Source organism: Lissotriton helveticus, chromosome 2_1 (genome assembly GCF_964261635.1).
Source record: "Lissotriton helveticus chromosome 2_1, aLisHel1.1, whole genome shotgun sequence".
NCBI lineage: Eukaryota > Metazoa > Chordata > Amphibia > Caudata > Salamandridae > Lissotriton > Lissotriton helveticus.
This window is the reverse complement of record NC_136059.1, coordinates 784,205,649-784,277,737: the sequence shown is the minus strand read 5'-3', so window position 1 is coordinate 784,277,737 and position 72,089 is coordinate 784,205,649. Positions and strand designations below refer to the sequence as shown.

The following is a 72,089-nucleotide window of genomic DNA, read 5'->3' as shown; positions in this document are numbered from 1 at the left end:
AGCCCTCACATACATGTTTAGCAGGTGCATCATGAGTACATTTGAGCACATTTCGAGTATACTTGCAAACCCTCCAGAGGTAAAAGATTCACACTTTTATACGCTGCACATAAAACAATGTTGCCTTTTGTCAGCGTTAAGCTTTCTATTTACATAGTGCGTTAAAAGAAATAGTGATATTTAAATTATTACAATGCCTCCTCAAGGGTAAGAAGCGTATATAAATGCAATTTATTTTGTGCAAATACTGGGAAAGATCAACACATCTGACGTTCTAACAGTGCATGCAAATCTCCTAAACAGACCCTGAACAAAGTGAAAATGTGCCTCTCTTAAGTATGTGTCAAGTGCTAACAAGGTGTGAGCCTTTGTTTCCCCTCTGCAGCATTTGCATCAGGTGTGAGGCTCCTGACTGCTGCTAGCCAGGAAACTCCAACAAAAGGAGGCTTTATGACTCCTGAGGCTCGGCCTTTGTTATGGCGTAGTATCCCAGTAGGAGTCAGAAATAAGAGAGCCCGTCCCTGTCCGCACGTGAACGAAAGCAGACACCAATGTGCAGGCGCCGCTGAATGCGTCCCTGTGTTTCGAAATTACACCAGGACGAAATCAGCATCTTTTTTAGTGGGGCCCAACTTCTAGGCAGGGTTGACGGCATCCACCCTGTGAAAGAAGTGGGGGGGAGGCCGTCCACCCACGTGGACCCCCCACTCGTGCCCTGGTGGCATGCCACGGAAGTTTCAGCCTACGGAAGCTGGAGATGGGAAAGTGGTGCTCGGTGCACGATGCCCCCTAAGGCTGGAAGAGGAAGAACACATCTTCCGGGTGACTCCACGGCTACAGGAACTGCTACGGCTGCTGGCAAAAATGTTTCAAACATAAATGGAAGATCAAACAAGCATTTACAATGCAATGGTCTCGGCATTATTAAAGGTAGAGCTATTGGCATTGCTCATGACATTTTTTTTTTAAATCATAAATAAATGGCATTGTCATTTACATTGTCAATAGCTTAATCGTTAAATACATGGCATTGTCATTTACAATGCCAATAGCTTAATAGCTCGCAAATGCATGACCTATTGCATTTACACCCACACAAAGCCATACATACAGAGCCACGCACACAGAGCCACAGAGCCACACACACACACACAGAGCCACACACACAGAGCCACACACACAGAGCCACACACACAGAGCCACACACACACAGAGCCACACACACACAGAGCTACACACACACACACAGAGCCACACTCACACACCCAGAGCCACACTCACACACCCAGAGCCACACTCACACACCCAGAGCCACACTCACACACCCAGAGCCACACCCACACACCCAGAGCCACACACACCCAAAGCCATACACACCCAGAGCCACACACACCCAGAGCCACATACACACACGAGAGAGCAAGCACAGCGAGGGGGCAGGGAAGCAAGCACAGCCAAGGGGCAGGGAAGCAAGCACAGCCAGGGGGAAGGGAAGCAAGCACAGCCAGGGGGCAGGGAAGCAAGCACAGCCAGGGGCAGGGAAGCAAGCACAGCCAGGGGGCAGGGAAGCAAGCACAGCCAGGGGGCAGGGAAGCAAGCACAGCCAGGGGGCAGGGGAGCAAGCACAGCCAGGGGCAGGGAAGCAAGCACAGCCAGGGGCAGGGAAGCAAGCACAGCCAGGGGGGCGGGGGAGCAAGCACAGCCAGGGGGCAGCTGCCAGCAGAGGTTCTTTTGGCCAGAGATCTCCTGCTCTGGCTCTGTGAAAGGCCTAATATCTGGCAGAAGATCTACTTCTTGATCTCATGGAACTCAACAAGTCTGCCTTCCTAACAGCGAACCTACCCAGACATCCAACTGCACCAATGCTAAGTACTACAACTAAGGCTACCTCATCCGCCCAGAACCTCAAGATTCATAAAAGCGGTCCAACATGCTTTAGATCATCAATCCGAGCACACAAGTGAATAAACCACAAATCACACACTATCTATCTCAGAATGATCACTTTGACACACAAGCGCCAGCTGCCAACAACCTGGTCACTGTGTTCAACAATAAACTTTCCCCATCTTCATGCCAAAACCACAAGCCTTGAAACAGCATATATGGAAAATCACAAAACCTTGTGTGCACAACACTGTCCGTTATTAATGTAAACTGGAGTTGCCAAGCTATTAGGACAGAAGCACATGTCCCGTAGTAGACAAGAATACGTTTTATAATTGTGTTCCTGATTGACACTTCTGCTTGCCGAACTTGTTATTGGCTTGTCAGGGAAGGTGCACAGTATCAAACAGATCAAGATTTGTGGAGTTATGAGAGAGAGAGAGAGAGAGAGAGAGAGAGAGAGAGAGAGAGAGAGAGAGAGAGAGAGTCTCTTTAGCTCTCTCTGAGTTTTGGTGTGTGTGTGTGTGGCTGTTTTTTTCATGTGATTGCTGTTCGAATAATGAGGGTGAGAGGAATGTGAGGGAAACAGTTCGAGAAAAAATGGATGAATCATACCAGAAATGTAGGCCACAAGAAATGTATGGCAACGGAGGACCGACCACCTTGTGTGGCAGGATGACCTAAATTATGTGGCATGCCACTGGCAGCATCATGTGCGGCACTTTTCTTTTTTTATAGTAACTTTAAATCTGTGAGTAAGAAACAAAGTTTTTGGTTATGATCTGCAAATTAAGCCCTTGGGGGTTAATGCTGTGCTCAATCTAGCCCCTTATTTTTTTTTTTTATGACGCAGGAATGTCCGAGTCCTGCCACAACAAAATGTTCCTGTTGTGGTCGGCCAATCAGGCTGACTTTTCCCCTTTAAATTAGACAATTCCGAGCATATCTGGACAAAAAGAATTCTCAAAAACAGCAGAAAAGATTTTCACAAAATCTCAAAAAGCACACTAAGTAAAGGTCTACCATTGTGTCAAATCGGGATCAGTCATTTTTTCTGTACCAGAGAGTGAAGTTTCCTATTGAAATCAGCATTGGAAATAGCACTTTTTTAATCCCCCCTCACCCCGGCTCCCACTTGACGGTTTAGCATGAAACTTTCCATTAAAGAGGCAGATGTGGGTGAAATTTTTTTGTGCACATTTGTGAAAGGGTGGCTAAGTTATTAGCAAAACAGAAAAAACTCTTCCTATAGAAACTAACCTGACTAATTGCACAGTGGCAACTGCCACTATGTGTGTATATATGAGCAAGCAAGCAGATGTGCAGGGCCCCCCTCTTACTCCCATACACAGCATGGCCTACTACTGGACATAGGCGCTAGCGGCCTATCTTCTCACATCCGGGCTGCACGTATGCTGTCACTGCAGCACTTCCCTCCCATAGCTCCTCCAGGCAAAGCTACACAGACCGTTTCAAATTCCCATAGCAACTCGCATCCACCTAGCTGCTTTCTGCGTACACTGCTAGGTCTGCTGCAATCATAGTCGTTTGAGGCATGGGCAAAGTGGACTCTGACCTAGGGCCCCAGTCATTCAGGGGGACCCCAGATAAGGCTAGCTTTGTTCTGCAGGGAGTCTTGCCCTGATGACACCGAATAATTCTCAAACAGATTATTTTATAGCTGTGGACATGAAAGAGCTGAAATTCAAAATTGTCTCAAACAGGGGCCCATAAAATGACTTTGGCCCAGGGTCCCCGAAATCCTTAAGATGTCCCTGGTTGCAATAATGCGCTACTTTTACATATAGTTAGGCCAGTATTTCCAGAAGTGCACGCCCCTACCTGGAAGTGAGGTTCCGTGATTTTCGACTCTGCTTCGTAGTCAGCCGCCATTTTGTGGCAGCTGCCATTTTGTATTGCCCTACGCTGGCAGCTGGGCCCGCTTCTACAGATGTGCACATTTGCCACTGCCGAGGCCAGCTACTGCACGCACCGCTGGCTATACTTCTGCCGTAATGCACCACCCCACACCCCTTGTACGCGGACAGCTGGGCCTGCTGCGAGAGCGGGACGAAGGAGAGCTGCGGGCGGAGGGAGGGGGGGAGCGGGACGAAGGAGAGCTGCGGGCGGAGGGAGGGGGGGAGCGGGACGAAGGAGAGCTGCGGGCGGAGGGAGGGGGGAGCGGGACGAAGGAGGCCTGCGGGCGGAGTGAGGGGGGGAGCGGGACGAAGGAGAGCTGTGGGCGGAGGGAGGGGGGGAGCGGGACAAAGGAGAGCTGCGGGCGGAGGGAGGGGGGAGCGGGACGAAGGAGAGCTGCGGGCGGAGGGAGGGGGGAGCGGGACAAAGGAAAGCTACGGGCGGAGGGAGGGGGGGAGCGGGACGAAGGAGAGCTGCGGGCGGAGGGAGGGGGGGCCAGAGCAGGACGAAGGAGAGCTGAGGGAGGAGGGAAGGGGGGACGAGCAGAGCAGCTCTGGAAACCACCACCGTCTTTCTCCGAGGCAAAGCAGAAATGCCTCAGAGAAAGCATGGTAATTTTCGCATTCGGGGGCGTGTGTTTTTAGGTTTGAGTGACGGATGACGTCACAGGTAGAAAGAACCTAAAAATACACGCCCCCAAATCCGAAAGAGACGGGGCTTGGCAGTAGTGACGCCCTTCTCCTCCAATGGCTGGCCTCCGTTTAGGAAGCCAGCCAATGGAGGAAAGAGGCAGGTTCCAAGCCCCTAACTCCAAAACATTAATTATTTGGGACTCCGCCCCTCACTGCTTCGCAGTGAGAAGCGACGGTCCCTCGACGTAAAAAGAAGTGGCGGGACGCTGACGTCACAACAGGAAGTGACGTCACGAAAGGTGGCTTGCACCATCAGACTCATTGCCTCCCCTCGCTCACCCCTTAGATGCGATTGCAAGAGAAGCCACCGCGTGAGCAGCGTTCTAAATGAGCTCTGATCTCGCCCCAGAGAGGCCAAAGACTGAATGTGTGGCTCCATTTGCTCCAGTAATCGAGCTCCTGGTGAAATAAGTGGGGGGCCGCAGTCCACCCGCCTGGACCCCGACTCGAGCCCTGGATGGAGAGAAATGCGACGCTGAAGCTACCAGTGATTCAATATAATTCGAGCATTCTCTCCCTCTCAGTGAGCCAGCCTGGGCCATGTGCCTAGACGTGGGCACCATAGCTCGCAGTGCTATGAGAACCCAAGCTGTCTTCTTTGGTGAGGTCCATGAAAGCCAAAATACGTCCAGGCTCCTTGTGCCCCCAATTTAAGGGGAAGTGTCCTAAAGGCTCGGGCCAGGCTGCTCCTCTCGGAGACAGGCCACGGTTCTTTGGCACGTGGTAGGTTCTTTACCGCTGTGCCAGCCACAACAGGCATCACATGTTCCGATTTGTTTCCATTTCATAGTTTTCATTCTCCTGAGCTAACACAATTCTGAGTTCGAAGAACAGACTGACTGACACCATTAAAAATGTCATGTCTGGAAACCACCACCGTCTTTCTCCGAGGCAAAGCAGAAATGCCTCGGAGAAAGCATGGTAATTTTCGCATTCGGGGCGTGTGTTTTGTTGTTCTGAGTGACGGGTGACGTCACTGGCGAAAGAACAGCAAAATGTACACCCCCGAATCTGAAAGAGACGGAGCTTGTTTCGAGTGACGCCCCTCTCCTCCAATGGATGGCCTCCGTTTAGGAAGCCAGCCAATGGAGGAGAGACGAAAAGAGAGGCGAGATAAAGCAGCCACTCTAAGAATCAATAATTCTCCGGACTTCCGGCTTGGCCTACGGCCAAGCCTACGGTCCCTCGACCTAATAAAAAGGATATCACTGTAATGAGTGATAAGATTACAAAAAACAGCTCTGGTAAGCGCAACATTCCCTTGTTGTTTTCGCTGGGGAAAAAAAAAATGAGCGCAGCCCTTTTTGGATATAGCATATAGGAGAGGGGAAGGTGTCTGATATTTTGGTGGGACAGGACCAGGTATTAAGAGAATCTGCCTCTCCATGTACTGGACTGGGGAACATTGATGCTGCCCCACTATCTATCCAGGATAGTGCGCAAACAAGCGGAGATTTTTTATGTGTATTTAATAATGGGGATATGGGGGCACTACATACATTAAATACGGAAAATGTTGCAAAACCCGGCCCTAGTTCTGATAAAGAGATGATGTGCAAAAGTATTAAAGCCGCTACAAAGGAGGTAGACCCTGGGGATTTTGTTTTCCCTGTCTGACCATTCGGATTCTTCTAATGAGGATTTAGAGGTGAATGCAATGTTACGGACCGGTTTGCTAGATGGAGGGGGAGTGATTATAGCAGTACGCTGCCGGAAGATACAGAAGGATTCAGAAAAGGGGGTGGTGATGGACAGAGCATCTGAATTAAGCAGAACACTCATACCCAGTCAAAAGATCAGGGCTTGATCCATCACCGTTTTTAGCTCACTGCACCATCCCAGTTCAGAACCTGGCTACATGCAAATTAGTCTGTCCCTGGCCCAGTGCATCATGGGAACAGGGCAGACCAAACTACCAAGCCAATTGTTTACTGGAAAGGAAAAAAGCTTCCGGGGACCGGTTTCTGGCATTGCAGCCATCTTCGGCCCGGCTTGATTGAATCCTGATGGTGCAGTGAGCAAGGGACTCATGTCTGAGCATACCCTTCCACTCCTATAGTGGCCAAAACGATTCAGAAAAGGGGGTGTGATGGACAGAGCATCTGAATTAAGCAGAACACTCATACCCAGTCAAAAGATCAGGGCTTGATCCATCACCGTTTTTTAGCTCACGGTAGGAGTGTTCTGCTTAATTCAGATACTCTGTCCATCACCACCCCCCTTTTTGAATCGTTTTGGCCACCACAAGTGTGGAAGGGTATGCTCAGATGTAAGTCCCTTGCTCACTGCACCACCAGGATTCAAGCAAGCCGGGCCGAAGACGGCTGTAATGCCAAAAACCGGTCCCCGGAAGCTTGTTTCCTTTCCAGTAAAGAATTGGCTTGGTAGTTTGGTCTGCCCTGTTCCCATGATGCACTGGGCCAGGAACAGACTAATTTGCATGTAGCCAGGTTCTGAACTGGGATGGTGCAGTGAGCTAAAAAACGGTGATGGATCAAGCCCTGATCTTTTGACTGGGTAGGAGTGTTCTGCTTAATTCAGATACTCTGTCCATCACCACCCCCCTTTTTGAATCGGAAGATACAGAAGGGCAGTCGTCGGAAGACAGTCCTCAGACAATACGTAAGAATCCTGAGGCAAGAGAAGGAGCCAACCAGGCAGAGGGCAATAATGACAATAATGGCAGCAATGCTTTACAATGGGATTACACCTTTTCAATAGACTGTCATCAGGGATGGCCATTACATGAATACACTGAATGTAAAAGCGTCAGAATCATCAGAAGAGGATTCATTGGCTTTGATATATCAAACCATCATGACACATAGGGAGGAGACAGGGGTGGAGAGCCAGAGGGTCCAAAGCTCCTGTCGCAAACTACAAAACTCAGTATATCGCATTGCCAAGACCTGCACGAAATTCACTACAAGGATTAACTAGGCTGAAGCTCGCATTTCTAGCCGGGAAGACAAACTTGCGGCACAAAAGGCCTTGACTGAGACTCTGCGGACCATGACAGATGATACTCAGTGGAAAGTGACTGATTTAGAGAATCACTGCCGCTGAAACAACTTGAGAGTTCTTCAAATTCCTGAAGGGGCAGTAGGACAGGATCCATGCAAGTTTATTATTGATTTCTTTTCTGAGGCCTTCCCTGAACTTACGCAGTGGGATTGGCAGAGGGAGGTACAGAGGGCACATCGTTTTCCGATCTCCCAATGTCAAAGAGCTAGTTTGATCTCTCTCAATAATTTCCTTGCCCGTGACGCTGTAATTGATTTAGCTCGCCCTGATAAAAAGAGAGCCAGGAAAGGGGTGGAGATTTTTGAAAGGCCAGATTATTGCCAAGCGTTGGCATTTAAAAGCGCTGGCAATTGCGCCAGCTAATTGTACCTTTTCAAGCTAAAGGGGCCTAAGTCTTCTTATTAAATCCAGCCAAGCAAAAAATCCTGTATAAGGGCCATTACCAATTTTTTACCTCTGAGATACAGGCTAAAGAGTTTTTACAATACCTTTGAAGACAAACACGTTAATTTTTCCTGTCTGGGCTATTCCTATCTTGAATCAAGCGATATTATCTTTTCTTGGTGACATGATTTGATGAGATATAAGCTATAAGGCATATAAGGCCGGCCCTTTTGTAAAGTGATAGTTGATCAGATATGAGATGTATAGGTCCTTCTTTTTCTCCTTTTTGTTGTTAAGATTTTGGCCCCCTAAGGATAAAAGAATGCTTCACTACTTTGCTTGTTGATATAGTAATTGGGGATGGCTATGATTTTTCTCTTCTTAAAAAAAAAAAGATGTAGTTAATATTAATATGCTGCACATGGGGCTTCATATAGGTGTGGGAAGTCCATCCGGGGGATGGGAGCTCGACGTCGCTAGGACTATTAGTCCTAAAACCTCATTGAAGGGGTTCGGGTTGGTTTGGAAGTATAGTGGGAGGGGTTGTTTGCTGGGAGGAGGGTTTAAGGGGGCTGGGAGGATGGAGGGGGAAAAATAATCCACAGTATCCACAGTATTGTTTAAGATTTGAAAGTGTTGCGAATATATTATTTCAGATTTGAGCAATTGTTGGCACTTCTGGTGAATGTATTGCTAAGTTAGGACTAAGGATCTGTACGTTAAATGTGTGTGGCTTAAATAATTATAATAAGCGGCAAAGTGTGGCGATTGAACTTTGTGTGATACAGCCTGATGTAGTGTGCTTACAGGAAACACATATATCATGGGGAAAACAGAAGATTGTGTCAGAATTGGATTATGTATTATTAGCAGCCTCAAAGGACTCAACTATGACTGGGGGGGGGGGAAGGGGGGGATCTTGGCCAGACCAACAATCCAAACAACAGGGCGTGTACTGGTTGATACTCAGGGACGCTGGGCTATACTGGAAAGTGTATTAGGGGGAGCGAAGTTCACCCTATGCACTTTATATGGCTCTAATTTCGATGAGGCCCAAGTTCTTGAATATCTAAATGGGGAACTTGCACTATGGCCTGCACCTTTATGGTTGTGTGGCGATTTTAATACTAATTTGAGAAAGGCAGATTTTCAATTTAGGGGCCAGAACTATAAAGACATGAAACCTAGGGTTTTTAAAGCCCTTTATCATTCGCTGATTGATCATGGTCTGATGGGCGTTTGGAGTAGTCTACATCCGCAAGACCCAGGGAATACATTTTATTCTTTTCCACATAACAAGCTAGTACAATTAGATAATTTTTTTGTATCCCCTCAATTGTTTTCAGGTATTAAAATACAAATATATCCAAGGATCACTTCTGATCCTGCACCGGTAATATTGGATATTCCAGCACTTGGCACACATACAATTCCAAGAGAATTTACCTTTGATAGGAAACATCTCTTGGATAAGGCTTTATTAATCATATGGTCTGGATAAAAGATTGTTTTCAAAACAATCGACACTCCATGGTATATGGGGTAGTATGGGATGCATTCAAAGCTTGTTTTAGAGGAGAAGTCTTGAGCTTTGGATTGCACAAACAAAAACAGGCTAAATTGGCAATACAGGAGCTATATACAGAAGTTAAAACAGCAGAAGAGAATTTGGCGGGTGGGATAGGGGCTGCAAAATAATCTGGTTAGAAGTCATTCTAAAATAAATCTGTTATGGAGTAAGGAAATCGCGTTAAAATATCAGACTCATAAAGTACCGGGGTGAAGAATGCTGCAGAGGACATAGTCCATGACCGGTATGAGATTCTTAGAATTTTCTTTGATTCCTATATTGAACTTTACACTGGGCAAGATACGGGGCGATATCCTTTGGATTAAGGGCTCCCATGCTCTCTGTGGGAGCAGTTGGATAGGGAGGAGGCGGATAGGCTGGATAGCCCCATTACTATTGAGGGACTAGAACAAACAATTAATAGTTTGGTAATTCTGTATCTTGGCGTACACCGATGACATTGCGATTGTAACATCTAATCCAGACACTGCCCTTGCTCAAATTGAACAACTGGCACAGACGTTTTGCGCCGTTTCTGGCTACAAGCTTAATATATCTAAAACCCAAGTCTTATGCACAAATCAAAGGTTGGTTAAGGATCCCAGAGTAGTAACAGAAGTCACATACCTGGATATTAAGATTCGGGCATGCCTAAAATGCCTAGTTGAGGTTAATTGGGGTGATATTATAGGCAAAGTGAAACTATCATTTGAGAGATGGGAGAGCCTGCATCTTTCTTTGGCTGGCAGAGCTAATGTTCTTAAGATGAGTGTACTACCTAGGCTTATATATTTTTTTTAGAGCTGTTCCCTTGGAAATATCTCGTGCACAACTTCAATATTTGCAATCACTGTGTGCTAGATATATGTGGGTCCTGGGAAACAACGTAGATCTGCCCGTTTTATGACTCTACCTCGAGAGAGAGGTGGAGGGTTGGTTCCCGATTTTACCTTGTATTATTATTCTGCGTGTATTCTATCAAACATACATATCCTATTGACTGGAGAGGTAGTAAATAATCCTGCTGACGGGCCTTCAATTTATCAGATGGTCTTGGGCTCATAGGTTAATACTCTGTTTAAGAGATTGGACGGCAATTACTATAAAAGAACACGGTTCAAGGTTTTGGGAGCAGTTTTTAAAGTATGGAATACAGTTTCAAAGAACGCAGATTCCAGGGATATCTGTTTACACACCTATTGCTGCTGTACGATTGATACCCTCTAATTTTTGGGATTATGGGCAGCTGATTGGAGATCAAAAGAAATTACTTGAATCAGGGATTTTTATCAAGCTAGCGGGGTCCGACGGTCCTTTGCATGTTTGGCGGATAAATACCCTTTACCTAAAACGCAATTCTTTAAATTCTTACAAATAAGGGGAATTCTTAGGTAAACACCCAATCACTGTGACATTTTATGAGATTGTAGAAGCGGTTAGACAACAGATAAACATTGGCTCGCTTTATAAAATACTGTTAGCAGTCAGATCAGATGATTTAGAAAAGTATCATCTTAAATGGGGAAGCTGGCTGGGGGACCATTCGATCTCTATAAAGAAATCGATAGATATTGCAGGGGAGATTCTCTTAGCCGCCAACCTAAAAACCCAAGATTATAAAACGCTATATATAATTTGTATCACACTCCTGCGAAGATGGTGAAATGAGGTTGTAAAAACTACGGGAAATGTTTTTGCTGTGGTGCAGATAATGCCGATATCCTCCATATATTTTATTTGTGTTCCACTTTGAATCCTTTGATAGGATGAATAGAAAGATTCTTGTCAGATTTTACTAGAATACCATTAAAAAGCTCAGCCTCCATGATGCTGTTAGGTATTGGGGGGAACTTATCTCAAGGGATGCCAATGTATAAATTCCATTATTTGATATGTATTGCCACGCCAGTGGCACAGGTATCTACAGCATCCCTTTGGCTACAGCAGGAGGCTTCATCGTTTGAAATGTGGCGGGCCAAGTTCTATAATACCTTTAATATGAAGTTTAATCTCTATTCTGTAAAAGGGCTCAGAAAAAGAAAAATTGGTATTCTTGCTTGGGGGGCAATGATTGATTATGTGGCGGATTGATCGCATTGGGCATTTAAGGGAAGGAGCTTTCATTGTTTAGGTTGTTCTGTTGGTTTATTTTTTGATGTCTGATATTCTTGACTGTACCAGTTGCATCTATGATGGACTGATATTAATGCTTACATAGGAAAATTAATAGCATTATTACTGTGCTAGAGCATAGATATATGTTTATATGCATTTTTGATATTGTGGATTTTTTTGTTCAAATCTGTTTTTTATTGTGAACACAGCGATAAGCCTACAACCCCATTTCAGGGCCGGCCGCGCAGAAAAAAAAGCCAGTAGGTAGTACTAACCAGGGGAGGTGGAACCTTTAACACAGCGCTCTGCCTACAACCCCCGGAGGGGCCGGCCGCGTGGCTTAGGGGAGAGTATAGCAAGAGGCGGCCATATGATGGCAATGTGTCGTTGCGCGGGGGAGGCGCGTATGTGAGGGAGAGCAGTGGTGTCACATTTTCAAAGGCCCAACAGGGACCGAACAGCCCCAAAGAGGGGCGGAAGCCAGAGTGGCAAGTAGGAAAGAAGAAAAGTCAGAAGAGGAGAGAGCAGTAGCGAGGTAGAGAGGGGTCTGGGGGGTGCGTCTGCAGTCGCCAATACGGGGAGGAAAACGCAAATCGGCACTGGGGGAAGTGACTAAGCGCCTAGCCTGCTCGGGTCAGCAGGGATGAGGGCATCCTCAAACAATTGCAGGGCGCGGAGCCTGGGAGGCATGTGGCGGGCATAGCTGATGGAGCACAGGTATCGCACGAGAGGTTCCCACACTGCCTTGAAGCGTATCCCCCTTGATTGTATCCGCGCCGTGAGTAGCTCCATAGTCAGGACGTGCCAGAGGCGCACGAACCAGGATGCTATCGGCGGTGCCTCAGCCCGCTTCCAGTACAGAGCAATGAGTTGCCTGGCAGCACCTAACATGTGAAGGGTGAGGATCCAGTCGCTGCGCGTGAGGGCCCTAAGTGTGGGGGGTCGAATGCCCAGCAGGAGTGTGCAAACCTCTTCAGGGAGGGGAAAACCCAACACCTTCTTAATGTGACTAAGGACCTCCTTCCAAAAGACAGCTAGGGTAGGGCACGACCACCAGATGTGTACGAAGTCACCAGTCGCAGTGCCACACCTCCAGCACAGCGGCGAGGAAGTGGGGAACATTTTGCTGAGTCTCAGGGGAGTGTAGTACCATTGTGTTAGCATCTTGTATGCGTTTTCCCTCTGCGGGATGCTGCGGTAGGTTTTGGGGATGTCATTCCAGAGCCGAGTCCATTGAGATGGCGTGATATCAGCGCCAGTCACCGACTGCCACTGCCTCTGATAGGGATGTGCAGGCGGAGCGACGGGGTGTTGCAATATGTTGTAGATTTGGGAGATGAGCCGTTTCAGTCCCCCGAGGGAGCGTGCCAACTTCTCAAATGGGGTATATGCCCTGGTAGCAGCCTGATACATGTCGTCTCCCGAGATCCAGTGGCGCAGCTGCGCATACTGTAAGCTAGCAGTTAAAGGGAGGCCAAATTCTTCCCTGCAGTCCAGCCATGATTTAGGCGACCCACCAAGAAAAAGATCTCCCGCAACCCTGCAGTCTCCTTGTGTCCAGCTCTCGAAGGCTCGGGTCTGGGCAGCGGGGGGAAAGTGCGGGGATATTGTGGATTTTTTAATAAATAAAAAAAGGAAGGAAATACTTTTGGCTCCTAGATATATTTATTTTCAATAATGTTTGAGTCAAGCTTACCGGAGAGATTATATGAAAGGAATAGATCAAACGAATGAGTAGAATTCAGAAAAAGCTACAAAGAATAAGAAAAGGAGTCAAAGCGTTTAGGACCAATTGAGCCATAATCAGAGAGGAAAAAAGGCAAGAAGAGAATAAAAGATAAACAAATGGAGGTGAAAAGACCAAATGAGGATGAGTTTTGACCCGTCACTTCTCTGTTCTCTCTGAGTTTAACCGGTCCTGCTGAGGGAAACCTAAAGAGAAAATAAAGAAGCACAGTGAAGGTGAATATCAGAGGAACAGGACGTTTCAAGACATACATAGAACTGAGTACCAAATATCCGAAAATAAAACTCAAGGAACCTTTAGCAAAGATTTCTTGTTTTCTGGTGTTTTCTGTTCCTACTAATCATGGTCTCCATTTTCCAACATGGGCTAAACGTAATGTTAGGTTAAAGGATTGGGTCGAGGTGAAAGGAGGTAAGGGTGATTTTATGGTTAGGTGGTGGGTAGAGATAAAGGAAGCTAAGGGTGATTTGAAGGTCAAAGGCTAAGTAGGGGTAAATAGATTTGATTTCAGGGTTATAAGCTGGGTAGAGGTAAAGGGACGTTAGAGAGAATTTAGGGTTTAAGAGTGGGCATAGTTAAAGGGAGGGAGGGGTGATTTTAAGGTTCAGGGGTGGGTATAGGTTGACAAAAATAAGGGTGATTTTAGGATTAGGCGGATGGTAAAGAGAAAGGGAAGTAAGCCTGCTTTTACGGTTAAGGGGTGAGGTAAAGAAAGTTAAGAGTGAAGTTAAGGTTCAGGGACAATTTAAGGTAAGGATGACTTTGGATTTTTGGATTTAGGGGAGATAAAGAGATAAAGGATGAAAGGTTATTTTAGGATTCAGGAATGGGTAATATGAGTAGAAGTAAAAGGAGATAAGGCTGAATTTACAGATAGATGGTTAGAGGTAAAGGGAAGTAAAATCATTTTGAAATCTAAACAAGGGGGTTTGGGGGATTACTCTGAAAAAGAAAAAAAGGGGTTTGTGAGGACACCCACACAATATATATACTTTTTTTTACTTATTAAAGGGCCAGGACTGTTCCATGTTTAAATTAATGCAGTGTTGAATCCAAATCAGCAGTTGGATATGGCTTTCGGATACACAGTATCCAACAATGTCTTGAAGTTACCTTTTAACCAAATAAACCCTCCTTCACAATGAGCATAGCAAAAACCTTGTGTAGACATACTACAATAATCCTCTAAATTGCTCACTATGTTTTAGAACATTTCATAGGTACACTTAAACAAGATGAGACACTACTGTAGTAGACAAAATAAATCTCACTTACCACTGCCTTTCTAATGTATTTCGTACCATGATTACAATCACAGCTGATTAACAGATAAACTATTCTTTGTCCCTGTAGTCAGTCTTTAACCAAACGCAGATATCCTATATCTAAAAACAAGAGAGGTTCATGAAAAAAACATTTAGTCATGCTTAATGGTACCCATGGTTCAACTCAAGAGGCATCTGTGTTAAACTTTCACAGGTTCACAAAACGTTTTTCTTTAATATTATTACCTTTTATTCAAGAATTATGTTTTGCAGACAGTCAATGTATTGTAATGTACAAATTAATATAAACATTTACTATAAATATTTTTCTGAAGTTATATATATCCGTAGGGAACATATTTCAAGGTTAATAAATGTATATTTTTGTATGTTATGTATATATTTTAAAATCTATTGTTTTATAAAAAATAACAATTTTTATTCTTAATTTTAATGTTAATTACAATTAAATATATATACTTACTATTACTATTATAAGGTTAATGATTCGGACTTAAATATTTTACACCACAGTATTGTTGTACTTTCCATTAAACAGTATGAAAAGTCAATATCTTTGTGGTCAATGCTTTTATCATAATATTTTTGTACTACAGTATTTTTATGGTCGTTGAGGAAACGACCATAAAAAGAAGGGTTAAATGAGTGTTTGTATCAGAGAGTGTGGTATTCGCTCTAGTGTTGAATAATTGGTGTGCAAGAAATTGCTGTCCAGGAACAATGGAATAGTGTTCTTATTCTAATTTATGGGGATCTGTCATCATTGCCTCTCCATTTCAGAACTTAGCGTATCTCCTGCTTTGTTACCACTCCTGCATTCCATCTGAAGAATTGTACTATCCTTGTACTATCCTGCTCTGTCCAAATGGACCAAATCCCTTACCATTTCTTAATGTCATGAGTGCCAGTAGGTTTCTATGACTATGCAATACACTGTTTGACTAACACAAGTCCTAGATCGATAAATTTGACACATACATTTTCATTTTTGGGTCTGTGATTAAAACCCAAATAGCTTGTTATAGGGTTCTGTAATCCCGTTGTTTCAGCTCCAATGATCCCAGTGAGTGCCCCCAGTATTCAATTATGATAAGACAAGACCAGACCATCTGCTTTCTTTCTCCTCTGCATCAAGCAGGCATTAATGCCTCCTGTGGAAAATCCTAATTACTCTATGGGGAGTAGGATACATCCAGTGCAATATGTTGATATGTAAAAGCATAAATATAGCATTCCTGGATAGGGGAATATCTTAATACCCATGCCCAGTCCTATTTGGAGAGGCCTTCGCTTATATCTGCACCCTATATTTTTATATGGCCACCCAACTGGCAATTAGTCCCCTTAACCAGTCTTTTGTAGTACAGCATTTTCTACTATTACCCACCCCAGTGTTTGTAAGACAGTGTTTGGTGCTTGCCTGCCCCCTAGATAGTAGGGATTATGCTCATACACAGAACTGTGCATAGTGACTTGGAACCTCAGTGAATTAGGGTGTACCAAAACTCACCTTAGTAGCCAAAATCTCCTACCAGACTAGCAATCAGTGTCTCATTGGTTCTTCCATAACTCCAATGATTAGACAACCCAGAACATGGAACGTAGAGTACCTCAGGCAATGTGGAAAACATGAACACTCTTTCGTAATATTCTCATACTAGTCCAAAGCGGGGAGTAAATGAAGACACGTGCAAGTTTGAAATATTTATTTCTAATGCTGTGTTCTCAGGAGCAGTATCTTAGCTAATACAAGCAGACATATTATAAGCAACAAGATTATCAGCATAGTTACTATTCCATAAAATACAAAGGGAGAAAGCATGTTAAAATGCTAAATCAAAAATGTCTAGATTACACATAGAAATCACCCTCCCTTGCTAGTAGGTTATTTTATATCTACAGAAGGTCTCTTGGGTTTACAAGGGCGGCCCCATACCTCTGGTCCTAGCAGAAATGGATCACATCATTTCCTGCACCATCTCTCTGCATGCGAATGTTCTCCAAGTGTGTGTTAGCATGCCTGCGTAGTGCAATATTAAACGCGCCAAAATCAGAGGTGGCCACAGCTGCATATATGTTATGTCTAGAACATGCGCTGATCAGACCGAACAACAACCACTGTGTTGAAATAACCTTGAAGACCTCGGCACTCATTGTTCAGACAAAGCTTACCAAGCCAGGTCTGCTAGTATAGAAAAACGAATTATTCTTGTGTGAAGCAAAACAGTCCGCTAGACTCTAAACATTTATAATAATGTGTGCCATGTGCAAAGGCAGCAGAAAGGAAAAAATGGCGTTTAAATTTCTAATAAGCTCATGCTAACTTAACACAGTGTAAATGCAAGGCTCATCCCCATGACACTAGAAATGTTCTGAGCAACCCATTCTAATAGAGACTGCTCAATGTACTGACTCCCACCTCTCTCCATATTAGTAGCAGTTGTCTCCATTCACAGAGATGAAGAACTTAATAAATCAATAGGTTAAAGTGTACAAAGCATGTGGCACTGGTTTCTTTAATCATCGGGCCCAGAAGAACCAAGCCATAGACCAAAACAATCCCTGCTGTTTAAGGTACAGGGTTTTAAGTTCAATAAATACATCCAGCAGCCCAGCAACAACAAATCTACACAAACATAGTCTGTCTCCTGAAAGGTTCATCACAGATGCATTTGGCCACCCACTACATTTGTGCAGCTACATAGTAGTGCCCAAAATCCGGCACTGCCAGTCATTCCTCTGAGGTTAGCAACTAGAGCTAGGGAAAGGCCATCCAATGGCTAACGTTATTCCTCATCAGGCTTCGGCTGTCTGGTTCCATATATAATTTATGAGGCAGACTTATGAGCCTGTGATCAAAAAGATGTAGGAGGCAAGGTAAAAAGATCATTTTGGATAATGTCACGCATCCCATAAGTGAACCTCCCCAATGACACACTCTATCTGAGGCACTATATCACCCTTCCAATATTACCGTCAATATTTTCAGCCGGGGAAAGATAAACTTGTAGGTTAAAATATCAAAGTTTGTACAATTCCCATGTTGCAAAAGACATAGATGGTGTAGTGTCCTCCTTGTGTCTCTTATGCAGTGGAAATATGTGTGACTTTGTCCATTATACTTTTTACTGAGAAATGGACTCAAATTAATTCTACAAAGAGTTCAACGGGATGTGCTTTTCGCTGCCATCATGTAGAAACAAAATGAAGTCAGTAGGATACATTGATAAGACATGTGGGGGGTTCCATGAATGGTGATACAAAATACTTCACACTTGGAACTCTCTATCATTGTATCAATGCTCTAATGAACTAATTAAGAGGGTCAAGGTGCACGATCGGCACTGCCTGGGGTTTTGTGAGACATTTTGAGTCTTCATAAGACTTAGTTCAAGGCAAATAAACATAAACCTGCATGAGACAGGATTCTAGGTTAAAATGTTATAGATTTATTAAAAACATGACCATTACAGAAAGAAAAGAGTAATTTCTAATTTAATCATAAATCATCCTATTCAAAATAGTCAAAGAAATATTCTGTAAGAGGACTAACATAGAATCAGTCTCTGAATGAAACGCAAGAACATAACTAAATATAAAGCAAATAGTAAGGCTAACATAGGGGTCAATTAGGATGGCGGACGGACAAAGTCCGTCCACCATCCTGTCAGGGGCGGAAGTCCCGTGCCTCGAATTAGGATGCACCCGCCACAGTGGCGGGTGCATCCCGCATTTTTTACATTGCAGCGGCCGGTGCTAAAAGCGTCGCCCGCCGCAATGCAAAAAATGCATGTTGTGCGTTTCAAAGCACAACTTGACAGGCACCGCTTGGTGCCTGCCATGTTGTATTTTTAAACACAGGGGGGTACCATAGGTACCCCCCCTGTGCACCACCCAGCCCCCTTCACCCTGGGGGCCTGCAACGGGCCCCCAAAGCAAGGACCATATGCCTTTTCATGGCGGAATTGCCGCCACGTAAAGGCATTTCCCTCAGCCCATCCTAATGTGGCTGGCGGTGTATGATAGACACCGCCACCGTGGCGGTGGCGATCTGTCCGCCATCGTAATTTACCCCTAAGTTTGCTCCCAAAGAAGTAAGTGAAAAGACTAAATATAAATCAAGAAAAAGAATTATCGCACAGTCTGCTTTCTAAGAAAAACCAGAAAGAACTGTCTCATCTCCAAAATACTGGAATCTAGCTGCACCTTGCTGATGAGGCCTAACATGGATGAAACTGGGCCTGAGTTGCTTGTGTTCTGGTTCAGGGAGGACATGGCTGGTAGTTCAGGCTGGACTGTTCCCATTGGAGAAGTGTCAAGACTGATCTGCTTATGACTGGGTCCAAAATGAGGTGGGATGTTGTTCAAAATAAGAATGGACGGGATGCAGCCGTGAGTGATTTCCAGTTTCTGAGATTAATTCAAGAATTCCATCACTTTTTTCTGTACTTTAGCGTATCTCCAAAATACTGACGTTTTTCGATATCGAAGACACATATTAATGATCTGATTATGACATGACAGCGTTGAATTCGCCATAATGTGAAATGCAAACTAATCAATTTTCTAGCAAATAAGATACTTTGGAACAGTGGCAACAGCATCGTTTTCCACCTTCTTGAGAATACTACAATACTCTAGACAAGCAGGCCACGTCAAGTTGGCTAATACTATTCTCATGATATTTCCTTACAGCTGCGATACAGCAACAAACCTCCACTTTCCTAGCTGTGAAATAACTTTGTTACTTCATCCTCTTCTCAGCTTGACTGAAGGTGTTGGTTGATGGAGATTTGAGGTGCTCTGCTGCTGTGAAAGATGGGGATTAGTGGGGATACTGACAAAGTGGCACTGCCATCTCACTAACCCGACTGCCAGAGTGCAAACTGAACACATAATATCAGACTAGGTGCGCGGATGCCCACTGTTCCTGTGCATTGATAATGGAACCATTAGCAATGGTAGGTGAGCTTTTATTAATTAGAAATAAATGCCTAATTAGACCTGGTTATGAGAGCCTGACAAGGCCTAATCCATTTACTGTGTGACTGTCTGGGAAGAATTTGCAAAGTCTATCTGCCAACTACACCCAATCATGTGACCTAGACAGGCTGCAGGGAAGGGAAATGCCAACTTTCAAAAAGTTAAGAAACAAGGGGGGTGAGACTCATAAGACAGGACCCAGGTAGGGCCATCTATAAATGCAAACAAAGGGGGGAGGGACCTAGTATCCTAGTCAATTCATGCAATTTATTTATTGCAACAACCACACTATATTATTTTGGGTAATTGGGTTATTTATTTAACCGTTCTTTTAGCAACTTTTTCTTTTTGATTATAAAAGGACTTCACGTCCTTCTAGTCTAACACATATCAAATGACATTTACATATTCACAAACATTTACATATTTTCACCACATTTACCACATTATACATGACAAATATTTTTCACAAACATAGATATAACAGCATTTTTCACAAACGTAAATATAACCCTAACCAATGTATCATGTACAATCAAAGCACCACCACTAAGTTTCCTTTGAGACTAAAGAATCTAAATTAATTATTCACTGAATTCCATATTAGCCTTATTGCATATGTTTGTCATATAATTATAATTGCCGTATCATTGTCAAATAGTTGTAATTGTCGACGCGTTTCAAGCCACAAGGAATCTCAAGGGACTGTCATCAGGACGTCTTAATTTTAACACATTGGAATTATCTACAAAACAAAATACAAAGATCACTCTTTTATCTACACCTTTACTCAAATTTCTTGTCTCACACTTATGGTATCACCATAGCTGCTTTTGTTTGGTTTTGGTCAACTCGGCTGCTCTCTGGGTTTGATGGTAAACCAACTATCAACCTATTCAAACAAAAATCTAATTGAAAAACCCATAGCTGCTAGACCTTCTATTTGTTATAATAATGCTTAAATCCACTTACCTTGTTTTTGGGGGGAAGGGGAAAAGCAGCCGTTAGAGTGGATTTATTGGCTGCCTGTCTTGGTACACGAACACATCTACAACCAGAAGCAGGGAAATTGATCAAACTGCTCTCTAAATGCTCACATTCTTATGGTGTTTATCTGTCCCTTATGAGCACCGAGTTAGCCTACCTGTCAGCCTTCCCGCTTTATTGCTTCTCTGCTTTTTCTTTTGTATTGGAACAAAATTCTTCTAGCGTCCTTTTTATTTATCTCTATGAAGGAATGTGACACTAGTCTGTAAAGCATTCCGCTTCATACTGCACATTTGTGCTATCTTCGATAAGTAAAATAACGCTGCCAGCATACTTTATCGGCCCTTCATCAATCTACCATTTCAACCGGGTCGACCGCCAATTAATTTTACTACGCGTGTCTGTTTGGATAGAAAACAGAGCGTGCGCAATCACTACAATGGTTCTGCACCTTCCCGCATCCTCATATCCTCTATTTGTTTTAGCCTTCTTACCTCACTCTCATCCTAATCGGGTCTTTTCTTTCCACCATGACCGCGATAATCAGCAGCAGAGGAACTTCCTGGTCAAACCTTCCTGTTTAAGCAAAGGTTTGACTAGGTCTTCTGGGAATTGTAGTTTGGAACATTTTGTTGTTAATGGCTATCTTAAATTTTGCAACAGAGGCACGTTTCTACACAGCTAGGGTACTGAAGAGCAGAACTTCCTACATAAGCTAATATTATTTTTCAAGTAGTACGTGAAATATTTTTTTATTTTTTCAAAAGAAAAAAATTATAAAAATCGGTTCATTTAATGCACTCTTCTATTAACACTCTTGTATTCATTTCTACCATATATCTTGGCAACCGAGGCAGTTCCAAGTTGAGCATCTTCCTCTAAAAGTTTTTAACACATCCAAAGCTGCAGAGGCAAAACCTATATGGCATCTTGTGTTCTCAAAAGCACTTTTGCTGCGAAATGTAATCTGCAGCATCACACTTTTTGTTCAAAAAAGAGATCTTAAACTTGTGACAGCTCAGACATTTCATTCAGTCCTGAACTTTCAAAAAGTAGCATTTTCAAAATCGTAATTTAAAACCGACTTTATCATTAAGGAGGATTTTTAATTACAATTTCGTAGATACCAAACATGAATGCCTATCTGTCCCCAATCAAATAGCATGTGTTCCATGTAATAAGGCAACCCAATGTTATCCTATGGGACAGGTGGGCCTCACAGTAGTGAAGTCACTGATTTAGGTTTTTTTCCACTATCAGGACATGTAAAACTTAATAGTACATGTCCAACATTTTTATTACAATGCACCCTGCCCTACAGGCTACCAAAGATACTAAGATAATGGACAGAGCGCTGAAACTTGGCAGACACTCACCCCAGTGACTATTAGATCTGAATTGAATCCATCATCATTCTTTAGCTCACTTCACAACCCAAGTTCAGAGCCAGCCAAATGCAAATCAGTCTTGGCACTGAACAGTCTAGCCCAAACCGCCAAGCCAGGTCTTCCCTGGAACGGAAACAAGCATCTTGAGACCAGGTTCGGGGTAACACCCTGCATCAGCCAGGCTAGCTTCAGGCCAGTGGCAAAGTGAGCAAAGTTTCAGAGCTCCGTCCCATCATCCTATTGTATTTGCATTGTTCACCCTAAATTGACAGGGTATGCCCAGACGTGGGTCCCTTGCTCACTTTGCCACTGGATTCGAGCTAGCCTGGCTGATGTGGGGTGTTACACTCCTAATGGAGTCAGGGACTTTGAATAGAATCATCTAGGAAATAAAGTTAAGCTAGATTTATTTATTTAGACTTTGAAATAAAAAAAGATATATCAACTTAATTCTATGGGTTGTGTTTTAAGTCTCTGTCCCCATTATTATATGTAGGTTGCAGTTCCAGTGGATAGCCATGGGAAACACACATTACAAGTCTTTACCATGCAATAAATTTACAATGAAGTCATTACAACACATATGTCTTTACCACGCATGGCATAACCATACATTTATACCTTTACCATGCATGGCATTACCACCCATTATAATTATATACATTTACCCCTCATGCCCATACCACGCAATTTCAACATGTGCATTATTGGGTAAGTACATAGGTAAGTATGTAGTATATTTATTTATAGATTAATGAATTTTTAAATTGTAGGTTTTGGGAGGCTATGCAAGGGATATAAGGGTGTTGGGCGGGGAAGTGCATTAGTATTCAGGTATTTACTTTAATCTTCAATTTTAAACTTTAAAATATTAGAAATTTTGAAATAATTTTATTTATGTAAAATATTTATAAGACATGCAACACAAACCTATAGGGATGGGATGCAAGAGATATAGGTGTATTGGATGGGAAAGTGTTTTAATACTCACGTATTCATTTTAATACTTGAGTATTAATGTTTAAACATTAAAATATTTTAGCTTTAGTAATCATTTTATTTATTTAAAATATGTATAATGCATGCACCAGTAACCTCTAGGGACAGGATGCAAGTGACATAGGGGTATTCGGTGAAGAAGTGCATTAATACTCTGATATTAATTTTAATTCCCAAGTATTTATATTTAAACACTAAAATATGGAGTATTTAGTAGAAAAATTATTATTTTTAAGAAAGCAAAGCACAAATTTAGGGACAAGATGCAAGGGATATAGGGGTATTGGGTAGTTGAAACATTACAAATTATTTATTTTCTATAATAATTATAATATGGGTGGAAAATAAATTAATAAGTGTTGTTAAAACAAGTGAGTAATTCTACTGGTTGTTAGTATATGTTAGAAGTGAAAGATATACGCAATATTGTCTAGGTAGTGTGCAGCTCCTATCAATGGAAATAGATGAATTTTAGCCAATAGTCTCTGAGACATTTCTTTCCTTTTTTTGCATACACAGGGTTCAGACTACCTGACAATGACTGTGCTATTCTCATTTCCTGGGAACTTTGTGGCCTATTATGATGGTGGTTGGTCAGACAGCCATCATTTCGGGCAGGTTGGTCCAATTGCCCAGGATGTCGGGCAGACCCCCTCTGATGGTCTTTTGGAGGCTGTCTGCCCACCATCCTAATTACCCCCTTTGTTCTTTCTTCAAAGTTTCCAGGATAAACGTTATAAAAAGATATTCCATTTGATTTATTAAATGAATTGTCCCATCCCTCAATGACATTGTTTGTTTTTGCACCTCCCTCTAAGCAGGTCAAGTTACAATTCCACCAGTCAATGGGAAACCTTGGCTACCTCCTGTGACCCGACCTGCGTAGATGGCCAATCCAAGTGTCCTCAAGGTAATTTAGGAGTGGGGCCAACTTTTCCTCATTTTGTGTAAAATATTCAGTTTCTGTATTTGATGGGTAGAACTCATCCACGCAGTCCTGAGGTACAAAACACAGAGCTGTACGTTTTTTCAACTCATATTGTAGTTTACTGCATAACACGTAATCTTCAGCCATGGATTTTTTTTATTTTTCGCCAATATGCCTGGGAAAAGTGAAAAAACATCCTTGAATCTGGGTGTCAAGGTAAATTCAAGTAATCACATTAATCATTTGAAATTAAAAATCAATTATAATTTTCCTATCACTTTTATTCACAGTTTTAGATTTTATTCCTGTTAAACATAAGGGGCTCATTATGATGTCAGGAAGAAAGCCTCCTGCCCGACAGCTGGAATCTTCGAGACCGTGTCGGAGCCCTTCTGGCTGACTCGGTTGGGACCAGTCCGACCCCACGGTTACGATGTTCGCGGTTGGAACGTGAATCGTCCAGTCATTCCGACTCGGTTCTGACCGACTCGTGGAGTATTCCTGTGGGTTGGAACCACACCGTAACCCCCTATAGATGGCGTTTCTGCCATCGGAATTACGATGTCAGTTTCCAACTGACTTTCCGTGCCAGCCTTTCAAACACGGAAAGGTTGTTGGAAATTGACATTGACTGCCAGGGGTCCCTTAGCCTTCTTGGCTTATGGTTGGTGGCCGAGGGGGTACCTAAGGTGCCTCCCTATAAAAACCCTGCACCATGGGGTGCCGGCAACAGGGTGCAAGGTTTCACACACACAGCCAATTTCCCCGTAGGAGCCTGTGTTACAGCTGATTCTCAAGAGTAACACGAGCTCCAATAGAAAACAATGGGAATCCTATCGAACAGTGTTTGGTTGCATCGTAATCCGGTGATCCGAACCGCCGACTACAAGTCGGTCGGTCCCAAATCCGAGATAGAGGCGGGTGGAAGCTTTCCACCTGACATCGTAATGAGCCCCTTAGTGTAAATTTGAAGATTGCGTGTCAGGGAGTAAGCTGTCCACTAATGGGACAGTGTGCTGTTTATGTTAGCATGAATAGCGTGAATGGATGAGGTGTTGATTTAAAAGCGGTATCCATCATCCAAATGTCAGCAACCTTAATGTTCACTAAGTTATGCTAAAGATTAGTGTTCCTTTGAGAGGGTTTTCGTTGTCATACAAGATGAAAGTGTAGTGTAGTTCCTATATTCCCAATAGGCTCTGCGCATTGGAATAACATTAACGATAGTTTAGACGTAGGACTGAGGTCATCTAGGTCTCTATTGAATATGTTAGACTTAATTAGGTCAAATCAAATCAAATCAAATCAAAAAATACTTTATTCGGTAGTTCATTTGATAAGAACACCATAAAAGTTCATAAAATACTAATTAGGTTTGCCTGCTAGCTCAGAGGTCACTAGAAACTTTCTCGAATGAACAGGAAGGGGTTAACTTTCCTGAATAGACAAGAAGGGATTAGTTTCTGACAACCGCATAAACATGACAACTTTGCTCCCCCCAGAATAAGGAGAATATCTCTAGAGTCGCGGAAAACAATAGACAGCTATTTCACTCAGTCAATCGTGCATGCTTAGTTTCACCAGGAGTGCAGAGAAATAGAGAGACGGGCGTTTTCAATAAAAGGTGTTATTTATAAGCATGGGCGGATTTTGCGAATTGGCAATCCGCGAACTTGCGTATTTACGGATTCGCAATCCGCAAAATCCGCGAACTCTCGCGAATTTGCGGATTTTTTTTTTGTGTGTTCGCAAGGGTTTCTGCCAGTTCGCAAGGGTTGTGTACCAGTTCGCAATTGCAAACTTACTTGTCGGCTCGCAACGGCCGCAACTATGTTGTTTCTACGTCTGGTTCATCATCACAGGTTCACAGCACCCTTTGTTTCACCACTGCCACCCTCTGGTACACCCATGCCACCCTCTGGTACATCACTGCCACCCTCTGGTTGGTTTATCACTGTAGATTATGGGGGTGAAAAAACAGCAAGCACACCTGCCCTGCTTCAACTGACATGAATTAATTTGGGGTTGATTAATGTGTCACTGAATTTAAACTTCCAGTCTGGCTGGCACCTGCTTCCTTATCTGTAATTTGCTTTCTGTTGCAGTGCAATTTCTTTTCACAGGACCTTTGTGGCCTACTTGTAGCTATTCTCTGAGCCTGCTGTGAGGGTCAGAGCAGGGTCATAGAATAGTTGCAAGTAGGCAACTGAACTCTGAAGGGGCCCCTCAGGAAGCACTACAGGGAATGGTTACTAATGATAAGATTGAACTTTTGCACCTGCTGAGTGCTTTCAGTTTTGTCTGTAATTGCTTTCTGTTGCAGTGTAATTTTTTTAACAGGACCTTTGTTGTATACTTGTAGCTATTCTCTGAGCCTGCTGTGAGGGTCAGAGCAGGGTCATAGAATAGTTGCAAGTAGGCAAATGAACTCTGAAGGGGCCCCTCAGGAAGCACTACAGGGAATGGTTACTAATGATAAGATTGAACTTTTGCACCTGCTGAGTGCTTTCAGTTTTGCAAAAATCCAAATATCCAGCAGCATCCACAAAAAGTAATCCTTCCAGGTCAAGATCCAAATCTAAGTGACCAGCACATGAAGAAAGCACTGGGAGGAGCCTGCTGGACAGGAACAGGAAGTTGGAGACTGTGGGGCACTTCCTTCCTCCCACCCCCTCCCCCCAAAATGGACTCCTTGCAAAGAAAAAGGGCAGGCAAATGTCAACCTGAGGTGTTATTCTGATAAAAATCATAATTTTCAAGGTTTATGCTGCCTGCTGGTGGATTTCTTGTGCGAAATTGCAAATTTTGCAATCTCGCAATTGCGAGATTGTCGCTGCCCGCCGCATCTACGTGTTCGCAAGTGTTTGATTTTACGAATTTTCGGCAAGTTCGCGAGAGTTCGCGGATTGCGAATTTACCGAAAATCCGCAAAATCCGCGAGCGGAACGGATTTTACGCCCATGCTTAGTTATTTATTGAGCAGTCCTCTTTCTCGTGCAAGAGAAGTGAATTGCCACAATTGCAATACTTGTCATAAAGTAAAGTGCGTACAGTAAAAGGAGTATTATGAAATAATACTGTAAAAGCATTGATATGGTTTCTGAGCCATATGATACTTAAAACAGATCAAATATGTACATACATAAAATCATTGACTAAACGTACTCAACTGGTGCTTCTAAGATACGCCTACCCCGGTGTACCTGACCTAAGCCTAATACGTGGGAAGGAGTAAGTGAGCTGCAGTTTAACTTAAGTTAGTTTTTGCCAAGAATCTGTATCAAGAATTCTCTACGGATCTAATCAGCTCCATACCTTGGTTATAGAATGAAGGAGGTCTTGTATCTCTTTTCTCAGGACTCGATCTCCCAACAACCCGCAAGGGTGACTGGAAACACTGGAGCTGGATTTCTCGGCAGGAGAAAAGACAAGACAGCGTCTCTCTCAGTGCGTCAATGGGAGGGTCGGCTTCCTTCGGCTCTCGTTACAGCTGGGCTTCGGGTAAGTAGATAGCCGATCTGCTCCAAACCACCGTGTGTTTGCTTAAGGCAAGTGCTGGTATATTTATACCTGGAAGGTGCTGAGTTTGACGTAAGGTTGGACATAGACGTCACTAAGAACTTACAGTTTTTTCGGGACTCCAGGAGGTCTTGGACAAATCAAAACAAAAGCAGGTGGAATTCCCAGGCTGCTGGAGGCTTGGTTTGTTTAAAGAACGCGTTGTACTTCCTAGGAGTCTATGGGAGTCGCCTTGTCGTATTTGGACTGCATTGGCTATGACTAAATATGGATATGATTCTTATGCCTTTATAAGGATATTATTTGTTATAACCACATAAGGGCATGAATCGGGAATATTTAATTAGGGTCCTAGATACGTTCACAACAAAAGGTTTATTAGTAAAACAAAGTGTTAGTTCAGGGGGATGTTAATGCCGGAGTAGGATTGTGGTGTTACCCTTTGGTGATGGCTTGGCTGTTTGTGCTACCTCCCTCAAAACAGAGCCACAGGGTTAATTGGAGGTGGATGCTAGCATTTTTAATTGCTGGATGTTCTCCCTCACTTCGATCTCCATTGCAGAGGCAGAGTGGTTATGTTCTGTGGTCCTTTCAACAGTGTACTCCATAGTAAATGCTCTGCCTTTGCAATGGGATGAAAAATACTGCACAAACCTCCAATAACTCTCCGGGACAGTTAACCTCTCCTTACAATAAAGAAAGCCACCGTATTTCAGCAATCCGTTTCCTCTTTGAGGTTGAACATAGCTAGCCTACTTTCTATTTACCATGCTTCAGTAATCTGTAAAATTATTTTGTGAATGCTATAATATATTATCTTCTTTCTGAGCAATCTATCTGCTAAGGAAAAAAGATTTGCATGATTACCCGAGGTAGTGTTGTGAAGGAGAAATAAAATGTATTCTTCCTGTTGAAAATGTGTAAAGGGCAATTGCTGTTGGTTGTAGCCTGAAGGTTAAAGTTGTTAGCTTTGGTTGCCAATTTAACCTGGTAAGGTTGTTTTTTTTCTATTTCAATGTGGTCTTGCAAGGTTTACAGACAATTGGCTCAGTTTTCCGGTGTGGCTGGATGCTTGTTCTTGGTTTTCTATTTAAATATGAAGGGAAAAACTGGTGAAATGACTGATTGTTTTTGTTCAGTTATTGCTTTCTTTGCATTTTGTGTTGTTTTCTGAATAACTCCCCCGTGTATTTTAGGATTTTTTTTCAAAGGTGGATTTTGAATTGCCACTGGATTTGTTTTCTGTTAACTTTCCTTTTTCTTATTTGCTTTTAAGCTCTGTGGAATAGAAAATAAGGTAAGTTATTGGTGAAGATATCAAAAAATAATCCCCCCCCCAGACAGTATTGTGGTCAATGGTGCCGAAGTACTGTGTGGTCTAAGGGATGAGATAAAGAAATTGTGTTCCTTAGCTATTATCGGCCTGAGGTATGCCCAAACATGAGACACCAAGGGGCCCATTAGGATTGCGGGTGGATTGCCCCCTCCATCCCTGTAGGAAAGACCCCCACCATATTATTATTGCTGGGGGTCCGCGGTGGACGGAAAGACCATCCGACGCATTTCCGCCCCGTCGACTAACGACGGGCGGAAAAGGCTGCAATATGGTGTCGGTGTTTGTTCGACACCGCCAGCCATATTACAATGTGGTTTGAGGAATGCCTTTCCGTGGCGGCATTGCCGCCAAAGATAGGCATGTGGAGTCTGCTAGGGGGGCCCGTTGCGGGCCCCCTGGGACACCGGGGGGTGGGGGGTGCACATGGGGGGTACCTATGGCACCCCCCTGCAGTTCCATGCACAACATGGCAGGCACCACGCGGTGCCTGCCATGTTGTGCATGGAACTGCACAACATTCCTCCCTAACAGTGTGGCGGGCGGCGCTGAGTGCACCGCCCGCCACAATGTTAGGGATGCAGGATGCCCCCGCTACTGTGGCAGGCGCATCCTAATAGCACCCATGGGACCCCCGCCCGTATGGCGGGCAGTCCATTTACACGACGGGATGGCGGGCATCCTAATGGGCCCCCAAGTATTTCTTTGCCTTTAGCAGATGACACTTGCCACACTTTTATAAAAAGTACTCCTGAAACAAAACAGGTGTGTGTGGCAGTTGTTTGCACTCTGGGTGCACTTTAATATTACAGAAGGGCCCATAGATACATTTGTGGCTCCTTCGGTAATATGATTCACGCAGATGTAAAATATGCTCCAGGATGATAACAAGGGGGTGTTCCCTTGATCTACATGGCGGTGTGGTCTCAGACAAATAATTTAACCCTTTGCCATTGTACGTACAGCATATTAAAGATAATGAGACATAGATGTGGTGCTCAGTTAGATTAGTAATTTTGCACCCCCCCCCTCAGTCACTGTCTAGCATCTTCTCTGACCTAAGTACCTGGCAGAGTTAAAATAGTAATTTTGCCCCTATCACTGCCCAGCACTGTCCCTGAGTGAAATTCCGAGACAGATTTAGAATAGTGATTTTGCCCTCCTGTCACTGTCCATTACCTTTCCCGAGGAAAGTACCGGGTGGAGTTAGAATACTAATTTTGCCCCCCCCCTCCCTCAGAGGTAAGTACCCGGCAGAGTAAGATTAGTAATTTTGCCCCCAGTCACTGTCCATCCCCTTCCCTGAGTTAATTTCCCAGGTAGAGTTAGCTTAGCAATTTTGCTCCCCGTCACTGTTTAGCACCTTTGCTGAGGCAAGTACCCAGCGAAGTTAGAATAGTTATTTTGCCCCAGTCACTGTCCAACATTTTCCTTGAGGTAAGTGCTAGGCAGAGTTAGAATAGTAATTTTGCCCCCCAGCCACTGTCCTGTAGCTTCCCTGAGGTAAGTACCCAGCAAAGTTAGAATTGTAATTTTGCCCCCCCAGTCACCATCCAGCACCTTCCTGAGTGAAGTACCCGGTAGAGTCAGAATAGTCATTTTGCCCCTAACGCCATCACAGTCCAACACCTTCCCTTAGGTAAATACCCGGCAGAGTTAGAATAGTAATTTTGCCCCCCTCCCCAAGTCACTGTCCAGCACCTTTCCTGGGGTAACTACCTAGTGGAGTTAATTTTGCCCTACTTTCAATTCGATTAGTAATGTTATTCCCCAGCCACTGTCCAACTGCATTCCTAATTTTATTATATAGTTTTTTTAAGTTGAATCACATACTTTTTATTTAGAAAATGTTTTGTAAGTTGCCTTACATGGTTAGGAATGCAGGAAAGTTACTCAAAATATAGACTGCAGATACTCTTGATTATCTGTGTAAATATTAAATTATTTAAATACTTGTTTTTGTAGTTTTAATAATTAATAATGAGGGTGTTTATTGTAAACGTTGTCATTACTTGTGTAGATGGGTGGCAGTGTGTAAGTTACAATCTCTCTGCCTCTCCTCTCTTTGGTCACAATAGAAGTCAGTGTGCCACTGAACACAAAATGGTGGATGACTGATTTTATATGATTTTTGGGGTATTCGTTAAATCACAGTAAAATATGTTTTGGAATGTATGTTTAAATTTGGTTTACATTCTTACTGAATGTATAATTAAGTTGACTGTTGTTAAAAAAAGTGTTTTTGACCTTGTTCACATTTTACCACAGCCAACTTGGTTGGTGATAAACAACATACATAAGATTGAAAGGAAGGAAGGACTGAGGTGTACATGTCAAAAATGTTTCTACTACTTAAATAACGCTTTAAATGTATAAAAAAATGGTGTTAACATTGTAGCGGATGCGTGGTAATGACTCGTTGTTCCGTTATACATCCGTTGACCATGTTTTGTGCTCGACCTACTACTAGGTCCTTTTTATGTAATAACCTTACTCTTGTAAATTTGGCTACACCTCCTGTTTCAGGGTGTGGAGACATGTAAGTCTCCTCTATAGGCTTATGGCCTGCCAAAGAGGGCTAAACTGACCATTAAAGCCCTGCTCCAATATTATAGATTTTGAGTCGAGGTGAGGTCCTATAACCAGGGAGCAGGCCTGAAATGCCCAATACAGCCTTCTACGGCATTTCAATAGGCTATTAGAACTTTACGTTCCATGAGAGTGGAATGTCCTAATTGAAAAACAAAGGCCTTGGGGAAGACAGAGGGTAATGAAAAGCCTTTCAACCCTAAAGCCTTTGTTTCACAGCTGTTGCTTGATTGTTCAACAATTTCAGCCATAGGACTGCTGTTAATTATTGAACATACAACAAAAGCTGTGAAAGAATCTGAAGTTAGCCCTTGTTGTTCCTTGGGCTCAGCTAAACTGCTATTCCTCATAAAGCCGAGGCAAGGAGAACCTGGAGCTGAGCAAACTTCCCTCTGCCTTCTTCCAAGAATCAAAAGGCATTGTGAGCTATGCAAGGAGGAAAGGGGAGGTTCCTGTGTGTCCCAGTCCACAGCCTCTGCCTCTCTTTTCACCCTGCCCAATCTACATATGCTGGAGAGTCAGGGGAAAGACAAAGGAATATGCTGTGGATTAGGACATTGCAATGTTGAGGGAAAAGGGTTCATAAAACCTTTTATAGGCCACTGGTGTTTCATTGTCTTCAATGGAGTTCTCAATATTCTGATGTTCTAATTCATAGTAAATCTATGCTTGGAAAGTAGTAAATTTAACACAAAGAGTGTAGGTTTATTCATGTATAAATTTACCTTAGTGAATATACCCCCAATGATTCATACTTTTTATAAATTATTCATTGTTCTTTATCAATGCTCTGCTCTTTCTTTCGACATCTGTTTTTCAGGTATATACCTGTGCTGTATGTTTCCCAGGTTGTAATTCCTGTTCCTAAGAAGTTCTATTCATCTAAAATGAATGTAGGTGTGCTACGCTGCTTGGAGGTGCAGGGATGCTTCAGAGAGATGCTTAAAATACACTTTGATTCAGCATCACGTTGTAAGTGGGAGAACATCTGAGGCACGCACGACTGTCATTGCAAAACAAGCAGTGTGAAAAACAAACATAAGGGGAGGTCAGCTAAATGCATGCCACGGAACGCCCACTACTAATACGAACACAAAGAGTTTGTCAACATGCCAAAGGGAATCTAAACACATTAAACTTTGGCTATGGCAAATAATCCTATTGTGTGTGCAATAATTCTATTAGAAGATCACATCTAACAGTAGAATGCATGGAACAATGGACAATTAATCAATACTGAAGTATTAAGTTTAACATACAATGCTATTAAAATATCATCTATGGACAACCAAAAATATTGTCACGATAAGTATATATACCTATGCATAGATTGACTATTTTTATCTTCACATGTGTACTCCAATAAATATATCTTCAAGGTATGTAGGTACGTGGATGAGACTAGTAAATCTATACTTAACTATTTATACTTACACACACACACACACACACACACACACACACCTTATAATTGCAATTATATGGTGCAGCATCAATCTGCTAAGCTCACCAACACAGGGCAACTGTACAGGTGATGCCACAACTCCAACAAAAGTCTATTGTTGGCGCAATGACTGTGCAAATGAGTGATGCAGACCTGTAACACAGTTTTGAGATGATTGCATCTCAAGATACACTTCACTAAATGATGAACATTACAGTGAACTGTGGACTGACACGCGACACCAGAGGGGAGCATTTCTACTGGGCTTTGGTAAAATACACTTAATTTATCTCTTACCTCAAAAGATAGATGTGAATGCACCTGAAACTGAGTAGTTAAGAGACTATTCTTAATTCTATACTTATTTTTTAGGAACTGCCTTGTGTCAGAAAACCTGGTACGGGTATTTGAGCTCTAATTTTCTATGTGTTTTCAGACAAGCACAGCCACCTGATATCAATAAAAGTCTTTATATAATTCAGATTTCACCAAACAACCCATATCCAAACCCACTCCTAGACAGTGTTGCTGCACTGCTCTTTTACCCTTGCTGTACAGCACTCCCTAGCTCTTCCTAATGCTCCCATTCGCAATTAAATACAACCTAATTAATCACATTTTCACAGATCTTCTGTCCCTCTGTTCTGCCCTGCAACATTTCCAAATTTACCAACATCCTGAGGGCTCAAAATCTCAACACATAATGAAGACCATCGTTGACACGTTAACCTCCTTCCTCAACAGAATTAGTGTTTCACTCAGGTAACATGTGTCCCATATGTACTACAAAGTGCAATGGCCTCACATCTCGTAAAAATAAAAAAGCCTATCTGAATCCCAATGGTGTTGCAAAACGCAGACCATGGCGCACATGTTTTTCCCATAAAGATACTAAAGGAAGCAATCTACAATAATCTCAGGGATTCTGGACTGGATGGTTTTATCACTCGGTTTTCCAAAGAATATGCAGCATTTTTAGCCCCAGAGAACTATGGTCGAAGAGACTAGGTCTGTTTGTGGGCTGCCCCAAAGGTGAGAGAGGCACTATTGGTCACCATACTTAAACTCAATAAACCCTCTGATCATTGTGACTTGATAAACATTGATAAAGAAATACTAGCCAAGCTTATTGCAGACAAACTGCTCCCCCTCCTCTCTTCCGTCGTCCCCCCTTATCAGTCTAGATTTTTACTGGAAAGAACCACCATCCATAAACTATGTGCCTTTTTTGCTGCGCTCCACTCAATGAACCCCAAGCTCCCTGCAGTAGCTGCCTTTCTCTCAATGCTACCAAAGCCTTTATTCCCGGGAGTGGACATCCTTGTTCTCTTTGCTCTGTAGAATTGGGCTTAGTCGACTTTCTTCCAGTGGATTAAACAGCTCCATGTCCTGCCAAATGCAAATATTTGGGTGAATGATGTGGTCTAGCACACTTTCCGAATTGGCCCTGGGTACGCTGCAGGGGTGTCCGCTGTCTCTGCTTTTGTACCCCCCATCGCCAAGGAACCACTGGCCATCCGACTACAGCAACACCGTGGTGAATGCAGGTTGAACTGTGCCTTTCGGAGACTTGCAGTCTCAATGTGTTTCTGTTTAAAAACCCAATGCTAATCTGGCACCTATTGTATGCAAATTCCTTCATTTTGATCGTCTGTCAGGACTTTCCATAAACTGGTATAAATCCTTATTTTTCTCTCAACTCCCTGCCATGTAACCCCACCATGTCCAGGTTCGACAGAGACTTCCCCTTTTCGGTTACATTTGAACGAGCCCAGATATGGGGGAACATTATCAGGAAAATTATGGCGGGACGGTTGCTTGGCTGGAGAAGCGAGTTTCAGGTTGGATTAGACTTCCCCTGTCTATGGCTGAGAGAATTGCGATTGCCAAAATGGTGATCCTACCTAAATGCCAAAATCTCTTTGTTAATGTTCCCGTGCTGCTGATGAGGGCCTTCTTCACTCTCCTCCGGTCCCTCTTGATTGAGCTGGCTTGGGCGGGGAGGTAGCCGAGATTGGCGTGGGATGTGCTGACACTCTCATTTGACCAGGGTGGACTGTGTCCTGATTTTTAACTCTATTAGTACTGTGCAAAGGAGCCTTTTTACACCAGAGGCTCCACCTGACACCATTTCTAACCCATACTGTGTTGAGGCACATAACATGGCCTCTTGACTGCTAGATATTGCATTATGCATGGCTCTGTTGCACCCTCAGGGAGGAATTGGCACAGTGAGATGTGTAGTGTGGGGTGGGACTGACTCATTCGAAGAGCACAAATGCCTGCTTTATATTTCAGAGTTTAGCAACTGGCACGAAACCTGGCTCTGCCCCTTACTACAGGTGGCTGGGTGAGTTTGCAGTTGAGGCATATGACGAAGGAGGTGCTGGTAGACCTGATTGTACATTTGCTGCCTACATGACTTACAGCCCATCACTGCCTGCAAGCCTCTAGATATATTACATTATCATCATCTGTGTGGCACCATTAGGCAGCTGCAACAGGTTTTGAATCACCTAAACCTAGTTTGCAAGGTGTTTGGTACAGTCAAAACATTCTGCAGGCAAATGCCATGTGCCATCCGAGGTGTCACTGAGACACATCACAGGTTAGGATTTCCGACATATCGGCTTGAATTAAGTTCCTAGACAGCTATAATGATGTGATAATGTTGCTGCAAATGGTCCTAGTTACCTGGATGATAGAAATGTTTTCTGATGTGTCTAGGTTGGGGGGGAGTGGTTTGTTTTAATTTGAAGACATACTGGTGTGCTGAAAAGTGTTCAGAGGACAGGGAGGTGCAGACACAGGAGCTTACTTGGAATTATTCCCAGTGGTGCTGGCTATGAAGGTATGGGGCAGGAAATTAGAAAACAAGGAAGTGGCATTTGTCACAGACAATGATATGTGGTGAAAATAAACAGTCAGACATTGACTAGTAGTTCCTGAGGCTATTATGTGAGTTTTCAAATGCCAACTATGGAATACGATGATTCGGGCAAGACATACACCAGGTTTGATCAATGAGGTGGCCATTGCCTTGCTTTGCTTCTAGTGGTCGAGATTCTGTGGGTTGGCTCCAACAGTAGCCCAGCAGGGGAAACTAGTTTTGGAAGCAAGTTAGTGGAAGGCTAGATAGCCCCACACATGAGAACCATGTATCAGGAAGCCTGGAAGGAGTTTGTCAGAAGTGTTGCAAGAAGGAGGGACGATGGCCACACCAACATCATGTTAAGGAGGTCTGTTGTGGTGAACTTTGCGATGATGCTAATCGAGAAGCACTTTCCACCACAAGTATGTCATGAAATTTGCAGGGCTAGTGTCCTATAAGAATTACTTCTTGAGATACAAACCGAGTGGCAGGGAATTTGAGAGAAGAATGTGAGCATGGTGAACTAGACAGGTAAGCAGGGCACAGGACAAATGGCAAGGAATCACAATTGACATATTGTAAGGATTCATGAACCAGGCCAAAGATGGGTATACTTCCATCTGCGAAGAACTGTTATTTTCAGCTATTTTCTCTCCTTTATTCTTTGGTGCATTTAGGATATCTGAAGAACTGGGAGCTAGGGGACATAAGGGCACTTGCATGAGGGACCTATTGATGAAAGGAGGGCATTTATGGAACACAATTCAGTTAAGTAAGAAAAAGCAGAGGGAAAAGGAATAAGAGTGGCATTGGAGACTCCAGCATGAGGGTTAACTACCGGTGTCTATAAGAAGCATTTGGCGATGAGGTGGAAGGGCCAAGGCAGAGCATTCTAGCATGAGGGTGGCAGCAGGATGAATGAAAAGCAGATGCTTGGCATACTGTAGTGATGCCTGAGTGAAGGCAAGTGGGCTTGGGGCAGCTTTGGGACACATTCATTCAGAATTTGAGTAACAATAGCATATTATGGACTCAGGTGGGGGGCAGGATGGGGAGTCTGGGGCGTGGAGTTTGAGTCTTGTGTGTAGTTATGTGAGCCAGAGAACCAAGGTGAGACCGAAGATTTTGATAAGTATCCCTTTGGCAAGAAATGGACAAGTTGGAGCCTGGAAGAAAGAGATATGGATTTGTGACGATCCATTATGAAGGGGGCCGCGAAGAAATGCAACCAGGCAGTACTAAAGCCATTGGCATGGCATGGGCGAAAGAATGATAACATAATTCTGGTCTGGGCTGTTGGGCATGTGTAGGGGTCAATTGTCACTTACCCTGTGGGAATTGGGGGAGAGATGGACAAGGCCCCATATGACTTTATAAACCTGGGCGAAAATAAGCTTGCCCAACTGACAGGTTAAGAGTTGTTTAATTATTGTAAGAGACTTGAAGTTGATCTAAAACAGAAAGTAGAGGACAGATGTGGTTTGGACCCAGATGTAGTGTGTGAGTCAGCAGCAATCAACCAGGTTAGTAAAAAAATGTATATGTAAGTGTCGGATTGGTGTCACTACAACGCATGCTTTTACATCGCATGCCTTTACAACGCGGTTTTTACATCGCATACCATTACAACGCATAATGCTTTTAGGCGCTGGATAGTGAATTATTTAATTTACTATTCCAACTCCAGTCCCCGTGGATAGCAGGGAAGGTGTTGGATAGTATATTAAATACATTCCCTATCCTAGAGCGCCCCCCAGCGCATTGCGTTGTAATGGTTTGCGTTGTAATGGTTGCGATGTAATGGTAGTGCGTTGTAAAAAATTCGTTGTAAGTGATGTTCCCCGTAAGTGTCTGGTTTTTAGTATACACACATCATAGGAGTAGTGGCCCCTGCCGATATTAAGTACAGATTGTCTATGCTGTTCAGGTAACATGGGATATACTGGTCTCTTCAGGGAAACAGGATGTATTTGATGAAGGTGATTGAGTAGTTGGAGGATTGGTCAGGAAATGGGAAGAATGAGGGTGGTATCAGGGCCGGACTGGCCATGCCAGGCATTGGGCGTTTCCCCAGTAGGCTGGAGGCTAAGGGCCTGATTTTCACCTAAGGGGGCAGATTTTCAACTATCGGTCCACTCTCACTAAAGGCTTGGATGGGACACAGTAATTCCAGCATCATAGTGCAATGAGATACAAGCCTCAGCATAGCCGAACGGAGATGCCTGAGACTGACTATGCAGTGAGGGGGCTGGTCCTACAAAATTGCCAGGGCTGCTTTTGACTCTCAGTCCTGCCTTGTCCGGTGGGCTTTGGCAATAGCTGGCAACACTAGCATAGGTGAAGAGTGTGGAAAAAACGTAACAATGAATGTCATTGGAGATTGCCTCGGCCTGCTGTGGGCAGGCTAGGCAGGGAGGTGAGAGGATTCAGAAATTAGGACTGGGAAACGGAAAATAAATTATATACTTCTGTTACAAGTGGTTATGTTTGAGGTTGAGGGAGTTAGTTCCATAAGGAATGGGTTACATTTAGGAAGTGTTTTTGCTAGTTAGACATTAGGGGCATGTTGTGTGTCCGGCTAACCCAGAGGTTTGTGAAGTGTGAGCTTTGCTTGCCTGTGCATACAATGGCCATTAACACAAACTGCAATAGTGTAGAGAGTTATTCTTTGCCAACACGTTGTATGGGTCAAGACGATCACTACTGATCTGCTCTAGTGCCCCCCTCTGTATTTGTGTTTGATTTAATATTGTGCTTCACCAAGAAGGTTTTTTATTAATTCATGTGGGTACATCACAACATAGCTGTGGATTTCTGAGCCTTGGCCCACATTCAGGGCGTTTTCTCATGCAAGTAGTGAGTGATACTCCTCATGAAGGTCTTTGCACTGATACTGGCTATACATCTCAACAGCGTTTACTGATTGTAGTGGACTCCGTAACTCGAACGGTCCTGAAGGTGTTATTGTGAATAAAGCAAACTCGGTAACTCAACAGTTGTGAAGGTGCTGCAATATGAGCACAATCGGCGATGAACCTGTAAAGCTTCAAGCTTGTCACACGATGGTGTTTCCTATGGTCAGGATGAGGAATGAAACAACTGGATGATGGCTTTAGCGAAGGTCAGATATTTACTGGTTAACTGAATGACTTAACGTGGGCAAGTTGTTCTCTGTTAGGCATTAGATTGACTAACACTGCAACTTAATGAATTTAATGTCGCCTTAAAGTACTATTCTGTAAAACAATGGTCACTCTATGTAAACGTGGCATTAGCATTTTATATATGCGCTGCCTGAACATTAGATCTTTAAATTGTTTTGGCAAGTAGTTCCACTGAAGAAGTGCTTTTTAGCAGAAAGTGCATTGGGAGGCATGATGCCTCCTTGAGCACACGTGTAGTGGATTTAACTCAGGAGCTGATTTGATTAAATGAAAACACTTTTATTCAAAGATATAGAGTTAACAACCAGAGGGGACCGTCCAGCTCAGGAATTGGACAACAACTGGCAATTTAATTTTACTAAACACAGCAATGAGACAGATAGTTGCAAAAGCCAAAACATGGACCAGTCTACATAAACAAATAGTGAAATGCTCCAAAAGCATGCTCTTTGAAATCATGCCATCCATGACATATACAACATCAACACTACATAATCTTCCCCTCCTCAAAAATAAAATTATGCTTACATCACAAAGTTGAACATAATTTGTGGCTAACTCAAATTAAAAAATATTTTAGAACATGTAAAGATCTACAAACTTTTGTGGCACTAAAGAGACACGAAGAGTTTTGTGTCTGTAATACATCTAGGGCCAGATGTAGGTAGGCAAATACCGGTCGGTAACGGCCGAAATTCGGTAATTTCGGCCGTTACTGACCGGTATTTGGAAAATGAGATGTAGAAGCATGTTAAGATACAGATTTGGTAATTTTACCGAATCGGTAAAATACCGAATCGGTATAATTACCGAATCTGTATTTTGACATGTAGGTAGCACTGTAATCAGTGCTACAGGGGTTTTAGAATTCTTAATTTACCACCAACAAGAAGTTGGTGGTAAATTAATAAAACCCTTTAAAAAGCATTTCTTTTGCTTTTTAAACAGTGCCATATTGCAGACATACATGCCCTATGCCTCAAGGCCCATAGGAGTCAATGGCAATTACAGAATCGGTAAATACCGATTCATTAATTACCGAATCATACCGATTCGGTAATTAATTCGGTAAAATTACCTACATCCCGATTGCCAGTTCTTAAATACCGAATCGGTATGATTCGGTATTTAAGAATCGGTAATCTGGGATTACCTACATCGGGCCCCTAATTATCTAGGGATGGTGATGAATCACCATGAATATAACTAGTATCAAGTAAAGAGCAACTTGCAAATGTTTTACGCCATGAACCTTTTTTTTTTTAAATCATGCATGCATGTTGATGTAAAGTGTGTACCATCGATTGTGACTAATTCTTCAGATGGTCTTCAATAATAAACATGCTTCAAGAATGTAATAATACAATCTGCTGTCTGAAGCCACAAAATCAAAGTAAATCTGTCTCGAGTAGTAATCTACCAAAACAATCATCAACTTCCTACCTTGAGGCAACAGACCTAAGGACTAACAAGATCCAAGGATATTTTCTGCTAAGGCATTGGTGGAATTTACAGATCATGTCACATCAGCATTTTATGGACTAAAGTCAACTCGTTTGAAACTTGAAAAAAGGTTTTAAATACTTATCCCAGCTCTTGTCTTTTGAGCCATCCATTCTTAGTAAAAGTCATGACAGCTTGGAATCCTGTATCCTTGCCGCACACGTCTTCCCACTCTCAGGACAGCCACAGCTAAAGTTCTAAATAGACCCACACATTCCACTTCATCCAAATGTCCATCTCTCTTTTCACACTTTAAAGACATACTCAACAAACAATCAGCCCTAAAAGCTTTCCCTCCTTGAATAAATGTAATCACAAAATTATATTACTGAAGACGGGCTAACAACCTTACAACCCTGGCTGAAGCTTTCCCTGCACTTCTGCAGTTCAACAGAAAAACCAGAGGCTTATGATCCATAAAAATATCAAACTGTGAATCCCACAAGCAAGTTTAACATTTTTCCACAGCCCAAGTACAGGCGTGCACCTTTCACTCAATGGCACCATAATTGGCTTTGGCAATTCTCAAATGTTTCGTCCTTTCCATCTACCCGCTGGGCAAAAACAGCACCTAAACCACTCTGACTGACATAGACTGTGAGAAATGATTTCTCAGAAATTAAAGGTTTTGAGGTTGGTGCTTCAACTATTAACTGGTTGACTTTGTTGAAAGCATCACCAACCTCTCTGACCAGACACATTTTGCTCCTTTTTTAGTAACTGTCTGAGTGGTTGAACAATAAAAGAATAACTATGATCAAATTGAGCATAGTACTCACATAGACCCAAAAATAAGCATATAGCATCTTTATTAATTAATGGTGTGGCATATTTGATTACCTGAATGAGAGAACAGTTTGAGTAATTCCTGTGGCAGTCATGGTGTGACCTACGTACCCACCTATTGCGTGAGTAACTTGCATTTGTCACGCTCAACATTCAAGCCTTTTTGACTTGGTAATATTCAATACCTTTTAGGACTTGACTTTCTCCCCATAAACTTTGTGCCTTCACCCTCATGTTTTCTGAGCCTGTTTTGTTGGCTTTTTCGACTTTTTTTTCAATAGACGTAATACCCTGGTAGGGTTTTCAGATACCTCAGCTGACTCATCAGATAACTCTGACGCTGGTGAAGGCTCCAGTGCACCCACTTGCAACCCTAATTTTTTAGGCCGTGGCCCATCGGAACCCACAAAAGGGGCAAAGTGAAACAACAACCCCGATGGTACAACCCTCCGGGCGAAAGACAAACCAGACACAAATTTTACCAATGGTAGACTCAACCAATACATCAGTCTCTGACAGCAATGTGGCCATTCCCATTTTTTATTTATCAACACTCTCGCTATCCAGTGATGAAATCTATATCATTAGTAAGGGTCTATCTTTCATCCCCACTTCATACCCCAATTTTCTGGACCTACAAGCTGAGCTTCTTGGCTTTTTTAGGAATATACGGCTCCGGGCATTTTTTGAAAACAACGCGAGCCCTCGTAAAATTACAAACACACCGTTCCGACCACCTTCAACCTTTCTACCATCATCCAATATGATACCAAGTGAAATAATCACTTTCGAAAAGATTATCCTAAAAGAAACATCCAAGCTGGTCAAATCTCACCTTTTTATTCCACACAGTATCACCCTACAGGAGAAATCAGCAATATCCAACTTGCGTGAAAATACCAACGTAGTGATTAAACCTGCGGACAAGGGGGGCGGGATAGTGCTACAAAACATCGACACATACAAATGTGAGATTGAACGCCAACTTTCTAATACTGATCACTATCTCAGACTCCCGACTAACCCTACCAAAGAGCTACAGTCGCTTATCCGACAGGTTACTACGGAAGGTCTTGATGAGGGTTTCCTGAGTAAGCACAAATTTAGCTTCCTCAATGTCACCAGCCCGCGTACCCCTGTCATTTATACACTACCTAAGGTCCATAAAAGACTTATGGATCCCCCTGGCTGCCCGATTGTGTCAGGCTGTGGCTCGATTCTCGAGCCACTAGGCCACTATGTAAATTTATTTTTAAAGTTTTTTGTACCCATCACTGAGTGTTACATCAAAGACAGCATGGCCATGATTAATTTAATTGAAAACCACCCATTTGATCCCACCACGGAGACTTTATGCATATTGGACGTAGAATCTCTCTACACTAATATCCCACAGAGAGACTCACTCATTGTCATGGAATCCATACTCAACAAAAGACCACGTCCCCATACAGTCCACACACTCTTTATCTTACAATTGCTTGAGATATGCCTAACAAGGAATTTTTTCATATTCAATAACCAGTATTATCAGCAGGTCCGGGGGACATCAATGGGGGCTATTTTTGCCCCTACGCTAGCCCTTCTCTATATGGACTGGCTTGAATGCAACACTATTCTTCCCTCTAGCAACCCGTTCCACAAATGCATTATAGAATGGAAACGATATATAGACAATATCTTCCTTATCTGGTCAGGAGACCTAGAAATTCTAAATGCCTGCCTTCACTGGCTTAATGAAAACTGCAATGGTCTCACATTCACCTTGACACACAACAAAGACAGTATTCCGTTCCTCGATCTCACTATCCAGCATCAAGACGGTACTCTTTTCACATCGCTTTTTCGCAAACCAACTGAGTGCAACACTCTGCTCAGCTATAAAAGCTGTCACCCCAGGGCCCTGAGGGACAGTCTACCTTATTCGCATTTCCTCAGAGTAAGGAGAAACTGCTCACACAAATCTGACTATTTTTCTGAAACATAAACACTTTCCACCAAACTCATTACCCGAGCCTATCCCCGCATCAAAGAGAGCGTGGTACTGCGCCCGAGATACTTTACTCAAACCCAAACCCAAACCAGTGGCAGAACGCCTTGTCTGCGTCACAACATTCTCCGCAGTTTCTAGCATAGTTCGCAAAACCATCAGGAAGAATTGGCCAATTCTCAATGTGGGCTCACTCAACATAGACCCACCCATGTTTGCATTTAAAAGAAGTAAGAATGTGAAAGACCACCTGGTTCGAGCTGCATTGCCCTGCATCCGGAACTCCAACCCCACACTGAATGACCTTTGGTCCTTAGCCTCCCCGAAAGGACATATTAAATGTGGTAATTGTATAGTGTGCGAGTTTACCATAGAGACAAAGAAGTTTGTTTTTAAGGATGTGAAAAATGTCTTTAAATCCCTGAGTAATTGTAATACTTGCAACTTGATATATGCAATTTTTTGTCCTTGTGAAATGATTTATGTGGGCCAAACAAAGCAAAAGATCCAGATACGCATCTCGCAACATCGCAGCAGAATTCGATGCAAGACAGCGAATGCGCCGCTCGTGGATCACTTTCTTAAGAAGGGACACACAGAAAATGACATTCGGTGGACAGTTATCACCACTGTGAAACTTCCCCCGAGAGGAGGGGATCTCACACGCATCCTCAATAAGGAGGAATTGAAATGGATTTTAAAGACTGATAGTCTCACACAGGATTAAACCTACAGGAGGACTGGAACACCTTGATATGAACATTTTAGCCCGAGTTCCATGCATTCCTCCATGTCATTTCTCTGGTTACAAACGGCTGTCTATTTTCCGCAGTAGGATAGTTTGCCTTCTACAAATGTTTTGTTCTAATTACCTTATCTGCTAAATTTTAAATTGTTCTAAAATGTGGCCCTCATTCTCTCCTATCTATATTCACCCTTCAAAATGGCCGACACAGTCAACACTACCTCTTGTCACCTCTTCCATGTCTAATAATCACATGGTAGTGTCTGCCCAATCAAAATGGCCGACACAGTCGACACTACCTCTTGTCACCTCTTCTATGTCTAATAATCACATGGGAGCATCTGCCCAATCAAATGCACTCTCCTCCCACATATAAACTCCATGCATGACTCGCCACTCCTACCGGCACCCGCGATTGAGCAGTACTGCATACTTACTACCAGGTAGTCCTTACCAAGAAGTTTTGCCCGACCACCACGCTCTATGCTGGTTCAATTAATCAATCAATCACAGCATTTATATAGCGCACTACTCACCCGGAGGGTCTCAAGGCGCTGGGGGAGGGCGTGTCCGCTACTGCTCGAACAGCCAGGTCTTGAGCTGCTTCCTGAAGGCGAGGTGGTCCTGGGTCAGGCGGAGGTGGGTCGGGAGGGAGTTCCAATTCTTGGTGGCCAGGTAGGAGTAGGACCTTCCTCCTGTGGTGGCTCTTCGAATCCGGGGGACGGTGGCGAGGGCGTGGCTGGTCGATCGAAGATGGCGTGTGGGAGCGTAGAAGTTGAGGCGGCTGTTGAGGTATGCTGGTCCTTGGTTGTGCAGGGCTTTGTGTGCGTGGGTGAGGAGACGGAAGGTGATTCTCTTGTTGACCGGGAGCCAGTGCAGATCTCTCAGGTGTCCGGAGATGTGGCTGCGACGGGGGATGTCCAGGATGAGTCGTGCTGAGGTGTTCTGGATTTGCTGGAGTCTCTTCTGGAGTTTGGCGGTGGTTCCGGCGTAGAGGGAGTTGCCGTAGTCCAGACGGCTGGTGACGAGGGCCTGGGTGACCGTCTTCCTGGGCTCGATGGGGATCCACCGGAAGATCTTACGTAGCATGCGCAGGATGTTGAAGCACGACGAGGAGACGGCGTTGACTTGTCTGGTCATGGAGAGTGAGGAGTCCAGGATGAAGCCTAGGTTGCGTGCGTGGTCTGTTGATTTGGGTGCGCAGCCCAGGGCGGGGGGCCACCAGGAGTCGCCCCAGGCGGAGGGTGAAGATCCCAGGATGAGGACTTCCGTCTTCTGTTCCCCGTCCCCGTGGGGCTGCCGGGTCTACCATCTAATTCCCGCCAACCCTTTGCTTCCCCACCCAGGTTATTGTACCGGACTATCTTGAACGTCCCTATATTCCAGATTGTGGTCCGCCTGACGTTCTTTGACTGTCCAAACCTTGGTAAGCACCATTGCGACAATTCTCCTGTGTCGGCCCTGATCCTAGTTCACTGCTTTGTTCACTGTTTATGTATCCTTTGTTCAGTACTTGATATCAGCCTGTCGCACTCGAACCTTCCTCCCACAGAGTGCATGCCCACAAAATTCACGCTATGTATACATGCGTCCTTTCAGAATTGTCCTTAGGGATGTCTTTTGGTATTTTCCTTCCCTTCCTCCCTTTAGGCAAATGAGGCTGCTTTACTATTAGGCATACATTAAATGTCCTGATGAGATCCGTAGAATGTGTTAAACGGATCGAAATGCCGTCGACAACTATGAGCACCTTACACACATGGAATGATTTATTTGGCCTTTAAAAGTGTGAAGGTGTCAATATTGTTCTGTTTTATAATCAAAACTGTACGATTAACAAGTTTATAGAACGTTAAGCTCTTGCCTAAGCCCCTTTGTTTGTTCCATTTAATTGTTCCCTGTCCTGATATTTCTTGTGTGGTTGACAGGGTACAGGCTTGTGCCCCGTCTTGTATTTTGTGTGTTATTCATGTTTTACATTGACTGAAAAGTAAATATCAACACCTCTGCCTGGCTGGGCATGTCGCTTTCAAATATAGCAACAACTTCGTCTATATTTATTTATTAAGCATTATTATTTGTAAGGGACCACTGTTGCCTTAATAAAATACATAACACACAAGAGAGCAGATCAGGTCAAAAAGAGGTGTATGCCTACAACAGTAGCCGTGTGGTACTGGTGGTGGATGCATGAAACAAGGGCTGCCAGAGATACAGGCTATTGGTGACGGGAGGCTGAAGCAATTCCCATCAGACCACCCATGTGGTGGAGTTTATGTCACGTGGGAATTGCTGGTCATGCCTTCCCAAGTCCGACCAAATAATGCCGGTGTGGGAATGGATGTCAAAAGTAATGATCACAATCTACATCCTCAGGTGATGTGAATGAATAAGTGCAGTGCTCAAATAATAATGGTAAAATTGGCTACCCGAACTTCAGAGGGCGTTTAAACAGAAGTCTGGGTGTCAAAGATTAAAAACACGCTGGGTAGTAAGACTACCCTTTAGTGCTGTGCAGTATGGTCGACATGTTTCAGCCATAGGGGCATCTAACCCGGCTTTCTTCAGGACCGATTGACCAAAAGTAGCTACTGCAATTCCATACAAAGTGTATTGGTGAAAAATGAACAGGCATGTACTAAAAAAGTTACATAAATACCAGGAATTTCAATACTTAAATGTCCACTGGAGAGAGAGGAGTGATTCTTCTTCCCAGCGGTATGTGGGTGATGACCTCACCTCACCCGGCAACCGCTCGGGAGAATGAGGCCCCGCTCTCTCCGTCGGTACCTCGGCTCTGAAAACGAGCGGAAGTGGAGGCCTTCACCCACATAACGCTGGGAAGAAGAATCACTCCTCTCTCTCCAGTGGACATTTAAGTATTGAAATTCCTGGCATTTATGTAACTTTTTTAGTACATGCCTGTTCATTTTTCACCAATACACTTTGTATGGAATTGCAGTAGCTACTTTTGGTCAATCGGTCCTGAAGAAAGCCGGGTTAGAAGCCCCTATGGCTGAAACATGTCGACCATACTGCACAGCGCTAAAGGGTAGTCTTACTACCCAGCGTGTTTTTAATCTTTGACACCCAGACTTCTGTTTAAACGCCCTCTGAAGTTCGGGTAGCCAATTTTACCATTATTATTTGAGCACTGCACTTATTCATTCACATCACCTGAGGATGTAGATTGTGATCATTACTTTTGACATCCATTCCCGCACCGGCATTATTTGGTCGGACTTGGGAAGGCATGACCAGCAATTCCCACGTGACGTAAACTCCACCACATGGGTGGTCTGATGGGAATTGCTTCAGCCTCCCGTCACCAATAGCCTGTATCTCTGGCAGCCCTTGTTTCATGCATCCACCACCAGTACCACACGGCTACTGTTGTAGGCATACACCTCTTTTTGACCTGATCTGCTCTCTTGTGTGTTATGTATTTCAATGTAGGGGAACGAGCAGACTGGTCACTAAACATTCCCCTTGACCCTCCACATACCCTTTTGTTTTCAGCCTTAATAAAATAGGCTTTTTCGACTCTGCGCATTTTGTGAATGCTAACCCATGCTAAAGTGTTTGTCCTCTCTCCTTTTAACATGAGGAAATTGCCTTCCACCCAATTGGCACATTTAACTCACTTGTAAGTTCCTCTTAATGTGGAACTACATGTACCCAGAGTTTGTAAATTAAATGCTACTAGTGGGCGAACTAAGCAAACACACGGAGATGATGGACGCAGTGCTGAAACTTTTCAGACACTCCCCCCCAGTCACAGAATAGACCAAGCTATATGCAAATCAATCTTGTCCCTGTGCCTCACGGGAACAGTCCAGCCCGAACTGCCAAGCCTGGTCTTCCCTGGACCGGAAACAAACACCCTGGGACTGGTTTGGGGTAATACCCCTCATCAGCCAGGCTGTCTTGAATCCAGTGGCAAAGAGAGCAAGGGACTCACGTCTAGGCATACCCTGCCAACTTAGGGTGAACAAAGCAAATACACGGAGATGATGGACGGAGTGCTGAAACTTTTCAGACTCTCATCCTCAGTCACAGATCTGGGTTAAATAAATCATCGTCCTTTAGCCCACTTCGCCACCCCAGTTCAGACCAAGGTATATGCAAATCAGTCTTGACCCTGTGCCTCATGGGAACAGTCCAGCCTGAACTGCCAAGCCAACCACCTTGAACCTAGCACCTGTACTCTCTCTGCTGTAAGTCCTACCCCCCCAAGTGGTGCCACCCCATTCCTGGATCCTTGGAAGTGGGCCTGAAGGTGCTCTGCCAACCCTGCTGTGATTTTGTGGAACAGAATCGATGCATCACCTTGCAGCCGTATCGGACCCGTAGCAGAGCGACGCTTCCCCAGTGCCGGACTTCCCATCATAGCTCCCAAGTCACCTTGGAACTGCTGATGCGCTCCACATCCTCGATGCAGGCCTTTGCATCACAAGTTCCTCATTAACAGCATCCTCACTGACGATGCAGGACTACGCATTTGAGCTCTGCAGCGTCTTTGAACTTTCACTGCGTAATGCATCCTCAACACACAAGCTTATAACGCAAACTAGGATTTAGGGTACTTTTGTCCAGAGGGCCTAACTGTGTCCCTGTAGCTAGCCTGTGCTCTGGTGTGACAAGATAACCACAGTTGGCGCTTGGTGAGCTATTTTTTATTTATTGCATTTATACAGCGCAACAGCTACCCGAAGGTTTCCCGGCGCTAGCAAATGCAGAAAGATGAGAAGGAGAATCAAGACAATAGAAGAAAGGGAGCTATTGACTAAAAAGACACATTTTTACGTCTTTACGAAATTTAGGATAATGTTGTTCACTGCATAGATGATAGGGAAGAGAGTTCCAGAGTGAGGGGGCCAGATAGGATAAGGAGCTTCCGCCCATTCTGACTCGTCTGATCCTAGGGGTTTGGAACTTGTGCTGGTTAGAGGATCGAAGCAGGCGGGGGGACAATATTGGTGTACCAAGGCCTTTAAGTACTGAGGTGCTTCACCAGAGTTAATCTTATGCATGTAACACAATGCTTTGAATTTGGCACAATTGTCAATCCGAAGCCAGTGGAGGTCACGTAATGAGGCTGAGGTGGCAGTTCTATTGGGGAGTTTTCAGAGCAATCGAGCAGCGGAGTTCTGTATAACCTGTAGCCTGTGTAGCACTTCCTTACTTGTGCCCAGATATAAAACATTTCCATAATCTAGTCGTGATGTTATAAGGGCATGGATTACAGTTTTTTGGGTGTGCAGCGGAAGCATCCACAGGATTTTTTTCAGCCATTTTAAGATGACAAAGCAGGTGGAGGCTACCTTGACTGCTTGTTGCCTCATTGTCAGTTGGTCATCGACAATGATGCCAAGGTTTCAAGCGGATTGCACAGGAAGCGGGGGAAATCCCATCTGGGACGGCCAATGTTGAGGGGCCCAAAGGGTTTTGTTGTTACCGAAAAAGAGGAGTTCGGTTTTCCCACCGTTAAGTTTTGTGCATCCAGTCGACAATGTTTGTTAACCCAGATCGGAGCATAGAGGTGTTGTAATTAGTTTTGGCCGAAAGTGAGAAAATGATCTGGGTGTCGTCGGCATAGGAATATACCGTGAGGCCAGCTTGCTCAGCTATTCTAGCCAAAGGGCTGACATATATGTTGAAGAGCAAGGGGCTCAGTATGGAGCCTTGAGGGACTCCATACTGAGAAACATGGACTTTAGAGCTAGAAGTAGGGGAAAAAACTTGGAAGGTCCTATGCAATAGGAAGCTGGATAGCCACTTGAGTGCAAGGCCAGTGATACCACAAGATTGAAGGGTATTTAGGAGGATGGTATGGGAGACAGTGTTGAACGCGGCACTTAAATCAAGAAGAATAAGTGCCACGGTTTCTCCTTTATCGACCTGTAGGCGGATGTTTTCAGTGACACCCAGCAATGTTGATTCCGTGGAGAAGCCTGCCCTGAAACCGGACTGGGAGGTGTAAAGGACGTTATGCGTCTCTGCAAAGTTGGTAAGCTGGACGTTAATATGCTTCTCCAGGATTTTCGAGAAGACAGGGAGAAGGGAGCTAGGGCGGAAGTTAGATGGTACCTCTGGATCCGAATTTGCTTTTTTCAACAGGGGCACAATCATAGCATGTTTCCAGGCTGCAGGGACTTTGGCTTCAAGTAAACAAGTATTCATTAATTCCATAATTAAATTAAGTGTGGGATGGTTCAAGGTTTGAAGAACTGAAGGGGGAATGGATCATTAGGGGACCCTGATTTGATGCTACTCAGGATGTTACAAAATGTAGTGGTATCAAGTAGAGTCCATTTATTTAGGCCGGGCCATTACTGGTTACAGTGGTTTCCTGAGGGGGATGTTTATTTGGGAGACCATCGGCTGGAGGAATTATTGAGGTAGGTGCCTGTTTACTAAAATCAGCATAGATAGTAGCAATTTTGTTGACGAAGAAATCCGCTAGATCATCACATTGTTTAGAGTCGAAGCAGGGGGGTTTAGGCTGACAGGCGGCACCTGAGAGTTCTTTGACAACTTTAAAAAGTACTCTAGGGCAGTTTTGTGCTTCTTGGATAGTTACATTAGCGTGCTCTGCCCGAGCGTTGTTACAGCGTAGGTGGCAATTGCTATGGGCTGATTTGTACAATGATTTAATTTTAGGATCATAATATTTGCGCCAATGGCTCTCTAGGTTTTTACATTTGTTTTTTTCTTGTTTGAGTGCTTCAGAGAACCACAGAGCGGGAGGGTAGTGGTTATTGTATTTCTTTTTAGACGAAGGTAGGCATGAGTCAATAGATGAGCTAAGCCAGTGATGGATTACCGCTTCTTCAAATAAACAAAAACAGAGAGGTCAGATCAATCTAAAAAAAAAACACAGAGACGGAGTCAGATAAGAATCACACACCCACTTTGGGTGGGAAGGAAAGCCCTCACACACCGACCTAGTCAGTGTCATGCTTCATCATCGGGCTCCACCAAAGAGGCAGAGTGCCTCTTTGGTGTGCTGCGACGCCAGAAAGACTGCGGAGCTGGTTGTGTGAGAAGGGCGTGCTGTGAGGTAAAATTAAAAGTGCCTAAAAAGGGTATCAATAACAAATTTTAATGAGTGATCCCTAAGGCACATATAAAGAGTATTATGTGTCTGAATTTAGCTGCCAAGGTTTTAGGATTGGTTAAATTCAGAAATACTTAAATCAGTCAACATGTTTCTGCCATATGGGTGGTTTCAATTTACCAAGGCATTCATCAGGACTAAACCCCGGCGGTATGGACTCTCTAATCGTCCACCCTGACCTGGGGACGTGAAAGTGAAAATATAAAAAAGGTGAAAAAGTGCTAAAAATAGAAGAGCCGATCGCTCATTCCAAAAAATGCTCCAAATTGTGGAGTATCTCAGCACCTGTAAAGTAAAATACACAGACAAACACAAACAGACATACACATAATTAATATAAGTCATTGTGTTTGATCATGGTGCTCCATAGTATGTGGCATACGTAGTGTTCCCAAAGTAGACACTAATTTTAACACCATCCAAGTAGCCCTGTGGGGATGATATCGTTAACTCTGGGAGGTGAAGTGTTAAGGGTGTCTTTAAAAACGTAAGCAAGTTGATAGAGGGGTTAAAAAACACGATATGTGTACTCCTTATGAAGGGATCATCCTGTATTTTACAGGATGTGCCAGGCACGCTCCAACCCCCCTCCTGAGACCCATGGTGCAAGTAGCGCCCTGTTTTAAAGTGAGATATAAGTCTAAGTTACCATCTTAAGGGGTCACAGACCTTTGGTCCATTGATCCCTTCATAAGGAGTACACATATCGTGTTTTTTAACCCCTCTATCAACTTGCTTAAGTTTTTAAAGACACCCTTAACACTTCACCTCCCAGAGTTAACAATATCATCCCCACAGGGCTACTTGGATGGTGTTAAAATTAGTGTCTACTTTGGGAACACTACGTATGCCACATACTATGGAGCACCATGATCAAACACAATGACTTATATTAATTATGTGTATGTCTGTTTGTGTTTGTCTGTGTATTTCACTTTACAGGTGCTGAGATACTCCACAATTTGGAGCATTTTTTGGAATGAGCGATCCGCTCTTCTATTTTTAGCACTTTTTCACTTTTTTTATATTTTCACTTTCACGTCCCCAGGTCAGGGTGGATGATTAGAGAGTCCATACCGCCGGGGTTTAGTCCTGATGAATGCCTTGGTAAATTGAAACCACCCATATGACAGAAACATGTTGACTGATTTAAGTATTTCTGAATTTAACCAATCCTAAAACCTTGGCAGCTAAATTCAGACACATAATACTCTTTATATGTGCCTTAGGGATCACTCATTAAAATTTGTTATTGATACCCTTTTTAGGCACTTTTAATTTTACCTCACAGCACGCCCTTCTCACACAACCAGCTCCGCAGTCTTTCTGGCGTCGCAGCACACCGAAGAGGCACTCGGCCTCTTTGGTGGGGCCCGATGATGAAGCATGACACTGACTAGGTCGGTGTGTGAGGGCTTTCCTTCCCACCCAAAGTGGGTGTGTGATTCTTATCTGACTCCGTCTCTGTGTTTTTTTTTTTTAGATTGATCTGACCTCTCTGTTTTTGTTTATTTGTATCTAACCGGGGACTGAGAGAGTGTCCTTGAATTTCCCTACCTCTCCCATTGTTGTTATGTTACCGCTTCTTCATCCACAGTAGTAATGGAGGCTACCGGTCTGGTGTTTTCGAGGCAGAGGTTAAATTTGTTTACATCCATTGTTCCAATTTTTGCCATTTCTAGACCCCGGTGAAAATAAAGGATTTTTCAGAGGTTGCTCACATTTAATTTGGAATTCGACCAAGAAATGATCGCACCAGAGAATGGGGATAGAGGGTTTGCATAAAACAGTGGTGAGGTTGCTACTTAATACTTTGAAATTGCAGATCTCTGGTGCTACTGATTGGATTTAGTCACTTTGATTTCAAATAATTTATTAAATTGTTGGATTTTTTTTAGTTGTGTTATTACTTTATTGGCTAAAAAAAAGTGCTGCATACACCCTATTAGTTAAGCCTCACTGGTTTTGGGCCAAGCTACCAGAGGGTTGAGCACAGATTCATTTGGGGTTTGCTTGTGTCTCACCCTGACAGACTTCGTGGCTGCTGCTTGAGTAGGGGTTCACCCCCTCATCCAGTAAGCCAATTTCCTACAATACCTTTTATAAAATAATGTTGTACCTAGCAGGAGAGTGTACATCAATTAAAACAACATCTTGGAATGCTTGTTCATCCAGGGTACCGTTTAATAACGCATCCATTAACTTTTGAAACACAATTGCAATTGAGGTAATGCTGAAAGGTAAATGTGAAAATGTATATACCCAATATGAAGAAACAAATGTAGTCAACACTTCTGTCTTGGGGGCAAGTAGATAGAATCTGATGAGAATCAGATGAGAAGTCCAAATTGGAAAAATACTTGGCCTGTCCCAAATTAGCGACTAGGGGCCACATGTGTCAGACAATTTTGCATTCACAAACGGTACGAATTGGTAATTTTGGACATTTATGAATGCAAAATAGTCGTTTACAATTATCTAAAATTGGGAATGCAAATTGGGAATCGCAATTTGCAATTCTGTAAGCACATGTACCAAACATTTTTTAAATACAAACTGTGCATTTAGGAAATGCTATTACCATCGACTCCAAGTCGATAGTAACCATGTGCAAGCTTTTAAAAATGCACAAAAGTGGATTTTTCAAAGTGCCTGTGGCGCACACATGTCCCTACACATGTGTGCGCTTTACATTTGCACATTTCTTTTTGGGGTTCTTTAGGGGGGCATCAGGCCCCCAGGCACCCTTGGTTTTGCATTACATAATTTGCGATTACCAATTAGGTAATCGCAAATTGACGAATGCAAAACCATTCGCACCTTTGGCCCTTTAGGCCCGTAGGAACAAATGGAGTAGTATAACCTAATTGCGATTCTGAATCTTTAGGAATCTCTATTAGGTCATTGCTATTTTCTTACGTACCATTTTGCATTCCTTAAATAGCCATTAAGTAAAATTCGCTATTTAAGGAATGCAAAATGGATTTTTGATACATTTGGCCCTGGTCATGTAGTTTTGGGAGCAATGGGACGAACCAAGATATTTAACTTACGCAAACCTGCACACAAGCGAACCTCGCCTGAATTTAATTCAAGCTATCAACACAAGACTAACCCACTCAATTGAATCAGTTGCCTGAATGATATCTTCAGATCACATTCTGACTTGACCCTTAGAGGAACTGTTTGTACCTTATGGACAACAAGCATTGATTGAGGTTTGAGTTTTATGATATGATATGATAAATCTTCCTAAAATTCCAACTCATTCTTGTAAAAACTTCAGAAAGTTTACTTACAATGTTGTCCCTGATCTAATTCATGCATGCATCTACATCATCAGCTGTAGAAACCATAATATGAGACAAAATGACTTGATGGTCTGCTCCAGGCTTTATTAGCAGACCTACCGTTGCTATATCTTTTCATATTATAATTAAGGCTCCCGGTTTTTCCGTTTAAAGGGATCTTTACATATAAATACAGATGGAAAACGTTTTGGTTTTTGTCTGTATTTATATATGAAAATACTTACAAAACAAATGCTCCTCCTGCCTCTGTGCTCTTCTGTCAAATCAGAGTCGGAGATGCACAGGGGCGGCCAAAAGAAACGGGAAACTGCTGCCCGGAAACTGCTCCAGAGATGGGGGAACTGGCAGCGCTGTGTCTGCAGAGACACTCCAGCACCCCTCTTAGCTGTAGTTCACGCAATCTAATTGTTGGAGCAGTGCAAGCAGCCGATGTCCGTTAAGAGGTGTGAAAACATCCCTGGACATCGGATGCACTCCAGCAACCTTTTGTTTTATGTTGTATGAGAGGGTGAAGGAGGTGGATGTGGCAGGTCACGGGTCAGAAATGCCTCCAACAACTAGTAGCATAAAGCCTGGCTGCATCTCTCAGTGACTATGCACGCTGTTGGGCAGTGAGGCTGATTGAGAGGTGAGCAAGTCAGTTAGCATGACTTCATTTTTCTATTTAATGTTTATTTAAGTGCTACTTAAATAAAAAAAACAAAAAAAACCAAGAACAGAAATGACTGTTGCACCTTCTGATGCCCTACATTTTCTCCATAGTGTCCATAGCAAAGCACTATTCTGTACAGATGAAGATGCAGGAATCTTTAGATATTTTGGCGATTTACAATGCTTTGTGGGATAGGCCGTCTTCTAGTGCACACTAAGAATGATCTGATATTCTTCAAGCAGACACTCTCTGTGATAGTTGATTAAATGTGAGTAAAAAAGGTAATAATGTGTTGACATTTTGTAGGACAGCTGCGCAAATGAGACCTAATCAAAATCACTAATTAACACATCTTTTCTTAGAAGACAGGGAAGACCTCTCTTCCTGCGCAAAACAATAATTTAAGGGAAATTCCTCTTTGTATGTGTGCTGTAGAATGCAGTATACATGCAAAGAGGAAGAAACGAGGAGAAATAAAAATGTTTCTCCTCGTTACGCCAGCCTCAGAGAGGCGCATGATTTTGGCACAATCTATGTGTTCAATTATTTGTAGATATGGATTTGCAACAAAATGTATTGGTGGCTTCCCTTGCTCCACTCATGAAATGCCCTCTCCATGCAAAGTAACACAAGGCAGTGCATTGTGCTGCTGTGCTCTAGTTGTGGTTGTATACCAATGCAAAATGCCATTTGTCAATACCAACCTGAATTTTTCATCTGGTCTCAGTTAAAAAAGTAAAGCAAATCCAATACATAATCTTGCTAGATATAGATCCTAGTGTCTGTTTCAGTTTCTACAGTCAGCACAACCTTAGACAAATTCATACTGCATTGATTAGGTGTAATATCAACAGCGTTAATTTAAACTGGAACTTTACTGCTTTTACATGGTGAGTGGATTGCCCATCTCTTTTGCTGAAATTGCATCTCTTCCCTTGGGCAGAATAATTTACATAATTACCCAAATGGGTTTTAATGCCACATCTATGACAATTACTTAGAATTGTCTTGATAGTTCCCTTAAATGACTTATCTTTGTAAGACAAACAAACTGAATCATGATTACTTATATTAGTAATTGGAGATGTGCACAGATCACTGGCCATTAGTTTACTAGAGGCCATACAGCGTTTCGTACTCTTAACTAAGTTGATAACCTCAGTGATGGATGGGTTCCTGTAACTAAGAAGACACACTCATATCTTAGAGATACAACTGAAAACAAATTGAACCCTGATGTACACTTCATCAAAGTTCTCAAATTCACATGTTGCTGCTGGGATGTTTAAAGCCACTATGTATCCTTCTGCACTCTACTCAGAATGTTGTTTCCTTTTAAAGAAATTATGTCTTTCCAACATGATGCTGGCTTCCAGGCCTCAACAAGCATTTGCAATGCAATCGGTCTCGCCTTTGGGACCTTATATGTATATAGCTTTGCTGTATATTTACCTTGGTGCTGAAACATCTATTGTTCTTTAACATGGAAGGAAAGTAAGCACCAAACTGCGTGACATGCAAGGTAAATATTGCCTTTCAGCTGGAAATGGTATAGTTCACAGCTCTGTTTTTAATATAAAAGCAGGGCCTTCGGTGGTCATATCACTGAAAATACAAGATTTGAAAAAAATATGGTCTACGGTGCTCTTGGAAGACAATTTCTATGGACTGGAATCTAGAGAATGCTAAAGTGATTCTGGTATTTTACTGACCACTGCTGGTTGTTTTCTATCAAGACAGTTAAATAGAGGCAGTTGAACAGAAAAAAAGTCCCTAAGCGGAAGCAGACAAGTCCTAGAGCTGATCTCCAGAGCCCACAAAGTACATACACATCTAAGTATATACTAAAGTATATATTAAAGTATATATACTAAAGTATATACAAGAGGTCTTGAATGCTCGACCTAAAAATTAGGATGCTCTTCGCAAGATGCATAGAGCTTTGAAGATACTCTGGTTAGAGGAGCTTACACAGGGACACGTGCACTAGGTGCCATGTGATTTTTGATCTGCACGCTGAACAAGGAGGAGCAAATCACTGCTTGTGCACTCATGCCATTTCGCTGCGACATCATATTTTCCATGACAAGTATGCATAAATAAACCAGAGATTTTTTTTTGCTGAAAGAATAGAACTTAAATGGAAAAAATCATGGTAGACTGAGTGAAATTTGTTACATCAAGAGCAATTCAATATTAAGATTGGCACATGGTGCTTTAAAGGTATGCACAAAAGGAGTGAACAATTACTGACTGAAGAAAAATACATTATTGTTGCCAGCGCACTGACAATTGTAGGATAAACAGCCATACATACTTGCACATATACAGTACCATGATAACTCAAAGACAGTCTGAAATGTTATGAAGTTAAAAGCTAGTTTATGGGAGAAACCCATATCAGAGGAATGTTTAAAACAGGTCTTGCGTTAGCCTTCAATTATATGTGGCTGTACTTTAGTGATAGCATGCTGATTTTTCACTTTTTATTATTCACCATATAAAAATCTTTGATGTATTTTGATTTACCCCCTATACACCCATTTGGCAGCCGAGATGTGAGCTCCTGGGCCTATGGCTTCGTGATAACCAGGCAATGTGGCCTGAGGAATACTTTCCTTTGTAGAAGCATGTGTCCCCCATACCTACGTCTGAGCAGAACGTCTGGGTTTCCACCTTTACCCTAACCCCTACATTATGTTCATTGGCTAAAACTTGAAACAATTGGCACCGTCATCCTGCAACGTGTGGTTTTCATGATATTGAGGTTTGAAGATCCAGTGCCACCTAATCCTAAGCAAGGGAGCCTCATTGTTCCCCATCGGTCCCAACAGTCCCCTGGGACCCCCTTGACCCATGAGTTTTCCTGTCACTGGAGTTCAGGATGGTGACCAGTTGTTGCCGAGATACAAGCCTCTAAAAGTTGAGATATGCTTGAGTTCTAACAGTGGGAAACTCTCTTGGCACCCAAAACATTAATTTGGACTATTTTACATCTCATCTGGTCCCTCGAATTTTGTTCGGTGCTGAGTCCACTGTTCACCCGAGCACTGGGTCACAGGTATGTGGGAAGACACCGAACTATGACTGAATGCAGCTTTCTTACTTGTCCTCTATTAGTACCGTTTTTTAATTGTTTTGGGTGCTCAATGAAATTGTTTTGGAGGTGAGTTCTTAGGTATGGACACCAAAGTTTTGCACAAAACCACAACTTACCTGGTTCGTGGGACTCCAAGACCAGACGGTAGTCTTGAAGGTATATTTTAGCCATTCATTGACTGCAGTAAAATTGATTCAACTCATGGTGGTCTTGGGGTTATCTGAGGACAGAGAACGTAGCTGGGAAGATATCACTGTTTGCATTCAATGTTACCAGTCTTATCCTTTTGCAGTAGACAACCCTCTCAATACTCTGGTGGTCAAATTTACTGTTTTCCACAAAAGCATTTGCGGATGAGAATAAAGCAGGACAGCGCCATTGCCATTGCGATGTCGCACAGCTTCTCTCTTCCCGAGCGCTAGCGCTACTTCATTCTGCTAGCACTATGCACACACCTTTACATGATGAATCAAAGTTGTGTGTGAGCCTGCATAGGCTTCGGGTGGAAGGGTGCCTTTCCAGTACAAAAAACTATGCTTACACTTACTTTTAAACTTTTTCTACTTTGATGTGTGCTATCCAGTACAGCAGGGATACAACGTTAGAAAAGTAAAGTAAGGGTAAAAAACTTTTCTTCTTTGCACCTTCCTCAAAGAGGTGCATTTTTTTGGAGTAAATCCCTGTCTTCAAATGTTAGTAGATAGGCCTTTGCATCAAACTCTATGGGGAGTGGAATAAATCCCAAATCAACACTCTGCTGGTTTGTATAGCTTTTTGTGACTTTGCCCTGATGAAAAGTGTTGATAATTCCGCCCCTATGTTTTTAATCCCTAGAATACCGTTTGAGGTTGTGTCTCATCTATGTGATTGTTTTACTGGATTATCTGACTTTACTCAATAGCCAAGTATATATCTTACTAGACATTGTGTAAAATTACAAAGTTAAATAGTACCTGAGTTGAAAGCTTACACCCATGTCCTACAATACTTCCTTCCTACCCCTGGAGAGGAGGCGGAGCGGGGGATGGTCCAGGAAGAGAAGGACCTGGAGGAAGAAGCAGCATTGTTGCACCCACACATAAAACCTTAAGGAAGGCCACTTCACTGGCAGAAGCAGAGTTCATCCAAAATCTCTTCTGAGGATTGCCATCCCCAGCCATCAGTCAAGCTGTCAAGGAAGATATGTCAGCTTACGCAGTACTCACTTTCACATGGTCCTCACATCACAGGTCGCTCTGTACAATATCTTAAACATTCCTCCTTTAAAGGTCCATCTTCAGTCTTTTCTCAATCAGCACACCCCTGGTGAGGAGCAGATATGATATCCCTCATTCATGAATCTCCTTACCAAAATCTTCCAGGTGCAACCCCTCTCCATGCTAGACAACCTGCTGGACATGTGAGACAGACAGGCATGCAGGGGGTGGTTTGCATGGGCTAATCCTAACAACTGGGAGGATTCGTTTTTATCAATAGAATGATGTGCAGCAGGATATTTTTGCTATGGGGCTACGCTGTGTGAGATTACAGACTCTCTCAAAGGAATCCCTCAGATGACTGACAGACAGACCTGTGCCTTGGATAGTGTTGGGGAATATTACCAAAACAAAGACAAAGATGCACCAAGACCATCTAAGAACAGTTAATGAAGAGAGTGCAAGACACAATCTGGCAGATGCATCAAGCAAAATACCTCCCGGTAAATTTGCGATTCGGTAAAACAGGCCGATACCGAACGCAAAACCTGAAAATGCAATGCATCAACCCAAATTCCTTTAAAAATAAAGAATCTCTAAATAACCCCCGCGATAAATTAACGATTAGAAAAATAGCCAATCGGTAATACCGAGAGAGAAATCAGCCTTCGGAAATACCGAATCGCTATTAAAGAATCGCTACGAAATGCATCAAAACTCGCAAATAACGAAAATGCCCAAAATCGCTATTTTGCATGAGCAAAATAAGGGGAAACACAAACTGGAGGTAAAGTTTTTGGAAGGAAGAAAAAAAATGTTTTTAGCACAGGTGCAGATATTCAGAAACCCTTCAAATATGCCTCTGGAGACCCTGTATGTCTACCAAAATGGCTGCCCCCTACGTGCTTGTTAGGAGGAGGAGAATCAACGCCCTTGCACAGCGCAGGAGGATGATCCAGGACAGAGTCTTCAGGGTGCGCATCACATTGTGGGGCCAGACAGAGGAACTGATCTACGACAAGTACAGGCTGAACCAGGCTATGATCATGCGCCTCATTGCCGACCTGGAACCACTACTGCAGCACCAGACCCGCAGGACCAACGCCATCCCAGCCCATGTCCAGGTCCTATGCAGCCTGCACATGCTGGCGTCAGGAAGCTTCCAGGGGGTCATAGCAGAAGCTGGAGGCGTGTCACAAAGCGCACTTTCACGCTTCTTCCACAAATTCCTAGATGCCATGCTGACATTGATACATCACCACATCACCTTCCCCACAGCCCCATAGCAGTTGAACTGCACCAAACAGGAGTTCTACCAGGTGGCACAATTTCCACATGTGATAGGATGCATTGACTGCACCCATGTCCCCATCTGTCCCCCCTCAGCTAACGAATACATCTTCCGCAACCGGAAGTCATACCATTCCATCAACGTGCAGGTCCTGTGCAATGCCAAGCACATCATAACGGACATCGAAGCCCAATTTCCAGGAAGCACACACGACGCATACATATTCAGAAACAGTGGCATCCACAGGCATCTGATCAACTGTGAATTTGGAGAGGGACACTTACTAGGTAGATATAAAGGCCTCAAAATTAACTCCATCCTCACATATGAAAATGTATTCATGCAGCTAACCCTTTGCTCCCCACCCTGCAGGTGACAGCGCCTACGCCTTGCGTGAATATCTCCTCACTCCCTACCTCAACCCTGCAACACCTCAGGAGCAGCACAACAACACAGCACACATCAGCACCAGGAATGTGGTAGAGCGAACCTTTGGCATCCTCAAGAGTCACTTCCGGATACTACACAAGACAGGAGGAGCCTTGCAGTATAACCCAGTTACCTGCTGCCGGATAATAGCAGTCTTCGCCATGCTGCACAACATTGCCACAAGAAGGGGGATATCAATAGAGGCAGACGGAGAGGACGAATTACGTTCACAGCAACCCCCCCAACACCAACAGGCACACATGCCTAACACAGCTGAGGGACAAAGGAGGCGGATGTACATCACAAGAAATCACTTCTGAGACAGGTATGAATGAGCCATCACAACATGTTCTGGTTTGCACATTTTTAATGCACATGAGCATCTGTCAGGTGCATATGAATGATACGCCAAAATGACACAGAATCAAAATAATAATGGGATACATGGCCGTTGTCATCACGGGTGTATCATGTTGCAGTATAGTTGGCCCATGGTTACGTCACCATGGCCAGGGAGCCAATGGAACATGGCTATTTGCGCTTGCCCTGTACCCCTAGCCTCCTGTCCCGTGACTCATCCACATCGCTGCGATGTGTTTCTGTCGCTGTGGTGCTGCGCGCACTGCGCCTCCTCTCGCTGGCCTCCGGAACAGAGATGCTGCTCACGCTTGAAGCAGCCTCACTCCCCTCCTCCCCTCCCAAACTGCTGGCACTGAAAGTCCCAGACTGCAAATGTTCCACTGCATTGGTCACTCTCTCTAAGGACTTTGCCACATCTCCGCAATAACGGCCCAAGTCGACCTGCAGGGACACAGACCTGCGCGAAAGCACAGCTGTGCTGTTGCACAGCTTAGTGATGGCCCTAATGGAAGCATTGGAATGGAGCATGTTCTGCCGATGCCTCCAGTGCTCGCTCTGTTGGCCTGCAATTACAGCACGTGTGAGTTCCTGCAGGCACTGTTTGATGTCTCTGTTACCCTCAGCAACGGCTGTGGTCATCTCACGCATTGCGTCAGTCATGGTGCAAATTTTGTTTGTCAATTTTGTGATGTTAATGTTAATAGCACCTATGTGTCTCCCCTGCAGGCGCTGGACACGCACCATTCGTGTCTCAACCACTCTGTATCCGTGTGTTGGATCATCAGATCTCTCTGCAGCTCTACCCAGGGGCCTTTCCCGCTCTCGGACTCGGACACATGCTGGTGCTTGAGCGGTCGGAGTAACGACTGTCTGTTGTGGGACATTTGTGGCTGCTGGCCTCTGCTCTGTCTCCATCACCTGCAGGGAGGGAACATTTGCTCTTCGGCTTTGTGTAGTTGTCTGCCGTGGTGGTGGTGGTGGGGTTGTCCGCGGTGCTGGTGGTGGTGTTGTTGTCCGCCGTGGTGGTGGTGGTGGGGTTGGTGGTGATGGTTGTGGCGGTGGTGATGGTGGTGTTGTCGGTTCACATCCCTGCGGGGTCCCAGCATCGGTCACCACTGGGGTTTCAGAGATGACTAGGCGTCCGCTGTCATCTGACTCAAGGGGTGATGCATCTGTGTGTGAAACAGTGCATTGTTATTATTTTGCCATTATGTATCTGTTTTGCAAACTGTCATCTACATAAAGGACATTTTGTACTGACATTTGGCCCTGTGCTGCTGGTTTCATTCCATTTACATTAGGGGTCAGCCATGCATTCTTTCATGATATAACTACAACTCCCATGATGCAACACTCTGTTGAGGTGATATGCATTAGGCACGGTTACATATGCACTGTGTTTGGCCTGGGGGAATGGGCAGGAGTGGACAACACGCTGCATATCTGCGCTGGCATGCATCTTACCTTCTCCTCCTGCTGCAGCGCCGGAAGTGTCCAATTGGGTGACCCCTACAACAGCTTCTGGCTCAATTGTAGCCTCAACAAGATCCTCGAGGGCTGTGTTTGGTGTGACGCTGGATATTCCCCCTCCTGTGCCAGCTGCATCCTTCACCCTTTCTGCTATCCTCTCCTTTGCCCTCTTCCTGAGGTCATACCACCTCTTCTTCAAATCGTCAATGCTGTGGTGGGTGACTCCTACAGTTTTGACTCTTTCTTTGATGTGCAGCCACATTTTGCGCTTCTCTGCCTCTGGCACCTTTAGGGACAGCTTGCCAAAAAGCCTGTCGTGTTTGCTGCTCACCCCCTCAATGAGCAGTTCAAGTTCTTTGTCCGAAATCTTTCGCTTTCTCTTCCTGGGCGTCTCCTTGTCCTGGGGTGCATCCTTCTCCATCATTGCTCAGAGTGTATCTACCTCTGGACACCCTCAACTCTGAATTGCTTTAATAGCACGGATGATTGAGGTGTCCAAGTGAGGGGAGGTAACGAGGGAACAGCGGGGAAGGAGACCTGGAAGGAGGGGCAAAAACATAAACTATTTAATCTTCTTTTACCTCTATCACTATTTACATTTGCACTATGATTCTATTCACTGCAACCTGTAATAAATACATTTAAACCAACTGAACGTGGTTTAGGCAAGGAGGAATGATTACAACTCATCAAGCCCTCCTCCTCCTATTTTCCTGGATCCAGTATGACATTGTACACATGTAGGAGCGAAAAGAAACAGAACAAAGAATTTTACCACCAGAAAGTATTTATATGCAACTAACTCATGTAGACTACCAACCCACCTAATATTCTGCAAGCCTAGCATTATAGAGGAAGTACCTAACCACTGGGATCTATAGACCCCCCTGTTAGGAGTGGCCAACACATACATATTATCAGTTTTGCAGAATTCCAACAATTCATATGCATATTAATGTCATAGCTTAATTTAAGTATAGCTCACATATTCCAGTTTATAAAACATGAAACGTTTTCTTATTAAATCTTTGTGTCCTTGATCATAATGAATGACCACGTAAGTGTATAGAAGTTCCAATAACAGGATAATGTCTCTACAATCTTTGGTAGTTATTTTAGCGGATAACAAATGGAGAGGCATCAATTCACATAGCACCGTTATATCCAATATCCAAGTTATACTGAGGTAATAGTATAAATATCCAGTTTCCGAGGAGGAACATAAATCGGAATATGTATTCCAAATCTCTGTGTACTTCTCAGTACACCTTTATCCGCTTTTAGACCACTAAAAGCCATGAAAACTGGATGACAAAAACACACGAAAGTTGAGTGGTGCTAATTGACTCCCCAACGGGCTATGAGTTCGATATTAATCTGCACCGGTCTCTTCTTTTCCCCTAGTTTTTATGCTCTTCCAGTTGAGCATGAAGGATCAGCCAGGCAGCTATCAGGACACTCTGATGGTGTTGTGCTGTGTATGTGATACGTCCTGGGCCTTAATAGTGGCACAGACATGAGGAAGTTCCTCCCAGCGCTTGTGGCACACCTTCTCCCACCAGGGGCACTGCAGCATGTGGTGATGTCCAACCAGATTTGGCCCTGTGCTGTATTGCTCAACTGTGTATTGTTGTGTGTTGATTTAGATAACGTATATAGATTTCCCGATTCATGCCCTTATATAGGTACAATTCACATTGCTCCTATTTAGGCATATAAATCCAGCCCTTATTTAGGCATTGCTCATGCTAACCAAATACAGGCATGGTCAACTACATCCGTTCACCTTCGTTACAACAAGTTCTTGGATTACCAGACTCTTAAGCCTTAAAGACTTCCCCTTGCCTGGATATTGATTTCTCCAAGAACTAATTTATTATGCATGAACATCTATTCCTTAGGGGTTCATTCATGACGTTCTTATGCAAGACGTGTACGTCAATACTGGCATTCCTAAACACCTTCCAGGTATAAATATACCTTCACTTGACATGGCAAACGACAGTGCGGTTCGGCTACCTACTTGCACGACGCAGCTCGCCACAGCAAGCTCGAAAGGATGACAAGTCCCCAACTGATTCACTGACCAGACGCTGCCATCCTCCTCGCAGAGAATCCAGCTCCAGTGTTTCTGATTCCCATTGCGGGGTGTTAGAGATCGAGTCCCGGGAAAGAGATACCAACCTCTCCCATTCTAAGGTATGGAGCAGACTAGAACCTAGAGAAACTTTTGGCAACTCTTGGCAAAACTAAACTTAAGCTAAACTTAACTATAGGTTAACAGCACCTACTTCTTCCCTCATACTTAGGCTGTGGGGTTTTAGGTTTGAACCTATAATAACTGATAAAACCCCACTGAAAGAAAAATAGCCCTCACCGATGAAAACATATAAACACTGAAAAAACACCTGCACAACCGCAAATTAAATGCCATTCAAAGAAAAGAAAAAGAAAGTAAAAGAGTCATTTTGTTATTACTGAAGGGGTCAATAAAATGTAACTTTGTTATACAAGCTAGCAGTAAGAAAGACAGGCAAACATTATTCTGCTTGAGTTTTGTTCTTTAGGGATGCCACTAAAATATTGTTTCTTCTTCCTTTTACTTTTTTCAGTTTTTTGGCCTTTGGTCTAAAGATGCAGGGTTTAGTTTCATGTTTTAGGTCTAGTTTAAATATTTTATAAACTGTGGCGAATCAGGACATATCAAACTCATATTTGATATTTTGGCTGCATTTGATTCTTTCACTGATAGGTAAAATGGCTAGTTTAATAAAAATCTTTCCTAATATGTGTCATCACATTTACCCACAGAGAATGGTTAAAAACCCTTAATACATCAGACCATAGTTTCTAGTGGGTCAGTATTGATAGTAGGTGAATTGCCAACACCTCAGGCTTTAAACATTAAATGCAAGGTATAGTGACAAGTATATATATCACCAAACATCTGGGATAGTGGTGAAAACGTGACACCAGACTTCTAGAAAAAATGGAACGCAGTGTCACTTGTTATGCTCTGCAAAAAAGGTTCTTTCCAAGTTCAAAAAAAATTGGAGTATTATTGTTTGTAGTTGCAGTGATTCAGCTACGTATATAAAAAAGTTGTGTGATGACCTGTCAAAATTGATACCCGAGCTGAAGTGATTCCCTGTAGGAGATCCTTGCCACTTGTTAGATGGTATGCTGAAAGCTTCTTTACAATCTTCAGAGTTAATGAGGGATGCTATTGACTTTTTAGTCCATTCTGGAGCACTGTTTCCTGGCAGGAACTAAAACGCAAATATTTATCATTTCGTGCTTTATGTGGCATCAAAGAAAGAGTCATCCCAACTGTCTCCCCTAGCTGACGGTTCTCAGCCCAAGGGGCTATGGATGCTGAGAGGGCCTTTTCACAGAAGTTTACATGGGAAGGAAAGCATGAGCACACATGACCAAAGACTCACTGAAGAAGTATTGTATGGTGTACTACAATAAGATTAATTGGCAAAAATCTCTTTGGACCTCATATACACTATACGTACACTGTCTATATACCATGTTCTTTCAGTGCAGAAAGCAAGCAATGATAAAAGCAAAACGTTCCATAAACACCGTAAAAACACCTTTTCTGTTGTTTTTAGTGGCGTGAAAATGTGTAACTACTGATAACAACTGTTTTTTAAGATATTGAAAACACTGAAAAAAATCCACCAGAATTTACCAAAAATAGAAACTGAAAACAGGACAGCCTACTCATACTACACTTAGGTTAGGTACACTGGGGTAGGATTATTTTAGAAGCACCAGTTGAGTATTTTAGCCTGTGTTATTTATGTATGTAATTTTATATATGTCATAGCTACAGACCATGCTATTGCAGTATTATTTTATCTTACTGCTAACGCTGTACATATTATACTTCGCATTCTGTCTTACAATTGTAGCAGTTCATGTCTCTTGCAAGAGAAATAAGACTGTTCAATAAACCCCTTTTTATTGAAACACCTGTCTCTCTATTTCTGTGCAACTCTGTAGAAACGAAGCATGCACGATTGACTGAGTGAACAGTAATCTATTGTTTCCACGTTTCTGAGATTGTTCCGATTCTAAGGGAAGCAAAGTTGTCATGTTTATGCGGTTGTTAAAAGCTAATCCCTTCTTGTTCATTCGAGAGAGAAGTTTCTAGTGACCTCTGAGTTAGCTGGCACACACAAGTAATTAAGTTTAATGTACTCGATAGAGACATACTGACCTCAGTTCTATGTCAAATCTATAGTGTATATTATTCCAATGCACAGAGCCTATCAAGATATGGGAACTACACTACAGTATCGGGTCCCAAATGAAGTTAAGGGTACTTGGCAACAACCCTCTCCGTGATGTCCTCCAATTCACTTTCAGAAACAGGAGAGGCTTTCTTGTCAAACCTCTCAACCATGTTAGGGGCACAATCGTGCCAAGGAGTAGCAGGATGGAGAAGGATGATGTTTGAAGAAGAGGATTGGTCAGAATGAAAACAAAATGGCTGACTACCTCTTCCTGTATATCATTTCCAGTCCCAAGTGTGGAGTCTCTGTCCCGAGTGCAGACTCTCCATACCGTATGCAGAGGAGAACATCCACACATGGGGTGAAGGCTGTGCATGCAGGAGAGAGACGCTGTACACATATTACAAGGCCTTCAAATGTGACAAAATGATAAAATCTAAGCAGGGATTGTTTATGGACCTAATATATGTGTGTTTGTTTATGACTTTAGAATATTTGTCTTAAACCATTATGTAGTATATGAGATATTGTGGTTGAATGTTGGTCTGGATGAATGTTACATTAGAGCATAGCTTGTTAGTTGTGAAATAAAAAGATTTTATTTTCATTAGAGCATAGCTTGTTAGTTGTGAAAGAAAAAGAGTTGTCTCAGAAACGTATGATTGGCCAGTGTGTTAGACTTCCACCATTTATCATTAACAAGATACTATCCAACCACATAAATTCTGTAAACAAATTAGCAGCTCAAGACAAAAAAGGGTTGACCAGCCAATCCAATGTCTGAATACCCTAACCTCTAATCTTGGCCCCACCCCAGGTCCCTGGATGTGGCCTTAGATCATGGTCAACATATATATGTAAGCTCCGTCGTATGGCAATATTGTGCAACATGCAACAGGCTACAATAATCTTATACACATTTTGTGGGGAGTACTCCAGTATTCCACTGTTTGGTCAAGACATCCAAATTGTCCCTTGAGGACCCCAAAAATGCATTCAGTAATGGCTCATTTACAGTTGTGTCTCTTTTTGTATCGCTGTTGAGAAACTGTGGCTGTATGTCTGCAGGTGGTGAGGAAAGGCAGTATACAGTGCAGCAGCTCTTGATACATTGATGAAGTGGCAGTGCGCATGTTGCCTTAACAGGTGTTCTGTGTAGTTCCACGTGGTTGCAGTCAATGGCACCTAGCACACAAAAGAAGTGGGCAAAGGCATAAAAATTCCCTATATACCCTTTGCCCACCAGTGAGTGTGGCATGGTGATAAAAAGGTGGACTCTTTTGTTAATGCTTCTCAGTAGGTAATGCAAGCATCAGGACAGGCTTGCCTGTGAGACACCAACATTGTCATTGGAGACCTTCTTTAAAGAGCCAGTGGCCATGAAATGTAGTGCAGCCAGTATTATGGCATTGACTCAAAGATTCAAAATTACTTTATTCGGTTAAAAACAAAATAACCATGAAAGTAGCATGAAAGGTACAATTTACAAGAGGTCGAGTAAGCTTATTTTTTAAAATCACAAAAAGAAAAAGAAAACAGCAAGATTAAATTCATATATACAATGAAAACAATCAATCTATATAAATTAATTTACGACATTTAAAAACTAATTTTAAAAATTCTGCAATTGAGGCAACCATAAAAACAGTTTCCATTTTCTGGCACTCTGTAAACGCTAGGCGACATCTATATACATTTAAATCCTTGAGGATAGGGATGATAAGTTTCTTTCGTGGAAGGGTATAAAATTTACAAAAAAATAAAATGTGTATATCGGATTGTTGGGATACATCATCACATGGACAAAGACATAAATCCTTCGACCAACAATTCATCACGGGGAACGATAATGTCCTAAATACAATATTCAATCTAAAACGAGTCAAAAGGTAACGTTCATGATTGGACATGTGCAATGAAAGATATGGCTGCAATTTTTCACCACATAGAGTCCCCTGGTGGACGGAAACAGTCTTTTTTCTTGCCTCTTCAATAAGTCTATTTTCCCTGAGGTACGCCATACACAGATTTTTCAAATCTCTTCTGGAGATATGTTCCATTGATTGTGGGTCCTCGAAATATTGGAGGCAACATATTTTTTCAAGAAAGTTTCTAACGTAGCCTATCCATTTAAAATCACAGATATTGTCCAATACCATGATGTCCTCTAAAATAGCCCGATTGACAACACATTCATCATTTGTCCAGACCCTATGCCAAAGAAGGACTGGCTGAATTTTAATAATATCGGTAACATAAGGTGTACCCAATTCAGCATGGCATATCATCGTTGCGGTACTTTGGGGTACGGACAGAATGTGGCATAAAAACTTATTTTCCATGATCTGAATTGCACTAGTATTTGAATACCCCCATAATCCTGCACCATAGGTTACTACAGATATACAGGTCGCATTGTAAACAGTTAAAATCTCCTTTATGGGTTTTTTACCTAATTTTTTCATAAAGCATTTTAGGGCCATAATGGTCTTAGAAAATAACAAAGATCTAGCATGGATTGCTGTAGTCCATGAGCCACTTTCATGGAACAGTATCCCCAAGTACGGGAAAGTAGGGGTCCTTTCTAAAGGGTTGGAGTTTACAAAGATTGGCTTCAGGTGCTTGTTTGTTCTAGACCCACAGTACATGGATAATGTTTTAGAACAGTTAATTTTCAAATCTAAACCAAGCATAAAAGTGTTAAAAGCTGTAACCAAAGTTTGTAAGGCCATTGGGGTCCGTGCCATCAGAACCGCATCATCGGCGTACATCAGTGCAGGGACAGGCCTACCTCTCACCATAGGCATGTCTCTGCCCTCCCGCACGAGGTGTTTCTCCATTCCATTTATATATAGTAAAAATAGGAAGGGGGCTAGGACGCACCCTTGGCGCACACCCCGACCAATCCCAAATTGTCGGCTGCATTCGCCATTGTTCCCGTATCTAACACTAGCAGTGGCCCCGGAATAGAGCTCTCTCAAGAAGCATATAATGGCATTGTCTACCCCCAGTTCGGCCATAATTGACCATAATTTAGTGTGTGACACACAGTCGAAGGCTGATGTTAAATCGACAAAGGTGAGGTATAGACGTTGTTTTTTAACCTTTATATACTTCTGTTGCAAGGTGAATAAGTTCAAACCTTGCTCTATGGTCCCTAAACCTTTTTGAAACCCAAATTGGAAATCACTTAAAACCCCATTATCCTCAGCCCAGCTTTGCAATTTGGCTAAAATCACTCTCCCCAAAATTTTTATAGAAGAGTCCAATAAGGAAATTGGCCTATAGCAAGTACAACTTAGCCTATCCCCTTTCTTGAAGATTGGGACTATTACCGAAGTAAACCAGGTAGGAATTAGGCTATTTTCCAGAGCGGCATTAAAAAGCTGAACCAACAGTGGCCCCCATAACTCGGTGTTAGCCTTGTAGAGGTCGGCTGGTATACCGTCTGGTCCTGCTGCCTTGCCCCCCTTGGTCGCCTTCAAGCTTGCTATAACTTCAGGAAGGGTTACAATTAGAGTTCTCGATGTATCTAAATTTAGCAACCCCACATCCTGACCTATTTCAGGGGTGGGTTACACAACCTTATAAAGGGAGGAAAAATGAGCCACCCACTCATCTTCTGTGATGGCAATTTCCATGCGTGCTTTTTGTTCATGTAAAAGGGGGGTATTAATAACCCTCCAAAAAGCCGCCGGATCCTTTGAATTAGAGGCAGCGCATAGATTGTCCCAAGCCTCTCTTTTTATCGAGGCCTTCCTATCCTTCAATACTAAATTATAGTTCTTCCTTGCAGTTCTAATTAGGATTACGTCCCGTGGTCTTTTATGAATTGCATGTCTGAGCTTTGTTAAGGCTCTGGTGCAATTCCTATCAAACCATTTCCTATTGGACTTTAGGGAATTTTTTCTTTCAACCCACAAAGCTTCCTTAATTGTACTAGAGATGATATTAAAATGTGTTAATATATCACGGTTCTCTGCATGTTCATCTAGGCAGATCGAGAAACTACTCATGCATTTACTCAATATTTTATATTGGAAATCATCCGGGACCAGTCTGCTCCATTTAAGGTTGTAGCCATTTTGGGCACCCAACCTCACGTCCTGGACCATTTGGCTCGGACATTCTCTAATGTCCTCTCCAACAAATAGGTTCTCCATTTTTAATACTTGTGGCAGATGATCACTCAGTGGTAAGTCCATGATGTTTGCACTAATCAATCTGCTCGCAGAGTTAAGTGTACATAAACTAAAATCAATGATAGATGAGGCACCCCGCCCAACAAAGGTTGGGACGAATGTCGTAGTCTGGTGTGCTAACTCATTGGAAAATCCAAAATTAAAGTTAAAAATCATCTCATTTAATGAGTCGCCTAGTAGGGTATGTTCAAAATGCGTCAGATTAACATCTTGTTCCAGCATTAAACCACAAATACCCTTATGGCCCTTTTTGCAGAGAGTACAATTAAAATCACCCCCCCATAATAACATAACTTCGGCCCTCTTGCTCTTATCGAATTCCTCTTGCATTTCTGAAGTTAGAGTGTCAAGTACGTCCTTAATCATGCTATCTGGACAGTTATTATAAAAATTGAAAAGAACCACCTTAGGACCCTTCCTTGAGTATATCACTATTTTTTGATAGTAATTGGATCCAGGAGAAAAGGAGATTTTATCGTATCTCAAAAGATTAGATATGTATACAATCAATCCCCCCTTCGGTCTCCCGTATGCCCCACCCACCGCCGGGGTAAAGTAAGTTTTATAGCCATTAAGATGTATCGGCCTGGTGGCCCAAGTTTCTTGAAGGGCCAATATTCCCACGTCAGTAATGGCCTCACCCCAGGTTGGGTTGGTAATCTTTTGTTTTAAACCGGCCACGTTCCAAAAGAGCACCTTACAGTAATCATTTCCTACAGGTGAGATATCTACAGTATTCCCTAGTCTACTGACCGGGCTCCCTTGTATAGACTCAACCCCCACCTGTATTTCTGGGGTTTCATCAGACCCCAGACAACTTAAAGAACCCAAACCCACAGGATTGTTAAGCGGCCGCTCA

At 43.1% G+C, this 72,089-nt stretch overlaps 1 protein-coding gene across 1 annotated transcript; it reads right to left on the bottom strand.

The window, feature by feature from the left end:
- Positions 1–34,091: 34,091 nt before the first annotated feature.
- LOC144820164 (myb-related transcription factor, partner of profilin-like) lies at positions 34,092–63,202 on the bottom strand. The gene is made up of 3 exons (XM_078677787.1): positions 62,776–63,202; positions 62,308–62,483; positions 34,092–34,181 (listed from the first exon to the last, which is right to left on the bottom strand). Exons 1-3 carry the CDS (start codon positions 63,200–63,202, stop codon positions 34,092–34,094), a joined length of 693 nt encoding a protein of 230 aa, XP_078533913.1.
- Positions 63,203–72,089: the final 8,887 nt, after the last annotated feature.

Coding starts and splice junctions, on each gene's coding strand:
- LOC144820164 (XM_078677787.1), bottom strand. CDS start 63,202: ATGGAGAAGGATGCACCCCAGGACAAGGAGACGCCCAGGAAGAGAAAG. Junction 62,484..62,775: donor CGCTGCAGCAGGAGGAGAAG/GTAAGATGCATG, acceptor TTTCACACACAG/ATGCATCACCCCTTGAGTCA. Junction 34,182..62,307: donor GGACAACAACACCACCACCA/GCACCGCGGACA, acceptor TGCATTTGGCAG/GACATGGAGCTGTTTAATCC.